The 72,089-nt window shown below is 36.9% G+C and overlaps 2 protein-coding genes across 3 annotated transcripts in view; both read right to left on the reverse strand.

Annotated features, from left to right (window-relative positions):
* Window positions 1-14,547: 14,547 nt before the first annotated feature.
* Window positions 14,548-35,765, reverse strand: LOC133779121 (uncharacterized). Its single transcript, XM_062219118.1, has 2 exons — window positions 35,528-35,765; window positions 14,548-16,184 (listed from the first exon to the last, which is right to left on the reverse strand). The coding sequence occupies exons 1-2, from the start codon at window positions 35,763-35,765 to the stop codon at window positions 14,548-14,550; spliced, it is 1,875 nt and encodes a 624-aa protein (XP_062075102.1).
* A 34,295-nt stretch (window positions 35,766-70,060) lies between these two features.
* The window catches only part of LOC133834819 (agamous-like MADS-box protein MADS3), a 10,378-nt gene continuing 8,349 nt past the window's right edge, over window positions 70,061-72,089 (reverse strand). The window contains exons 5-8 of one of the 2 annotated variants that reach the window (XM_062264573.1): window positions 71,202-71,243; window positions 70,809-70,850; window positions 70,528-70,676; window positions 70,061-70,321 (exon numbers count right to left, since the gene is read on the reverse strand). In XM_062264573.1, the coding sequence (XP_062120557.1) occupies window positions 70,249-70,321; window positions 70,528-70,676; window positions 70,809-70,850; window positions 71,202-71,243 (306 nt within the window). In that variant the 3' untranslated portion in view covers window positions 70,061-70,248. The remainder of the gene's footprint in view (window positions 70,322-70,527; window positions 70,677-70,808; window positions 70,851-71,201; window positions 71,244-72,089) is intronic. The other variant, XM_062264574.1, reaches the window with a different exon arrangement.

The following is a 72,089-nucleotide window of genomic DNA, read 5'->3' on the forward strand; positions in this document are numbered from 1 at the left end:
ACGTGCTGAAACGCAAATTCTAATTCTCCCCATGTAATACGTGACTGCTTCCTTATGGTTCTAATAATAGCATACTCTATGTAATTTTGACTGATGTGCAACCCTATTTTTGATAAGTGACAGTGCATTAACAACTCCACCATTTACAGGTCGACCTCACCTTACACTTACTTGATCCACTCCTCCATGCTTGTGTTTTCTATATGTATATATATGTGTGTAGGGATCATGTTGACCTCAATTCAATCTCTACCACCCTACATGTATACTTGTCTATCCTCTTTTTCTCTCTAAAATGGACTCCACACCTTTCCCAATGAATAACATCGTTAACTTCCCGTCATTTGATGACAATCATCTTGAGCAAATGTAATACATTAACTGAATTGTGCATGACAACGTCAGGCTGGCCACCGAGCGGAATGAATGGGAGAGGAGATACAATGCGTCCGACATCCAGAACACTCTCCTTAAGTCTGACCTACAGTCCATCAAGATGGTGGTATTAGAGCTGAAAGAGAATTCGTTTGCAACAGAGATGGCCTGGAGAAAGGAAATGGAAATTGTGGCAGCCGCGATCGATGAGCTCCGGAGTGGCTATATCAACATGTACCCACTATACGTCCAAACTCAGAAGCCACCTAATCGATAGATATCTATTTTGTTATATGTACTCAGTTTGGTCTACACTTACTATTAATGGAATCACTGAATATGTATCTTTTCAAGTTTTAATGGCTTTACAAGTCACTTTGCTATACTACGGTCTTTTGGATCGTACTTTTGGAAACTCTTCTCTTTTGTGTACCCCTACTATGATTAAGGCTTTTTGATCAATGTGTAAGGGGCTCTTACATGTGTAATGCAAACTATCCTCTATGTATATATTAAATGTTATGGTTTCAGTTTTAACAAGTCTTCTCCATCTTACTTCGTATGTATTGTGTAACACCGACTAATACCTTGTATGGCCGATTTACTCCTAGTGTTTCTCAACTCCTATGGTTTCTAAATGAATGTTGATTACTAGATGACATCTACCATTAAAAAAAAGTATGTACTACCTTTTACACATTAAAGAATAAAAATCTATATTTGTAGGTATATGTATATATATATGGTGTCTATATATCATCCACCACTTCATGTAAGAGTCCCAACAGCTGTCACCATTTCCTTTTTCAACTCAACAAAGATGATTCATGTAAGTCAATCACTACACTTAACCTCTGTAATATATTAATTCGTTTTACATTGGGTAACCTCTGTAATATATGTTGTTTGACCGAAGAGAATAAGTACTACAATAATTAGTTGATCGTCTCATATGGTAATTTTGAGGATCCATGATCTTACGCTAGTATTATACATTAAGGATTGATCATCTCAGATATGTATTATAAATGCATCACTATAAGAGATGGAATGAGTGAATTGCCAAGTAAATTACGATTTTTGAGGCCTTTAAAACCATTTTTTTTTTTTAAATTTTCAGATACATATATTAGGAAGATACGTTAGCGAGTAAGATCTGATAAGTAGTTTGAAAGTTGTAGTGCGTAACTCATAACTCTTACCCCGTAATAAAAACTGCTACTTTATAATTGTTCAGTATGACTATTCTATTTTATTTACGTGCAAAGGTTTTATTTGTGTGATTTAGGATGATTGAATCACCAACTATATTAGTTACGGGACAATATTTTATATATTCTGGTTATATTATAACTCGTTATATATCTTTGTTCTCCTGTGATTGATATCTCAATTTGAATTAATTAATCTATGAAATTAGTTGGCCTACATTAACTGGAAATGATAGAAAATTTCAGTCATGATTTTTTTGATAAAACAAAAGTAATTCCTAAAAGAGACAGTGGCATATAAAAACAACTAGTAAAATGTTATGAAGAGATTGCTTTTCAAATTGATAAAAAAAATGTAAGTTAAACCATGTCATGAAATGAATTAACAACATAACATAGCAACTGACATTCATAATAACTGAATTGGTTCATTGCGTACATGCTTATAAAACAATTTCAAAATAGCCCATTGAAATAAAACTACCAACCTAACTGTTTCGTTCCTCATCCAACAAAACTATAATAAAGGACTGCAATAAACACAACACCACAATGAAAAAAATACATTTGGCTTCCAATCATTGATGATATATATATCAGTTTTACTTACGTGGTTGTTGTTGCGTCTCACTCAGCATAACATATAAATCACTTGGCGGAAGCACAATACTTACGTTACCAAAATCGTAAATATCTCTCAAATTCATATTAAGTTTACGATCAAGTCCTCAACTGTATATATTTTTGGACAGAGAATTACTTTTTTGCCCCTACTTTTTATACCCACATCACCAGCAACTTTCCAACCGGTTCACACAACCGGTCATTGCAAGTCAAAAACAAATGTGATAAAAGACTTACTCCTATAGAATTTGAACAATTGGCAAAATACTGGACCCTACACTGAAGGACTGAGTCTTGGGAGAGACTGAAGAATTGGCCATATATAAAAGCATGAGATTATATATAATAACATATATTATAAGTCGGTCAGCCCTTACCTAAGAGGCTAGGCCCAAAGTCCACGTCGCTCAACTATAATGTTAGGTTAATAGGGATAGATCCCATAAGTCCAAGGTTTTTGAAAGAAAATAAATTAATAAAACTATGGAAAAGTAGACGTAATAAAAAAAGGGGGGGTTTTTTTTTTTTAATAAGTATGGATTTTTTGACAACCATTTACATATATATTACTTTTTCACTTTTTGTTTATAATCTGACAATGAGAATTAAAAGATTTTAAATATGGAAATTTTTTAATTCCTATATAAGTTAAATTTCCATAAAACCCTAATAGCTTTTTTTTCCCTCTTTCCCTCTCTCTATTCATATGTGGATCTCAGCTCTCTTTCTTTCTCTTCTATTCATCATGCTATCTCTCTTTCTCCATCTCTTATTGCGTGACAACTTCACTCCACGTGTTAGAATGACACACAACACTACAAGAAAATGACATTTCAATAGCGTTTCTAAAACAATATCATTAGAATTGATGGCGTTATATAACGTCCCAAAGTTCCTAATATGACTTAGTGCCTTGATTAGGTGCCAATAGAACATTACTGGAATATTATATGATATAATTGAATATCTATGTGATTATGTGAATTGCATGAGTTATATTATGATATGACTCATTATGCATGTTTAAGCGTATTAAACATGTGTAAAATGCTCGCTTTTATTTAAAGGAGCATATTTGTAATTTTGACCCACTGAGTATATAATTGTGTTTATATTGCATTACGTGATTGAGACCACATTATTATATGGATATATTTGAGATACTCGGCAAAAGTCAATCTTTTTGAGCAAGATATCGGTAGAGTCACAATGAGGATTAACACCCAGCTCGGGGTGAGCTAAAGAGTATTTTGGTAATTCAACGAGTTACCGGGACTCATTGGAGTATGAGTTGTATTTTGGGGAAAATAAAGATATTCTGGGATTGGCAGAATTAATCAGGAATTTTGAGTTTATGTGGGATTAGAGAGTTAAAATGTCATTTTTGCCCTTGGGGATTAAAGGGAAGGATTAAGTGGACAAGGGTATTTTGGTCTTTTTGAGACCATTATGTGTTAGAGAATATATTTTATTGCTCAATGGAAATATGGAAAAACAAAAATACAACTCTATGCAAAGAATACAATAGACAAGGTAATTGATTAAATAAATATTACAAATCAATTGCTCAAAATACAAGTAAATAGAAATAAGAGAAGGAAGAGAATTATAAGATCTAAAACCCTAAAACAAAAAATACCAATGAATATGTAAATAGAAATTGAGAAGAGGATTACAAACTCAATACACTAATAATACAAGAAGAACAACAGAATGAAAAGACCAATGGAAAAAACAAACTCTCATACAACCAAAGTGTAGAGCAGTGGGGATCACTAACTTGAACAAGGTTCAAAACCTTTGTCCAAAAGCTTATTTCCCCTATTATCTAAGCACTAGGGGATCTCTCTAGGAAATAACTCTCTGGAATTATCAAGCATCTATGGTGTATTTTCCAGCCAAGTGCTTTGTGGATGGAAAATGGTGTGTCTTACAAGTGAGCATTAGACTCCTATTTATAGAGTTTGAGATACCCTTTGAATTTCAAAATTCCACCAACCCCCATGGCTGTTACCAATGTTTAATTGGATGTTTATGGAATTAAAATAGAGATTTGAGAGTTATTTGGGATGTTAGAACCGTTCAATTTGGAAAAAACTGAAAAACCAAATATGTTGTCAGCCTCACTGGCCGCGGCCACTGGCTTCTGTCCCCTAGGCCGCGGTCACTGGCCATTTTCAACACAAAAAGGTCATTTTTCCAAAACGTTCCAAAACGTCCCAAATCCTTTCCCACATGATTTTGTAACCTCCAAACACCTATTGGGAGTTAAAAACATGTCTCCAACACTCATATTTCATCATGGCTTTGTGAAATCCAATGTCAAATGTGTAACATATAATATACACATTATTGGGTAATATTTTGGAGTTACAAATTTGTAACTCCAAAATATGTCACATTTGGGCACACACATGTGTCCAATTTTTGTGACTCTCAATAATGTTACAAGGGGTGACAAATCTCATTTGTGTGACAAATCACATTTTGTCACATTATTTAATCTAACATTATATTATATGAAATAATATAGCATTCCCCTACTAGATTAAATAATTACTTTTTGTAACACTTATTAATCAATCAAACATTATATTAAAATATAATATTATGTACTTAAGCCAAGGAAGAGTTTATCAACTCAGAAAGTAAACTCTCTCTCTCTCTCTCTCTCTCTCTAAGTCTTTGAGCTTGATAAGTGTTCTTAAATTTTTGAGTTTAGAAGCTAGTCTTTGGTGGGAATTGGAGTTGTGTTTAGGATTGGATGCTTTTAAGCTTAGGAAGCAGCTGGGGATTCGTTGCTGCAGGAGGTAAATTCTAGTTTTGATCCTTTGGTTTTTGGCTTTGATTGTTTTAAAGTATTTCTAAATTTTGAGTATTAACTGAGTTTTTAAAGTTGGTTGTGGTATTTCTGAGTTGCTGAGACCATTCCCGTGGTTGAAATGGGTTAAAACCGTGTGTTGGGACGGTTTTAGGATTTTTTTTTTCTATTTATAACATTGTTAGAATTCTGGGTTCGTAGGGTCACGCTGCTGTTCTTGGGAGTTGCGACCCGCATGAACTCAATCGAGGCAGGGGTGCCTCAAACCGCCTTAGCACCGCGGTTCTTGGTGGGTTGCACCATGGCGCAAGTGTAGGGTATTTTTGGGTCAGTGAGACCATTAATACTTCTAAGACATAACTATTAATTTCAAATTCATACATAAAATAATAGATCTTTATTACAAAATCCAAAATACAGGATCCCATTGTTATTACATAAAACATAAAGAAAACAAAACATTTATTTTAATTGTTCAAATACTAAATGCAAAAAATCACAGATACATAATTTAAAAGACTCAAAACATAAACGTCATCCTCGATCGTTCCCATCAGTCCATTCATTTAGTTCTCACCCAATACACATGCCAAAGCCGCCATGAATCTGTCTTGCCTTCCATGCTCATTTACATTCACAATCTAAATAAAAAGGAATGAGTCTAATGCCCAGCAAGGAAAAACTACTAATGCATAACATAAAACGTAAGACGTAAAAATAGAAATCATAAAACATAAGACTACCAATTAATGGCCATTAACTCAATGCCATAGTATGTGATAGAAACCATCTAGGTCCTCTTGCTACTATTTAGAGGTAGGTTTAAACACAACTATAGTCTACGATAATGACAAAAATATTGGGATTTGCTTATTTGCTATCTAAGAAACCATATTTCCCAAGCGACTATAAGCATAAAAACAACATACATATATACATACACATAGCATATAAACATAATCATAACACATAAAATCTAACTTATTTTCCTTACAAAAAACTGGGGTATTGGAGACAAGTGCGGGATTAGAAACTCCTAAAACCAAACAGTAAAATCATAAGTTTCCTAAAGAAAAAGAAGATGAAAATAAGATCTAGACTATCAAGATAAGAACTTACCGAACACCTTAAGTTTCAAAAGAAATCAAACACCAAACCAAAAGCCATTAAAACAAGTTAGGATTTGAAGAAAATGAAAAGAATAAGAGGAACTATAATGAACTAAACCTGAGGATAAAAGTATCTTAGATAGCTTAGAACTTTGATCTACATATCAATACCGAAATCACACTCTAACTTACTTCCCAAGAGTTTAGAAAAGCTTAGATTTGAAAGCTTTTAACCCCAAAACCCTAGTGTTTTTCCCTAGAATGAAATTAGCAGCTTGGAGGCTCTGAGAAGTGCTTGAATGATGATGCAAATGGCTGAGTGAAGGGTCTTATTTATAAAGCTCAAGGAGTGAAACTAACACCCATTAAAATGAATAAATAATTGAATAAAAATTTAATTTACTGATCAACAGATGCCCATAACTCGGTCAAAATCGTTCAAGAGCAGGTCCAAGTTGTTGAGGGTTGTTTCTAGCTCAGATTCCATGGACTTTCAAAATATGTATGTGGAGCCGATATATCGCCCCCCATAGGCAATATATCGCCTCCCCCCATATTCCCGAGGCACCGTGGTTTCATTTGTGCGAAGTCGATGTTTTTTCCGTAGGTGATATATCGGCCCCTATAGCTGCGATATATCAGCTTACGTTGATATATTAAACACGTTTTTGTACACTTTCAGCATACTTGAAGTTTCTATAAACAACTTTGACTGAGTAATACGAGATCGTAACAGCTGAGGGAAGGTTCTAAACATCCTAGGTTCATCTTTTATTAATTTAACATACACGTGACAAGTGTCACATTCTTAATTATTCTATCTAAACATTAGGTTATGATAAATAATATTTCTAGGACTAGCTATATTAATCAAACCTTATGATAAAATTAATATTTATAAACTACAGGCTAAACTTATAAAATCCATAACTATCTCTATGAGTTTCCAACTAAATCTTGGCTTGAACCAATAACCACGAAAACTAAAATACTACAGCACAAACTACTACTATTTAGCTAAGTAAAATTCTGAGACATTATAGTCAGGCTCTCTACCTAGTCTGGCGCCGCAACTCTTTTGTGGGGTGCCGTGACTCAAAATGGGGAAAATTCAGAAAATAGGTTTTGAGTTATGGGATCCCAAACCTAAGGGCTCGGGAATAGTTCTACTGCCCGTTTAGTAGAATTCAAGGTCCTGGAGGCTAGGACTTGTTCCAAAATCCCTTATTGGTTCGTTTCTTGATGGTTATTTCTTGTTATGGTTGTGACTAGGATGTACCGCTAGAGTCAGGAAGGAAGGATCGTTCTTAGAGTTGTCATACTTGATTTGCTCAGGAGTTGAGATAAGAAAACTACACCTAGACTGAAATTAGGGCTTAGGCCTAGGTTATCGAACATGGTTATAACCGTGCTTAGAGTGTTTTATTAAACATGTTTGACTACGTTGTGCATATCTGTGTTAAGTGATGTATGCTTACCTGTTATATCTGATTTAAAAGCTCGACTTATAAGTCGAGAGTGGAAATAGCATGCTGAACGTATGCTGATGTGGTTCGGCCAACCACCTAGAATATAAAGGGTGAGGTATGCTTGGCTAGCTCTACGGCTAGTTAAAAAGGGAATAGGGCAAGGAGGCCCCGGTGTGGCTCTATGGTCGCTTATTTAGATTGAATGCATGCCTAAGTATTGATATTACTGCTTAGGATGCTATTTACGATTTTGTAATCTATTGATTAATTGCTTATGAACATGATTATGTTTTCTTGCTGAGTCTTGGCTCACGGGTGCTACATGGTGCAGGTAAAGGAAATGAAAAGCTGGACCAGCCCTGAGTTGGAGAGCTTCAGGGGCGGGATGTACATATGCGGCCTGCTCGGCCACCACGGCCGAGGTTACTTGTTGGAACAAGGGTTGAACCCTGATTTTGCCGGCTAGGTCAGCCCTTGTATTTATGTTGTATCTATTTTGGTTTATCAACTCTTTTTGCATCCTGTGGATCAAACTTAAACTCTTTTAATGAAGTGGTTACTGTTTGACCAAAATTTTTACTACCTAAACCTTGTGTTAGTTTCAACTACACATTTTAAATCCAAATGACTCATTTAGCGAGTTAAGCACTATTTTAATTATATAGTGTAACGGTCCTGGATTAGGAGGACGTTACACGCTAAATCTAATGCTATGTCATCCCATATTATTAAAAGTCCCGATCATTTCATAACAGTTTCAAAATGTGATGCGACATTGTAATAGAATCAAATACTATAGCATATTATAAATATATTTGTAAGATCTCATAACGTTTTGTGTATGTCGTCACTTCTTATGTGCATATTACAAATGCTTACCTAAAATAGCGTTTCCAATTGCTATCGCTAATGCTTTTGATGACATTTTTCAAACATAATATGATTCTTATCATATATTTATCATATAAGTTAATTATTCAACTATACAATTTGCTGGTAAAATCTTGTACCATAACATTTGCAAAACCTTATTATTTTGATTCTTAACAAACTTTTCTCATAATATTATTTTATTTATTAGAATGAATTGCAATATTTATAACTTACAATTATAATATATTTATTTAAATGTGTTGCTTTTATCATTGTGTTATCTTACAATATACACATTAATAGTGCCACAATAATATAAATAAAAATATAAGAAATATAATTTGAAATTACATTCACATTCACATAAATCAAAATTATGTTTAAAATATATTGTCTAGCATTTTTATTATAATTTAGCTACTTGAAACTAAAATATTAATATACCAAAAGTATTACACTATATTTGAAGAAATTAAGTTAGTAAAAGTATTCATTCAAACTAATTCAGTCACCGTCCAAAATACTGTCTTTTTAATTCATGAGTTGTGGACCTATAAAAATAAAAGTACATACAATTTTAAATAGTAAAAAGAAACAAGATCACAAAATTAATAACAAAATAAGCACATATAATTATTCTCTTGAAAACTTTATGGCATATACAAATTGATATGGATGATTTTCTGCTGCAAACCCAATGACAGAATTTGAAAATTAAAGTAAAGAAAAAAGCCAAATGAAAAACACTAACAATATAAGAAAATATTGTCATTTTATTGCTCTTACTATGCAATATGTATAACAACAAAAGAATGAATATTTAAAATTTATATAAAATATAATTACTAACACTATTAAGTTATCCTTTGAAAGAAACAGTATTAAATTAACATTTAGATTCCTGATATTTATAATTTATCATATAAAAATTTAATTAAATATTAAATTATACATTATTTACAAATATTACACCAAAAATCCGGACAAAGACCACTAATGGTATTCCTTGTATAAAGCAATTAGCATAATATATTAGTCATGAACTCATGGATAAGCTGAGCACATATTCCTATTATTGAAACAAGGGAAAGCTAAACTCAGTAAATATATATATATATATTTTTATATATGAAGTATAATAAAGGCATAATTGAACATCAATTCAGTTGAACATGGATGGCTATTGGCAACTGAAACACACATCATATATAATACTATCTCAGTAGGTAATAGCAAGACAAAAACAAATGCTCTTGCACACAATCTGGAAATAAAGTAGGGGTGTTCATGGTGTGGGTGGTGTAGTTTTTTGCCAGTTTATTGGATTGCACAGCATATGCGGTTTGAGCAATTTTTCAAACCGCAACCCGCACCGCATAAACATCAAATCGCATAAACTACACCGCAAAAATGTGGTGTAGTGTAGTGTGGTGTGGACAGTTTATACCTATCGCCAAATAATTTAACAATCAAACATTATAATTAATAAAGAATCATAATAAATCTCATAACTTAAGAGTGTTTAACAAAATAATAAATATTCAACAAACTAGTAAACTTTTAGCGAAACAATAAAAATACAACAAACTAATAATAAAGAAAAAAATGTGATATAGAAGTAACGATTTTAATGAAGAAGGAATATCTTAAGGTAGAAGTAGAATATGTGTGACAACCTGAGCCCTAGGCTATGGTCAATTTGTAATATCCATAACTTGGGTGGTCAAATGTCAAACTTTGACCCTTGTTGGAAAATAACTCTTATAAATGATCCTTTAGTTTATACTAAATAGTACCAAAACCATAAGTAAAAAATACTGGAATAACTCTTATAATTATATATAAAAATATTAGTGATAAAAGCAAGATAATCTATCAATATACATAGAACAATAATATTCTCACAGTTATGTAGTCACCAAACAGTAAAATTTAATAAGTCATGAAACACCAAAATAATAATTAGCATCAATCATTCCTCATTCTTAACTTTTACGTAGCTAATTGAGATATAAAGCTCATTAGGTTCCAAATAAAAATACATGGACTGTGTTCAAAAGATAGGACTATGACAATAAATGGAACTAGGCTAAAACACATTGTCTCCACCTATAATTCACCTTCCACATTTGCATCATTGGTTTCTAGAATGGGAGAGATATAGGGGCGAGCTTATAAAGCCCACTAGGAAAGCAACTAATATCAAATGACCAGTAATTCAATAAAACCACTGTACTATTAGCTTTTAAAACAAAACATATATCATCATGTATAAACCAAAAATAGAGAGAGAGAGAGAAACCAGAAATAATTACAAGAGCATAGCTACACGTGCACTTCACACCATCCACTAGATCCATAGTTTTCGTGACCCACCATAGAAGAACCGACATCCTAAACCAGGTAGTCGGACTTGATAATCAATACAAAGGGGAGGCTCGGAACACTTCCTAGATACAAATGCTAGGTCTTTACACCTACAGGTGAGTGGACACCTGATCTACCTATGATGACACAAAGATTAGGCCGTGAAAGAACAACATGCACAAATCATGATCACTATGACTCTCATCAGTATAACCAAATGCAGACAAACATGAAATGAAATAAACATATTCCCTTTTATTTTAGAAAATTGGGCAGCATAACAGTTGTGTTTGAATAAAACCCAAAATTTATAACCTGCATCAATATATGTATAAAAATATAATTGGCACACAGTACACTCAAAATAGTCCAGAAAAACATGCAGGTTAAGTTTTCCATTTTTAAATTTTTTACAAATATAAAAAATTTGAAATATGTCTAATGTTTTTCGATACATATAAAACAAGTCAAAGAACCAAGTTGAGTCCATACCTCTTTAGGATCGTTATCCTCTGCCCAAGACGCGCTCCTAAGCCCCCTATTCCTAGGTTCCAAGTAGTTTAGCCCCGCTTCCAAGTCACTTTGTCCTACAATCCTCAATTGAACAAATAATTTTCATCATCATAATGTACTCTTCAAACCGAGTCCAATGACATATAGCTTGATACCATTTAAAGACGGTCAAAAATCTCACCTCAGCCATGCACAGTGGCGGTGGTCGGTGGCGGTGCTCCGACAACTGTGATGAAAATTGAATTTATATATATCAAAATGACCCTCTTGATGTGTACATCATGGAAGTACAGTCCACTCGCCAAAATGACCCCCGGTGTCACCAGAAAATGCTTCCAAAGGGGCAGAGATACCCAAAATATCGCCGGAGAAAAATGGCGAGTTGACTAGAATGACTTAGTGGGCGACGTTCCTCTCACGACACTGATTCCAATGGTGCCACCCACTCGCTGAATGGTTGTCGTAGTTCACCAGAAAGTCACCTTAATGTTTCGATGGCGAAACTTCGGAGTGATCAATTGTACAGGTGCGTCCTTGCTCCGATGGTCACCAAACTTTGGGGTTGTTGTCATCGCCGGTGGTGGCCAACACTCGTTGGGTCTGGTGCCTGTCGTGGCTTGCCGATAAAAGAGAAGGAAAGAGAGAAAGAAATAAAGGAAGAAGAAAGAGAAGAGAAAGAGAGAAGTGTTGGGGAGAGAAAAAGGAGAAGAAGAAAAGGGAGTCCTTTGACTCTTTGACTCGTTAGGTCCCACCAATAAAAATATATATTATTTAATATGAAAAAAATTGAGTCTTTACAGTATGTGTTAGCGTCTTATGAAACATAATAATTTATGCAGATATTGTGTATAATACAATATATAAATATATATATATGCATTAAGTTTAAATGTAGTAAAATTGAAAAAAATATATATATAACGATGAGGTGCAATGCGGTTTGAACTGCTTTTATAAAATTCAAAACTGTAAACCGTAATCGCACCTCGAAGGGTTCCAAACTGCAAATTGTGGTGCGGTGTGATACGATGTGGGCGGTTTGTGCAGTATAGGTGGTTTGATGAACACCCCTAGAATAAAGATGCATGCGGCGTACTGCTTGTGCATACAACACAAGGTAAGTGTACATATGGATAGATTGAAAATGAGATCACAATATAATAATATACCTTGTTAGTGATAAGACCAGTTTGAGAAATGTAGTGAGAGCTCCTTGTTCGATCTTTTACACTCACAAGTTTTCATTTGGTACAAAATTACCCTATTATAAAGAATTTTTTTTAAAAAAAATATCTCTACACCCATGCTTTATTAAATTAATGAAGAAAAAAACTGAGACATCTCCATATTTTAAATGAAAAATTAATTATAAACTTTAATTGTTATTCTTTTAAACAAAAAATAAGAACAAATAATATTCAAATTAAAAAAAAGGGTAAATATCATTTTGGTCACTATGTTGTGCAAAACTTACCGATCAGACCCTCTATTTTGTTAAATGATAATTTAGATCATGCGTTTTGCAAAATAAAATAAAATAATACACGGATCCCAATTTTGGTCAAATATTTTTTAAATATGACCAAAATACCCCTAATTTATTAAGTTAAGAATTAATTATATATTTAAAAGTGGTTTTAAAATAAATTAAATTGATTTTAAAATGAAAAACTATTTTAATAATAAAAATAATTATTAAAACATATTAAAATTAATTAAAACTGAAATTTCGTTTTTATAAGATTACACACTTAATTATTCAAATAAAATAATTAATTGTTTAACTGTTACAAAAATGTTTAAACACACACAAAGACTGTTTGAACAGAAACCAGAAATGTTTAAACAGACACGAATTTTTACGTGGTATCAGCAATCTTTGCAGATTGCTACTAGTCCACGAGGCCACGCCCAGAGAATGGAATTTATTAGAAGAATATCTAAATGATTACAAAACCAATTTGACTTATACAAATAAAGACTCCCTCTTGAATTTGTCGCAACTGTTGTAATCTAAACTCCTAATCAAATTTCTGAAGTGCTAAGATCTTGAACTCCCTTCAAATCATAACACTTGCTCTTTTCCTCCCGAAAAGTGACTCACGAACAAGACTTCTCCAGAAGCTTGATGACCAATGTCCAAGTGTGTTCAACCTGCACAATTAACACAAAGAAAACAATACAGAAGTACACTGTAATAAACCACTAAGAACTTGCTGGACTCAAGTTCTTCACATAATAAAAAGTCTCTCTAAAACTTGAAAAATATTTGGAAAATAATACACCAAGAGAGATGATAAAAAACCAGCGACCTAAGGATGATTATATACATTTTAGAATCCCTTTAGGTCGTGGAAAACAAATCAAAAACCAATCAGCCAATAAATGGAAAAATCGTCCAAAACAGGAAAGTCAGAATCTGTTCCAACAGACTGGCAATCCGTTCAAACAGATTCATTGAACCTGGATAGTTTTTCAAACCAGTTTCCTTAAATAAATAAGGAAACAATATCTACATTATCACTGCAAGCTGTACACGATTTCTGGACAAATAAATCAGATCAAAACATAAAAATAAATACCAATAATTTCCATTTCAAGAAAAGATATTCTTTTATAGGAAATTATATATTTATTTTATTAACATATATATAATAATGTGATTATAAAAAGACACATTTCAACAAAACAGGAAACTACCCATTTTTCGAAAATACTCATTTAATTAATTTGGTCAATATTGTCAAATATGCCAATAAAATATTTTACAATCTCCCCCTTTGGCAATTTGATAGACAAAATTAAATCAAAAACCTGCAACACAAATGTTAGTGATAAGTAAAGAGAAAGAACTCCCCCTGAAAACATGCATTAGCTTATAACAAACATGTAAAGAGATTAGACTTAACTCCCCCTCAAAATAAGAAGGTCCAGAGTTAAACAAAACAACAAACAAGCAGGTTTTGGAAAGTATATACTCTCCCCCTTTGTGTCTTTCAAAGAAGCCAAAGAACTATAAACCATAAAACAAAAGAGAGTAGTAATGTTTAATTGACAAAAACTAAAATAAAATTAAACGACTGGATCTTTGGACAGAGATTGAACAGCCTCCAACACAGAACATTGCAGTCCTTCAATTGACATCACTCGAGCAGCCAAATAATCAACAAAGGCTCAAACAACAGCTATTTCGGTTGCAACAAGTCCTGAATCTGTGGCAAAGAGGAGGAGGCGTGAGGAATGTCATCCGAGGCAATTTTCTGAGATTGGGGCTTGACTTTCTTGGTGGATGGAGCAGCAGTGGCTTCAGTAGGAGGAGCAGAGGCCTTGTAGGAAGCAACAGTAGTGGGAGCCACCAAGTCTTCTTGATCATGTTGGAGATCTTTTTTCTGCATACTCAACACTTTATAAATAACTTGAGGAAAAGGAAGATTCAAGTTTTTCCTATTACCTTTGCGAAACCCAATGATTTGATCATGAATAACCAAAGCCAAATTTATACCAAGACCGGTCCCCACCTTGTACAAAAATGAAGCCATATCAAAAGAGATAGTGGCAGTGTGAGAAATGGGCTTCCAATTCATTGTGGCAAACTTATGGAGGACAACATAAGTGTAGGTGAGATTAGAGACCGAGATGACTGTATTAGATGGCCATACCATTTTTTGCCCTACCAATTCAGTGATAACCGTATCCTTGTCAAGAGAGGCAACATCATCATCATCCTCGACATCAAGGGGAAGATGCGAAGCAAGGGCAATGTCTTGAGGAGAAAAAGAGAACCAATGGCCCCTAACAAACACTTTATTATACAGAGAAGATTTAGGTTCTATAATTTCATTAGTAAGATTGGCATAGAATTCCTTGACTATTCTATCCACAAAACCAGTAAACTTAACCAAAGAACCTGTCCATTTTCGATATTGAAGCATTGTTAGCACACCATAAGGCTGATGATCACTCAAGACATAATTTCTCTCAAGGATAAATTTCCTTTGAGCATAGAGATCCATATCACGAGCATTGTCATTATAACAAAAAGTTGAAGAAAAAGGTTTGAAATTTACACCTGAACGTTTTGGAGAAGGTGTAGGATCAGAAATTGGTCTCTTTCCTTTGGCCTTGGATGACAAAGGAGTTGCAATTGGTTCTGAGTCAGATTCGGCTTCTTGTTTAGAGGGGACAATGTCTTCTTTTTCTAGCTCATCAGACTCAGCCTCTGATTCTGCATTGTCAGGAACCGTGTCATCAGACAGTGTGGTATCAAGGGTTGCTTCAGATTCCGACTTTGCTTCCTCAGGGTCAGATTCAGAGGAAGACAGAGATGGAGGATGAGCCTTCAGTCTTTTATTGGCAGCAGTCAAGGGGGAAGAAGACGTGTCCAACCCCAATTTCCTTTTTGGAGTCACAGAATTTTTCTTGGACTGGCTCGGCTTCAAGGGCAAATTGAGCAACCCAGCAGCAGCAGCTTTGGAAGAAGATGAAATAGATTTTGATTTTGCCCTAGTCGCCAGAGACGAATCAATCGGAAGAGGAGATAGGTCCTTGGCTCGAGAGGGCACCACCACTTCAGATGGTGGTACAACATCGACAATGTCAGCAGAGATATCTGGAAACACCACGGGGTGTTCATTTGAGAGAGAGAACACCTTCTTGCGTGCCTTGGATTTGCAAGTCTTCCCAACAGATGTGGCAGTTGCTGGAATAGAAAGAGGCGCCGTTGACACAGATGGAGGAGGCGAAGGAGATGGCACCTTTCGGGATTGAGAAGCAGGGATCTTCTTGGAGGAAGCACCACGAGTTCTCACCATTTTTTTCTTCTCTGAAAAACAGAAAGCACTTACAAAAAAAAATGAGAGAAAAAAAATTAGAAGAAGATGAAATGTCTTAGAGAGATCGTGGGTGAGAAGAAATAGGGTAATGACAAGCTTTTTAAAGACAACACTTACCTAGTTTGAATACCCACGACAAAAAGAGGTTTCCTTTTTTTTATTAAAAAAAATGTTTTAATTCAATAAGAAAGGAAACAATCTTGAAGACACACGATCTACATAAAACCTTATCCTTCTTTTTTATTATTTTAAAAAAAGAAAAAAGATATAAAATGGCAATCCAAAAAAGGTAACCGAAAAATACCCCACACGATCTTCTAATTGACATTTTCCTTTTTTTTAACAATTCTAAACAAGGTACAAGACAATAAAGATACAAATCATGGTATTCCAAATTAAGAAAAAAGACAAAATAAATTCCTTGGAGACAAAGAATATATTAGATCAGACAAAATAAATGAAAATTTTTCACATAATTACCACAATGATTCGGTCCACCATGAATTTCCTTGTCAATTTTTTTTTTATTATTATTATTTTTATTTTCATTTTTTTATATATGCACAAAAATAAAAACTCAACCCAAAAAAAATATGCTTTGATCAATGAGAGTCATCCTGATAAGAATAAAATTAAGCAAATGAAAATAAGTGTTAGTGTATACCATGGATAAGAACACTTGTGAAAACAAAAAATTAGAAAGAATAATAGAGAGAAATAAACCACAAATTAGTCACAAGCACATATTCTTAAGTGAATCAATCAACATGTATGAGACTTACACACATTTTTTTAAATTTTTATAAACTGTGTACAATTTTTTTTATTGCATTGTTTCAAGCATAAGTGTGTGACAGTGTAAGCAAGGGAACATTGCCCAATGACAAATAAGTCTTTTTCGAAATTAAAAATAATTGTAACCTAAGAAGATGCTGTCACACTATACCAGTGGTAGCCTTTTTCTATGGTAGCGTATCCTCTTCATAACTCTGAATTACAAAGTTCCAACTTACTCAAAAGACGGCTTTCACACACTGATGTAGGTAGCTCTATTCTTTCATAGGAGCTTGAAACAATGCTACACAAAAGGAAGCTCAAACATTAAGCATTGATTAATTTACTCGAATATGCCTAGGAGGAATTGATTAAATTTCTCTCAAGAATATACAACCAAATGTTCATAAACACAAGTCATATTATCCAGCTTGACACACAACAAAATTTTCAAATTGATTGACAATTTTCTTAACCTTAAATAACACACATTTGATCAAGCGGATAACACCATAACAAGACAATTTAAAGAGAACAAACCCCCAAATATTTTCGGAGGAAATCAAAGCGAACCAAATCAAGAGCTTTAGTGAAAATATCAGCAATTTATTTATGTGTTTCAATATATTCCAAGACAAGAACTTTATTTTCAACTAATTCTCTTATGAAATGATGACAAATATCAATATGTTTAGTGCGGGAATGTTGCATAGGATTTTTTGAAATATTAATTGCACTTGTATTATCACAAAAAATTGTTAAAGTGTCAAGATCAAACCCATAATCCATCATCATTTGCTTCATCCACAAGAGTTGTTCACAACAACTTCCTGCTGCAATGTGTTCGGCCTCAACTGTTGAGAGAGAAATAGAATTCTGTTTCTTGCTGTGCCAAGAGACTAGATTATTTCCCAAGAAGAAACATCCTCCACTAGTGCTTTTTCTGTCATCAGTGTTACCTTCCCAATCAGCATCACTAAAGCACACTAGATTAGAGTTAGTTTCTTTTGAATACCAAATACCATAATCAGCAGTCCTATGAACATATCGAATGATTCTTTTGACAGCTGTAACATGAGACTCCATGGGATTTCCTTGGTACCTGGCACACACACCAACACTATAACTTAAATCAGGTCGACTAGTAGTGAGATAAAGAAGACTACCAATCATGCTCCTATACAGTGTAGGATCAACTTTGACACCATTTTCATCTTTGGATAGCTTCACAGCCGTTCCCATTGGTGTTTTGGCAATCTTTGAACTTTCAAGTCCAAACTTTTTGACCAGGTTCTTAGCATATTTGCTTTGAGAGACAATTGTGCCTTCATCTAACTGCTTGACTTGAAAACCTAAGAAATAAGTCAATTCTCCCACCATGCTCATTTCAAATTCCTCTTTCATTTGTTTCACAAATACCTGCACCTCATTGTCAGAAGTAGATCCAAACACAATATCATCAACATAAATCTGAGCAATGATTATGTAGATTTAATATTTTTGATAAACAAAGTTTTATCTACTCCACCCCTTTTGTATCCATGAGAAACAAGAAATTGAGTGAGTCTCTCATACCAAGCCCGAGGGGCTTGTTTCAAACCGTAAAGAGCTTTCTCCAACTTGTACATATGATCAGGTGCATGGGGATCTTCAAATCCTTTAGGTTGTTCAACATATACCTCTTCATTCAAGATCTCATTGAGAAATGCGGATTTGACATCCATTTGGAACAACCTGAAACCAATCAAACAAGCAATAGACAATAATAATCTAATTGATTCAAGTCTTGCAACAGGTGCAAATATTTCATCAAATTTTATTCCTTCCACTTGTGTGTACCCTTGTGCCACTAATCTTGCTTTATTTCGCACAATTGTACCAAATTCATCAGATTTATTCTTGAAAATCCATTTTGTGCCAATAATATTGGTATGCAACGGTCTTGGCACAAGGATCTGCACTTTGTTTCTAAAAAATTGTTCCAATTCCTCCTGCATAGCTTTAATCCAATTTTCATCAGTTAAAGCTTCTTTCACATTTTTAGGCTCAATTAGAGATAAGAAACAAACAAATTGAACAACATTACTAAACCTTCTTCGTGTTACCATACTATCTTTTGGATTTCCAAGTATTAAATTTGCTGGATGGTTTAACTTAACTCTAGTTGATGGCTCCTTTTGGACTTCATCCAAAATAATATCTTGAAATTTCTTTTCTGTCTGTCCAGAATATGTTTCATCGGATTCGTGATCTGTTGGAACAGATGGATCAGACGTTGAAACAGTAGTATCACTGACACAAGCTTCTTCGTGTTTTTCAGTAGGTTCATCAATAAACCTTTCAATTTCTTCCTCAGTAGAAAACTTAGAAAAATCCCTGGAATCATCAATAACAACGTTAGCCGACTCCATTACAGTTTGGGTTCTCATGTTATACACACGATAAGCCCTACTGTTAGTGGAGTATCCAATAAAAACACCTTCATCACTCTTAGCATCAAATTTACCAAGATTTTCTCTATCTCTCAAAATGTAACAAACACATCCAAAAACATGAAAGTAAGCCACACTTGGTTTCTTACCTTTCCAAATTTCATAAGATGTTTTAGATGTACCTGGAGGAAGAAAAACACGATTTATGATATAGCAAGCAGTGTTAATTGCTTCTGCCCATAACCGTTTGGTCAATTTTTTGCTGTTTAGCATCACTCTAGCCATTTCTTGAAGAGTGCGGTTTTTCCTTTCTACAACTCCATTCTGTTGAGGAGTTTTGGGAGCTGAAAACTCATGAGAGATATCTGCAGACTTACAAAAATCATCATAGACAGAATTCTCAAATTCTTTACCATGATCACTTCTTATACGAATAATTTTTCCAATGTTGCAATCTTTTTCAACTTTTGATTTCAAGCAAAGAGTTTTAAAGGCAGCAAAAGTGTCAGATTTTTCTTTCAAGAAATCCACCCAAGTATATCAAGAAAAATCATCCACACAAACAAAAATATACCTTCTCCCATTTAAACTCTCAATTTGAATTGTACCCATAAGATCCATGTGAAAAAATTATAAAACTTTCGAAATGTTTATGTCGGAAACACTTTTATGTGTAATTTTTAATTGTTTACCAAGTTGACAACTCTTGCACTTACCATCAGATTCTTTACCTAGCTTAGGTAAACCACGAACACTCCCTGCATGTGACAATTTTTCAAGGTTTTGAAATTTATGTGACCAAGTTTAGCATGCCACATATCAGTGTTATTACTCACAACAGATTGACACATAATAGATGGCAGAAAAGTGTAGCAATTGTCATTAGATCTATAACCTTCAAGAACATTCTCACCATTCTTGTTTAAAACAAAACAATTCTCTTTATCAAAGTTAACAGTATAACCTTGATCACAAATTTGACTTATGCTTAGAATATTAGCTTTAAGACCTTCCACAAGTAACACTCTTTTGATTCTAGGCAGCCCTTCAAAGTTAAGAGTACCCATACCAAGAACATTACCTTCAATTCCATTGCCAAAAGTAACAGACCCACAATGCATAGGTTTTATGTCTGTAAGAATAGACTTGTCACTTGTCATATGTCTTGAACAACCACTATCAAAATACCAAAAATATGAAGAAGCAGATCTATCATATTCACTAGTAAAACCAGCAAAACAATTATTCTTTTTTATCCATATTTTCTTTGATTGAACATTTTTCTTTTTTACTCTTTTGAATTTATCAAAATAATTGAATTTTTCAAAATATTCATTTTTGGCAAAATTCATAAGAGTAAAACACTTAGGACGAATATGACCCTTCCTACCACAAAAATGACAGATTGGAATGAATTTTTCGATCTTACCATTGGATTTACCTGCTGACTGTATCCTTTCTGTTGGAACAATCCGAGTACCGGATACAACAGATTTCAGTGAGGATGACACAGGAACATCAGACGATAGCATCCCAGCCGAGATATAGACAGTTTTCTTTGATTTTTGAGAACTTGAAGCACCCAGTCCCACATGACTTCTTTGACCTGAATTCTGTATATTCTCAAAAACAGTTGAACCAGGGTTAAGCATTCTAACATTTTTCTCAAGAGTATCCAAATCTTTAGACAACTTATTAATTTCAACATTTTTTGAAATTATTTCTTTTTCAAATTTTTCATTTAAATCAGTAAGTTGTTTAATTTCAAAGGATAAATCTTTATTTTTGCTTACCAATGACCGATTTTCAGGACACACTTTCACCCATGAACCATACATCTTTTTGTAAGATTCACTCAAGGACTCATCATTCAATTCAGATTCATCACTATCAGAATTTTCTTCATCTTTTGAAACATTATTCAAGCAAACAATTTTTTCATTTTCAGAAACAGGTAAAATAGAAGTGAGAGCGACATTACCTTCCTCATCTTCACTACTTTCAGAGTCATTATCACTCCAAGTAGCAATCATACCTTTTTTGTTCTTTTTCAAAGTGTTTGCACACTCAGACTGGATGTGACCAAATCCCTCACATTCCCTGCACTGAATACCCTTTTTATTAGTTTGAAAAGGTTTAAGAGAATAAGGATTACCTTTTGACATCTTGCTATTGAATTTCTTGTTTTCTATCTTATTCATATATTTTCAAAAATTCTTTGCAAGCATTGCCATTTCATTATCACCATCTTCATCATCTGAGACTTCCTTTTCAGTGCTCTTGAAAGCTATGGTTTTCTCCTTTTCTTTGGAAGTACTTGGCTTGTCTTTTTGACGAATCTTTTGATTTAACTCAAAGGTACGAAGTGACCCCATCAATTCTTCTACCTTCATAGTACTGAAGTTTTTTGCCTCTTCCATAGCAGTGAGCTTAACATTGAACCTGTCACGAAGAACTTGAACGATTTTTCTAACAAAAACAGAATCATCAAGTTTCTCACCAAGTGCAAAATACTCATTAGAAATATCAGATAATCTCTCATAAAATTCAGATAGTGTTTCAGAATCAGAAATTCTAAGGTCATCAAACCTAGTTTGTAACATAATAAATCTAGACCTTTTAACATCTACAGTTCCTTCAAACTGAGTTTGAAGAATTGTCCAAGCATCTTTAGTCGATACACATGTGGAAACAAGTTTTATAAAACTTTCTCCAACACCATTAAATATGGCGTGAAGAGCTTTATTATTATAGCTGGATAATTTTTCTTCTCCTGTATCCCAAATAAGTTCAGATTTTACAATTATGCTTCCATCTTCACCTTTTTCAGTAGGAGGTGACCATCCAGACAAAATTGCTCTCCATGCTTTCTCATCTTGAGCTTTTATGAAAGCTCTCATCCTAACTTTCCAATATGCATAGTTTGAGTCATTTAGCAATGGAGGCCGAGACACTGAACTACCTTCTGCAAAGAAAGACATTTCACACAAAACAAATCAAACAGAAAATAACCACAAGATCTCACTAAGAGTTTAGTGAACCGCTCTGATACCAATTGAAATTCTGTTTTTATAAGATTACCAACTTAATTATTCAAATAAAATAATTAATTGTATAACTGTTACAGAAATGTTTAAACAGACACAAAGACTGTTTGAACAGAAACTAAAAATGTTTAAACAGTTTGTGACCAGAAGATAAAAACGAACTTAAAGTAAAGAACACACGAATTTTTACGTGGTATCAGCAATCTTTGTAGATTGCTACTAGTCCACGAGGCCACGCCCAGAGAATGAAATTTATTAGAAGAATATCTAAATGATTACAAAACCAATTTGACTTATACAAATAAAGACTCCCTCTTGAATTTTTCGCAACTGTTGTAATCTAAACTCCTAATCAAATTTCTGAAGTGCTAAGATCTTGAACTCCCTTCAAATCATAACACTTGCACTTTTCCTCTCGAAAAGTGACTCACGAACAAGACTTCTCCCGAAGCTTGATGACCAATGTCCAAGTGTGTTCAACCTACACAATTAACACAAAGAAAACAATACAGAGGTACACTGTAATAAACCACTAAGAACTTGCTGGACTCAAGTTCTTCACATAATAAAAAGTCTCCCTAAAACTTGAAAAATATTTGGAAAATAATACACCAAGAGAGATGATAAAAAACCAGCGACCTAAGGATGATTATATACATTTTTGAATCCCTTTAGGTCGTGGAAAACAAATCAAAAACCAATCAGCCAATAAATGGAAAAATCGTCCAAAACAGGAAAGTCAGAATCTGTTCCAACAGACTGGCAATCCGTTCAAACAGATTCATTGAACCTGGATAGTTTTTCAACCCAGTTTCCTTAAATAAATAAGGAAACAATATCTACATTATCACTGCAAGCTGTACACAATTTCTGGACAAATAAATCAGATCAAAACATAAAAATAAATACTAATAATTTCCATTTCAAGAAAAGATATTCTTTTATAGGAAATTATATATTTATTTTATTAACATATATATAATAATGTGATTATAAAAAGACACATTTCAACAAAACAGGAAACTACCCATTTTTTGAAAATACTCATTTAATTAATTTGGTCAATATTGTCAAATATGCCAATAAAAGATTTTACAAAAACTTTAAAATAAATTTAGTACACAAATTAAAATAAAAATAAACCAAAATTTCACAGTAAAAAAATCAAAATCAAAATTAAATTCACAAACGAGAAATCAAAATAGAAAACACACAATCTATCAATAAAAAACTCTGATTTCATATGCACAAATCAAAACAAAAAAATGCAACTCTTTCAAAATTGACATCCTGAGATTCAATCAACCAAAAAAAAATAAGAATCCCAAATCCAATACCCATTCAAGCCCCCAAAACAATCCCTAAACCAGAAAAATCATCTTCTTAAATTTGACTATAATTTAACAAAATAGATTCATGGAGGAACCTTGAAAGCTTCCTTCTTCTTTTTCTTCTGAAACTCGTTCCTAGTATGTCATCCCCTTCCATGGTGTCGGCCCCAAAAGACCTACGACCCACCTTCGTTTGCCTTTCATGTAGCTCCATGGTCAATGCTTTAGATCCGCAGCTCTGTCGTCAACCCCTTCAATGTCGTTCATGCCCATCGTTAGCCCAAATCCCCCAATCATCGTCGTCGGTGCCAATCCACCAGTCGTTGTCGTTAGTGCCAGATCGACCACTCACCAACCTTTACCAATCACTTTTTATGTGCAAGAATGTTGGCCATGGCCATGTGAAAAAGTGAAGAAGAAAGAGAAGGGAGAGAAAGAGAGAGGGGAGGAAGAAAGATTTTTAATTAATATATTTTTATATTAATCAAAATTTTATTTTTATTTTAAAATATATTTTAAATATTTAAATAATTCTTAACTTAATAAAACTAGGGGCATTTTGGTCATATTTAAAAAATATTTGACCAAAATTAGGCTGAGTGTATTATTTTGTTCTATCTTGCAAAATGCATGGTCCAAATTGTCATTTAACAAAACAGATGGTTCAATCAAATTTTTTTGCACAACACAAGGACCAAAATGGTATTTGCTCTAAAAAAACATTATCTCATAAAAATGACTAAATCATAATATGTTTGATTTTCATGTTTATATAAAATATTAAAATATATATACAAATTATGTTTTAACTTTATAATTTATTATACTTGTTATTTAGTTTATATGTGAAAAGTATGTATGAAGAAATATAATTTTATAATTAAATAACTAGTAAGGATATTTATGTCAATTTATAAATAAGATATAATTGGAAACAATTAATTAATCAAGAGAGGGCATGAAGAGAAAAAAAAGTGAGTACCAATTAATAGAATCACCCTATAAAATTTTAGGAAAATATTTTCTTCCTGTTTTCTCTCATAAAATTTTTCCTTTGGTAAAAACCAATATCCAAAAAGGCACTTAACAATTCATTAATCATAAATGATACAAAATCTATTGCAGTCATCATTTACATTCATTCACAAAGAAATGAAAATGAAACATTTGAGAAGTGAACGAAACATGAAAGAGTATTGCTAAGGGGTACGCCCAACATCATATAAAATATCATACTGTTATTAATGTAATTTAATATCAAGTTCTATATATTTTAATTTGATGATTAATATTAAAAACCACTAATTACTCTTAGGCTGCCATCTTACAAGGTGTTGGGCATAATATTGTTTACAATATTACGTTACATTTGTATTTTAGGAGTTTTTGAGCTTTGTTTAGATCTTTAGATTTCAGTAAATAAATTTAAGAAAAAATGAACGAAAATATATTTCTAAATTTTTATAAGAGATCTTTTTTTAAAAATATTTCTTTTTGAATATATATCTCTTCTATATGAAAAGTATGTAGATAACGGAAATTATTGAGTTTAACGATTTGCTTGGTTAACTTTAATGAAATATTTTAAATATTTAATAGAATATACATTTAACACTAATTAAAAATAGATATTTATTAATTATATTAATATAAATTCAAATATTATAACATAAATTCAAATTAAAATATCATTATTATTATTATAATAATAATAATAATAAATAATACAAGACTAGATATTTAATAATTATATTAATATAAATTTAAATGTTATAAAATATTATTATGATAATAATATATAATCCTAATTTTTTACTAATTATATTAATATGAATTCAAATATTATAAAATATTAATATGATAATAACTTATATTAATATAAATTTAAATATTATAAAATATCATTAAAATAATAATATATAATACATAATCTTAATTTTTATTAAAAAATTTATCAGATATCATATTATATATATATTTTTAAAAATCATAAATAATATTTTGGTTTAATTATTCATTTAATATGTTTATGCCATTCTTTTAAATATAAAATTGTTTATTTATTTGATATTTTAAATGATACAAGACTAGATATTTAATAATTATATATACTTATATCATTTAAAATTAATAACATTATTGTACCCTGATTTTAGCATTTGTCCTTCACTCAGCTCAGGTACAGCAGGCAAATAAAATATACGGAAAAATAACCAAGGTATCCATTTATTATCCATGTAGGTGGCTCGGTTTGCATAGTGGTCATATAGATTAGGAATACGGAGGTTGTGAACCGCGAGCTCATGATGTTCAAACAATTGTCAAAGTACGAGCTCAGAGAGATATCCAGCTCGTGGTAACTCAAATATATTGCGTACCCGCGGATCCCCAAAGACTCGGGTTCCATAATACAGTTATTTATGACCAGACTGTCATATTTAATGTCTCAGATATTAGGAGAGCATTTACTTTATTATCAAATCATATCCCATTATAAATGGGAAGTATATGTGTTTAAATGTAATAAATATGTAAATCCGTGATTGAATCACGCGGTTACCAAAACATGTCCATAGAATTTCTCTATAAATACTGAGAATATTGGACATGGAAAATGACCATTATTCTGTAATACTAAAACTTTGCCAAAATAGAGAGAGAAACAACAATAATATAGACTCGTGGACTAGGTGGATTTTAACCACTGAACCATGAAAAAGATTTGTGTTCTTGTGAGTTCATTTCATCTTTTATGACGATTTATTCCTAAACACTAATCAACCTTATTATTTCTTAATACACTATTGGTGAAAAAATGCGTCAATTGTTTGGTGCTTTCATTGAGAGGGAAATTAGTGCTTTCATCAAAATCCCAATCAAATCGCATCATGGTGCTCACTCGCTCCATGCACAACAATGAGATAGAACAGCTTGGTGGGCAGGAGGCCCATCATACCGCTGTTTCAAACGAGCATGGCCTTGAAGTCCAACAACGTCCGGGAAAGCAACCAACGGGTCACGGAGATACTAGGAGTTTGGCGTCATTGCCACCGAATCCAAACCCAGACTACTTAACTGCAGTTGAGTTAGAAAATATGCAATTAAGAAGCCATCTTGCTAAGGCAAACAAGAAAATTTAGGAGGTTTTGGCTCGGTTACCCCCTCTTGCAACCGACGTTATTGTCGGAAAGAGGCAAAGTGGGTCTCATAAGTCCCACAGGAATAACCGATCCAAACCAAGTCAGTCAATCAGAACTGCCACCCCAAGTTCTGTGCCTACAGTGCGAGATCGCCAAAATGCTCAACCTAGTGGCCCTCATAGGGGTCATCAGCATGTCAGTCGATCAGTTAGAACCGCAACCCCAAGTTCAGTGACTCCTTCACAAGCGCCTAGGAATACCCATGGCAACCCATGGGGAGGGGTTGGGATAGGCTCATAGAGACAGAATGTTCCAGCAAACCCTCATGCGTCACGATCGGATCGTCAGGCGCATAGAGCTAAAAATAATGGGGCAGAACAGATGCGGGCTAATTTAGTTCGCCCTGATGGGACAAGGATTGCCTTGCCAATAAGGCATCCCCCGTCACCTATTAGAAATCCAACACCACCTCGTCCTACGCAGGACATTCCTGCTTATGGAGACAGTAGGAGAAATCCTCCTCCGTCGGCCCATACCTATGTCCCACGGACACGTGTTGAGAATCTAGATCCTCAACCTCAACCGCGAGCTGTAAGCTTCATAAATGGAAGTTATTGGACTGAAAGTCGTCGAAGTGGTAGGTCCGAGGGTGGTCTAAGAAATCATCTGAGTTCGGGACAAAGCCTTCGATACGATTCACAGCCTGATCTGTGTGATCGCCTGAATTTGCAGAGAAGAAATTCAGCTCGAGATGAGGGTGTTAGTTATACTCATCAAGAAGGAGGTCCTTCCATAGTACGTGATAATGGGAATGCCCCACCAAACCAAGCTCGAGCTTGGAGGGGCAACAACCCATCAAACGCGTACGATAGGATGGGAGTTGTTGAACAGCCTCCAGAAAACCTAGGGACCAGAGACAAACCCTCGAGAGGCTAGCTCTGATGGAGGAGCAAATGAAGAAGCTTCTATCTGGAAAAGATAAAGACGATTGTGACTCAGAGGATTAGCTCGAGCCTTTCGCTCTAAATATTGCGGCAGCCACATATCTGATGGGTTTCAGAATGCCACACTTGTCAAAGTTTGACGGAGATGGGGATCCATCTGATCACCTCAGGATGTTTAACACCATGATGATGGCCCACAACGTCGAGCTTGATCTAAGGTTCATTTTATTCCCCTTAACTCTGATTGGGCCAGCCAGGCAGTGGTTTAAACTGTATAAGAGGCACTCTATAAGATCGTGGAATAAGTTTTCTTCCGATTTCAAGAAAGCATTCCGGGCTTCCCAGACAGCTCGGGTTAAGGTTGATTCATTAGCCAATGTAAAATAGCAACCTGGCGAAATATTGAAGGCATATCTAAGTAGGTTTACCAATGTCTCTACACGAGCTAGAGATGCCGATGACAGCTCAAAATTCATGGCAATGAGGATGGGAATCCTTGTTGGAGGTGACCTATGGCATGAATTATAGAGAAAAGGAGTTAACAATGTGGACGAGTTTTTGGCACGAGCTCAAAGATGGATTAACCTAGAAGAGGCACGAGCTTCTGTCGCATGAACCAGCCAAATCCCTGTCCATCCCGTTTGAGCGGTAACGGATGTTGTAGCTATGGCTCAAACCGTTACCTAGAATAACCGAGGGGGAAATAATAAGAGGAAGGGAAGTGGTGAGGGAGACCAGAGCAGAACAAAGAAAAATAAGTCCGGGGAGAAATTCAAACCTATTTACACAACTTATACTGACCTCACAGATTAGAGAGTGCATCTTCCTAGCCAATTCTACTCGCCTTCCATGGAAGAAGCCAGAACCATTGAAAAACCAAAGAGAGAAGAGAGATCCTTCAAAGTTCTGACGATTTCACAATGATATCAGTCATAGCACTGATGACTGTAGACAGTTGAAGGATGAGATTGAGACTCTCATCAGGGCGGGACCTTTGGCCCAATACGCCCGAAATTGAGTGGTCCCTAGTCAGCCCACTGGACAAAACCCTCCATCAGCTCTCGAAGCTCCAGTGAATCAAGCCGGAGCTCAAGCGAATCAGGATGACCCTCCTCCAATAATAGGGGGATATATAGCCACCATTTCGAGAGGACCACATCTGGCAAGCACGAGCAGAGGTACCCAGAAGAGGTACATTAACGAACTGAAATCCCTTAATGGAGTGGAGTTCGTCCCGAAACAACGGTTATCAAAACAACAACGATTGGAAAAACAACCAATCATTTTTATAGAAAAGGATGCTAGCCACGTCCAGTTCCCACATAACGATCCTTTTGTCATAACTGTTTAGCTCGCCAACTGGAGAGTACGGAGGACACTAGTAGATAACGGGAGTTCTGTGAATCTACTTTTTAGGTCCACCTTGGAAAAAATGGGGTTGTCTGTAACTGAGCTGAAGATGACCTCAATGATTCTATATGGGTTTTCTGGTGAAGGGTCGGCTGCCATCGGAATGATTGAATTAGTGGTAACATTGGGAGAAGGTTCATGAACTATCTCCAAGCTGCTTGAATTCGTGGTAATCGATTGTCCAGCCGCATACAATACGATTTTGGGTCATCCTGCGTTGATGGAAACCATAACCTTTATCAGAAGCGATCAAGTTCCCCTCAGCTGCCAGAATATGTATCATCAGAAGCGATCAGCTCGCTACCAGGGAATGCTATAACATTTCTATGAAGGGAAAATCACAACTCGGGCAGCAAGCTATGTCCATAAGTGACAGAGGTGAGGAGTCCTAGGAAGTGGAAGTTACTTGTGGGACGGAAGAACCTCAAAAAGCAACGGATAGCAGAATCATCCCACGTGACGACACTGACCCACGAATGGGCGAGGATAGGTCAGAGCTCCAGGCCATTGAGGAGCTCGAGGAAGTAAGTATAGACCCCAAAGAAGCTTCAAGACTTGTTAAGATTGGGAAAAATCTTGACGATGAAAGGAAGAAAGAGCTGATCAATTTCTTACAAAAGAATCTGGACGTCTTCGCCTGGTCAAATGAAGACATGGTGGGAATAAGCCTGAGTGTAATCATGCACACTCTAAACTTGGACAAGAACGTGCCTACAAAATCCCACAAAAAGAGGCATTTGGGAATAGTCCGAGCTGAAGCACTGGAGGAAGAAGTAGCTCGACTGCTAAAGTGCAGGTTTATTCGTGAAGCAAAATACCTGATTTGGGTTGCCAATCCCGTGCCGGTCCCAAAGCTAAACAAGAAGTGGAGGACTTGCATTGATTTCTTCGACCTGAACAAAGCTTGTCCCAAGGATTGCTTTCCACTACCAAGGATTGATCAGTTGGTAGATGCCACAGCAGGTCGCGAGCTCATGTCCTTCATGGATGCGTATTCTGGATATAGCCATATCGCAATGAATCCTGCGGACCAAGAGCATACTAGCTTCATGACCGCAACTAACGTATATTGTTATAAAGTCATGCCCTTCGGGCTGAAGAATGTCGGAGCTTCATATCAGGGATTAGTTAACAAAATGTTTGCCGATCAGATTAGGAGAAATATGGAAGTATATGTTAATGATATGCTTGTCAAATCCAAGACTGCCGGTAACCATGTATCTGATATGAAAGAATGTTTTGAAATCTTAAGGAGGTATGACATGAGGCTGAATCCCCAGAAGTGTACTTTTGGAGTAGCATCGAGAAAATTTATGGGAATCATAGTCAATACGAGGGGGATAGAGGCAAATCCTGATAAAATCAGATCATTGTTAGAAATGCCCTCGCCTAGGTAGCGTAAAGAATTTCAAAGCCTGACTGGAAAGGTGGCAGCTTTGAATCATTTTATTTCAAAATCCACTGACAAGTGCTTGCCATTCTACAACTTGCTCAGAGGAAACAAGAAATTTGAATGGACTGAGGAGTGCGAGCAGGCATTCCTGGACCTAAAAATGCACTTGCCGAGCCCCCAGTATTTTCTAAGCCTATGTCTGGAGAACCTCTATTCCTTTATTTGGCCGTGACAGAAAATGCAGTTAGTGCCGTGTTAGTTCGAGAAGAAGACTGTGTTAAAAAACTGGTGTATTATATAAGCAAGAGACTTCTCAGAGTTGAATCACGATATCCACTGATAGAAAAGATGGAATTCTATCTAATATTGGCTTCTAGGAAGCTCCGACCATATTTCTAGTCCCATTCAATCAATGTCATGACCGACCAACCTTTAAGGCAGGTCTTCCAAAAACCTGAAACGTCGGGATGTCTTTTAAAATGGGCAGTTGAACTCAGTTAGTTCGAGATATTGTACGTGCCACAGACCTCGATCAAAAGTCAGGCCCTTGCTAATTTTCTGGCTTAATGCACCAGATTTCAAGAGGAGCTTTTGAAGGAACCGGTGCAGGAGTTGTGGAAAATATTCATAGATGGATCATCGAATGAGAACAGATCGAGAGCTAGGATCATATTAATCTCCCCAGAAGGGCATCGATTCCATACAGCTCTAAGATTCTGATTCAAATCATCTAACAATGAAGCCGAATATGAGGCCTTACTAGCTGGACTGAGAGTGGCGAAGGAGCTCAAAGCGAAGGCAGTCCAATGCTACATCGATTCTCAGCTCGTGGTTCATCAGGTGTTGGGAGAGTATCAAGCTCGAGGTAAAAAGATGCTGGCTTACCTAGCTATGGTGAAGGGGGAGCTATCCAAATTTGAGTAAAATATTGTTGAACAGATACCTCGCAAGCAGAATTCTAATGCCGACGCTTTGGCAAGGCTTGCCACCACAAAAGAAGCTGAGACCTTGAATGTAGTGCCAGTATATTTCCTGGAGAGTCCAAGCGTGACAGAAAAAATGGTAGAGGTCAAGATGATCGACACAAGATCGACCTGGATGACCCCCATAATGGAATACCTCACAACAGGAAAGCTACCCGAGGATAGAAAGGATGCAAGAAAAATACTATATCAGGCTCTGAGGTATGTGATAGTGGATGGGACATTGTACCGACGGGGTCATTCATTGCCTCTCCTACGATGTGTTCTGCCCGAGGAAGCTAAAACCATTTTGCAAGAGGTGCATGAAGGCTTTTGTGGAGATCATGTTGGGGGGCAAAACCTAGCACTGAAAATACTAAGGTAGGGCTATTTTTGGCCCACTTTAACAAAAGACTCCATCTCGTATGTTAAGAAATGCGACAAATGCCAGCGCTTCGCCATAATTGCCCGAGCTGCTCCAATCGAGCTAACGATGATCTCATCCCCGTGGCCATTTGTGGTATGGGGAATTGACCTAATAGGGTCCCTACCTATGGGCAAGGGAGGAGTTCGTTACGTGGTAGTAGCAATCAACTATTTCACAACGTGGGTAGAAGCCGAGCCTTTGGCAACCATCACTTCAAAGAGAGTCTTGGACTTTGTGGGGAAGAGTATTGTATGTCGATATGGGCTTCCTAAAAAAATTGTGTCAGAGAATGGGACACAGTTCGACAGTGATCTTTTCAGTGACTTCTATGAAAAATACAACGTTATTAAGAGTTTCTCCTCAGTAGCGTATCCACAGGCCAATGGACAGGTTGAGGCTGTGAATAGAACCCTAAAGGAAAGCATTAAGAAGAGGTTAGAGAAGGCCAAAGGATTATGGCCTGAACAGCTCCTGGAAGTACATTGGGCATACCGAACTTCTCACAGGACCTCCACGGGACATACTTCTTTCTACTTAACTTTTGGAAGTGAGGTCGTCCTTCCAGTCAAAGCCATGGTAACCACTCATAGGCAAAGGACATTCAGCCAGGAATGGAATGATGAATTACTTAGCGCATCTCTTGACCTGATTGATGAGAAACGAGAGGAATCGCAGTTACAGCTCGCCCATTATCAACAAAAAATCACTCGTTACTTTAATTCAAAAGTCAAGAGGCATAGTTTTGGATTGGGCGACCTGATTCTCCAAAGGGTCTTTCTGGCGAATAAGGATCCCAAGGACGGTGTCTTAGGATAGAACCGGGAGGGACCGTATTAGATCGTGGAGGTTCTGCGTGAAGGAACCTTCAAGATAGCTCAGCTGAATGGGGAGATAGTCCCACAGACCTGGAACGCCATGCATTTAAAAAAGTATTATCAGTAACATCATCATCCATGTAAGGCTTAGTTATAAAATCCATTTGACTAAATAATAGATGGATTATTAAATAGTTTTTCTTCTTGGGGTTGCATTAGCTCGTGTATTAATGTTTGTAAAAGCAACCAAGAAAGTTTCGACATTCTGGTTACTTGGGGGGAATATAACCCGAGGTGGGTCAGATTAAGATCACTCGATAAGTTTAAATTATTTAAAGCCTTGGATACAACCAGGTCTGAAACTTAGAAGCTTGAAAAATTGAGTATTCAACGAATTTTTAAAAGCTCGAGATGTCAACAAACCTATCACGAACTAAGTTTAAATTACTCAAAACCCTGGATACAACCAGGTCTGGAACTTAGAAGCTTGGAAAATTGATTATTCGACGACTTTTTAAGAGCTCGAGATGTCAACAAACCTAGCACGAACTAAGTTTAAATTACTCAAAACCCGGGATACAACCAGGTTCGAAACTTAGAAGCTTGGAAAATTTATTATTCGATGGATTTTTAAGAGCTCAAGATGTCAATAAACCTAACACGAACTTAGTTTTAATCATTTAAAACCTTGGATACAACTAGGTCCGAAACTTGGAAAGTTGGGAAAATTATTTATAATCAAAGGCTTTTTAAAGCTCGAGTTATCAATAAACCTAACACAAACTAAGTTTAACTTATTTAAAACCCCAGGTATGACCGGGTTCAAGGCCTGATTCTTAACAGGTATGATACAATTCAACACACATAACTTGGATATAACCGAGCTCAAAAAGTCTATCCCGATCTAAAGATCGATTCCTGAAATCTCGAATGTACAAGTCTAAGGAGTCATAAACATGAGAGAAATATCGGATAAAATTATTCTAAGGAGAAAAAACCTCGAATTGAGCCAGAAGGCAATTGTTTAACAAACAAACAAAAAAATAAATAAATATTGTTGAGCAATTACAAACAAATAAAAAAGAAGCTGTCATTGAGCCTCAGCAGGTTGCTCCAAGGATGTAACCTCCTCGCCATCCCCCTCGGCTGCTGTGGAAGCCTCCCCAGCCTCCGATGGTTCTTGCAAAATCTGAGCCTTGAATTTTTCAAGGAGCGGATCCCACAGCCCGACATCCATGAAAGAGAAGTTCCAATCCTGGTTAAAGGCCTAGCAATGGTACAACATCTCCTCCATGGCTGATGAGGACGCCAATTTTTCTTCTTTGGCAGTGGTCTCACCCTCGAGCAGCTTCGCTTTGACCTTGCCCACCTCGGTCTGGAGTTTCACCAGGGTAGTCAAGGCAGCCTGCTCGCTTTCTTAGGACGGGGTGAGGGCAACCTTGGCATCATGCGTGATCTTTTGAGTGGCTAGCTCAGCTTCTTGAGCGGTTGCTAGGGTTGTGTTTGTGGTGTTTAGCTCGGCCCTGAGCTCATCATTTCTAGCCCTAGCATGGGCTATACTGCGATATTGAGCCAGGGAAGACTGCAACATAAAAAATAACAAGTCAGAGATACCATTGGTTTTAAAAGTAAAAAAGAAAAAGAAAAGAACATTTTCACCCAGGGAAGACAACTTATTGTGAGGCTCATTCCTATAGCAGACTCCATGACGTTCTCTGGGCTACCCTCCTCGATGATCCTTAGATCCCTTGAGCTGGCTTTAGAGGCGTGCCCCACCATATGGCTCGCCGTCTCATAAATGATACCACGAAAGGCTTCGAGGATTTTCTCCAGGTCGTCGGGATCTACCGGTATTCGGACAATGGGAGCTGGGATGGTGGGGGTTGGAAGATCACTTTGTATCACTTGGTCTTAGGGAGGTGCGAACTGAGGCGGAGGAGGGGGAGGAAGAACCCTCCTATTGGTAGCAGAAGGAACCAGAGCTGTTGAGCTCGTGCCTTTCCCCTTAGCAGGGGACTTTGAAGTGTTCCCTGCTGCTAGAGGGGTCTTTTTCGTAAACCTGGGCCTCTTCACAATGGGGCCCGAGGCGGCCTTCCAAGCCTTGAAGGCAGTTCAGAGGTCAGGAGCTCCAGGTTGTTCCATCTCCTCGCTTGAAAAGAACAAAAGGGGATTAGTTCATGATTAAAGTTGTCAAAAACACAAAGAAAGAAAATAAATAAAGATCCCACCCTCAGGGCTGGGGGAGGAGTCTATTATCACGACCTCCGGCCTTGGGACTACTGGAGGAGAGGGAGAGTCTACGACTAGTATTTCTTGGATCCTAGGAGGTTCAAGCTCAGGTTCTTCCTCAAGGCTGGACTCATCTATGTACTGCCTAAATCAAGGGGCAAAGGCGCCCAGAGCAAAGAAGGCCAGGTCCTGCGGCTGGTTCCATACTCCTCAAAAATGGCAAACCTAAAGTTTAAAGTGTTGTCAACAACAACTGTGCCCTTAGGGTAGCTATTATCATGACATACAACTAGGTGATCTACACATTGGAGCAGGGTTATATTACGGTCTGGGTTATGAGGATGACGATGGACGAGTTGATTTGGGTTATACCGAACTAGCCTAAATCGGCAACAACCCTATTTAGTTCCCTATAGGGGTATGAGTTACCTTGGCCAAAGGGGTCGGCTGCTGCCCCTGATGCAGCTTGTTCTAAATCAGGTTCCCGAACAGCCTCGGGAACTCGCCTTTTTCGCACAAGAGGCACCTCGTCCTCTTCCCCCTCCTCGCCTTCGGTGGCCGGGAAGGCCTCCTCTTGAGAGGGCGGGAGATCCTGGATCACCGGATGGGTAGCCAAGTTCCTTAAGGCCAACGTTTGACCTTCACCAATCAATTTAAACGCTAGCATCGTGACGTCATTCATGACCTGGCGGTAGTCTTTCTCACTAGGTGGAAGCCCAGATAGTTTTTCATATTGACCCCCAAGGGTCACAGACTTCCCTGTCCTCGCGAATATGGCTGCACGAGAGAAAAATTCAGTTAATACATGTATAAAAGAAATATCTTGAAAGGCATAAAATTTCACGAGCTGAAGTAAGGAACTTATGAGGACGGTTGATGTAACGTCCCAAAATTACCTAATAAGGCTTATGGCCTTGATTAGGGGGCCGGGATGGCAATATGTGGAAATATGTGTTTCATTGCTATATTAATTGTTAATATGTGAATAATGAGATAATATGATTAAATGCGCATATTTAGGGACATTAAATGTGCATGTGGGCCCGCTTCTTATTAGAAGGGCGACTTTGGTAATTTGGCCCATTGCAGGCATAAATATGTATTTATGTGCATATGTGTGAGAGACCACATTATTATGTGGGTTTATTTGAACTATTCGACACGAGGCGATCCTAGGGAGCAAGTTAGCGGGAAAGTCACAATAGGACCCAATACCCAAATCGGGGTGAGTCAAGGGGTATTTTGGGTATTGGATAATTAATCGGGTTATAGGGTTATGAAAATAAATAATTGGCGATATATTTGGAGTTAAAGAGTCTAGGAGGGAATGTTGGGAAAATTTACCATTTTGCGCTCAGGGACTTTTCGGTACCCCGAGCCTTGTGATTAGTTTAAGTTAGATAAGCCTAGTTGGATAAAGGACAAAAGTAACATAAGCATCTAGTGGCTGCTACCAAACCGACACCCACTCTCCTTATCTTTTACTCTTGAGTTCTCAATCTTTCCAAAGCTTTCCAAAGAAAATCCTTGAAGCTAAGTGAGATTTTGGGCTAGAGTCACATGAATTGGAGTTGAAACTTTGGGAATAAATTCAGTAACAACTTGTAGATTCAAACAGCAATTGAGGTAATTTTTGAATTATGATTTATGGCCATTAATTTATGAGTTGTTTGGTTGTTTTAAGAGTGTTCTTGAACCCTTTTAGCTTATGAATTGAGGTGAGAATTTGATGAGTTTCAAAGCTAGATTTTTTATGGGTTTTGTTGCTGGAACATGTTAGAGTGTTTTGGATAATTGAGTTATGTTTTGGGGTGATTTTTGAGTTGGTTTCGCTTGGGTTAAGCTGTTGAAAATGGAGAATTTTATGGGTTCGAAGGGGTCGGGCCGCGTCTCTGTTCTTGGTGAGCCTCGGCCCTCTAGAATAGATGGGGGCCAAGGAGAGGGGCGGGCCGCGGCGCCACTATGGCTGGGTCGCAGCGTGTGTCTGCTGGTTGGGGAGGCTGGGCCTCTAATTGGAGGTGGGCCGTGGCATGGGGGCATAGGGTCGCGACTTTTATGGGGTTTTTGGACCCCTAGAAGGCGTTGAGCGTGGGAACTTAACCTTAGGGGCTCGGGATTGGTTCCACTACCCAGTTTGGTGGAACTCGAGGTTCTAGAGGCTAGGACTTGTTCTAGAAGCCTTTGATCACTCGATATTAATAGAATCCTATTTTATGGTTGTGACTTAGGCTATCGCTAAGGGCTCGAAACTGGGATCGTGCTCGAGGGTCATTCTTATTTATGCTAGCTTGGACCTAAGGTAAGAAAACTGCACCCAGAACGTGTTGTATGTGATTAGGGCTTGGCCCATCTATTGTATATTAATATGATTAGGGCTTGGGCGCCAGGATTGATTATGTTAGGCTATTGTTCTAAATGCTTGTTGATAAATGCTTAAGTGCATATATTCGTTACATGAATTCTATGATTAGGGCATGTGGCCCCTTTATGTGAATATGTATTGTATCGTGGGTATAGTTATTCAATGGGATCATATGATTAGCATGAATATGTACTTACTTGTCGGGATGTGCCTATCCACATCTGTTTCTCATAAGTAAGGTATAAAATCCTGGTTCAGGGCTTGACTTATAAGTCAAGGGCGGAAATAGTGCACTGGTCGAGTGGCATTGGCCTAAACCAGAAACGTACTATTACGTTGATCGACTATAAGGTCGAAGGTGAGCCATGGGGGTTGGGATAACTCTATGGATAGTGAGACAGAGCTAAGGGCGAGGCCCCAGGTGACTCTATAGTCACGTAGCTAGGGCATAGGCCCGAGATTTGGCTTAAAAGCTAATTGAATAGGGAGACGGTCCCAGGTTGATCCAATGATCATTTGATTGAACTTACATAATATTGGCTATGAATTGATGCCGCTGATTTTGTTGAATGGTTATTTTAGGTTATATTCTCTGTTATCGTACGATCTGTTTTCTTGCTGAGCCTCAGCTCACGGGTGCTTTGTGGTGCAGGTAAGGGAAAGGGAAAGTTTGACTAGACATGAGTTGGAGAGCTTCAATGGCGGCGTGTATATATGCGGTTGCTCAACCATTACGATCGGGGTTATCTCAGAGGAACTAGGGTTATAGCCCTATTTTTCTGCTTAGGCCGGCTGATGTAACTTTTGTTATGTATTTACCCTTTTAAACAGTTGTGTTGTAATATTTTGGGATCCCATGTTGTATAACACTTTTGAAATAAAAGTCAATGGTTCTTTGACCAAAATTTTTAACCCTAACCCTTGTCACTAACCTTAGTTACACGATTTAAGCCAAATGACCTAATTAGCAGGTCTGACAAAATTTTAAGTACATAGTGTAACGGTCCTGGATTAGGAGGGCGTTACAGTTGAAGTATTTGTGTTCGCAATTTCGAAACCCATTCGACATAAAGAACAGGTCTTTGTAGTCGTTGGGATGGCTGGGAAGCTCGATGACGGGAGCAGAGTTGGGAAATCTTGTGAGATAGTAGAACCTGTCGCCTCTCCCTCTCTATTCCGGCCTGGCTTTATGGCAGAAGAAGTATAATATATCTGCTGGAGTGGGGACATCCCACTCATGTTTCAAAAAAAAGTATTTCAGCCCCGCCAAAAAGCCTATAAGAATTTGGGGGGAGCTGAAATGGTGCCAACTTCACGTAGTTCAGGAAGTCAGCAAAATATTGGTCCGGGGGAAGGAAGGTCCCGCCTTCAAGTGTTCATCGCTCCAAGCCGCGAAGTCGTCTTGAAGAGGGGAGCAGCTTTGCTCCCCTTCGAATGCAGGTCAAGCCAGGAGAGTTTTGGTCCCGACCTCAATGTTGTGGCTCAACATGATTTTGTTTACCCTCCACTGGGTCGTAATATTGGATACGATTTTTTCAACCTCGAAGTAGGCGTTGGGGTCAACCACTACCTCCTTCTCCACCACCGGACCGAAGTAGGGAATGGGGGATTCTGGGGCGATCTGTTTCCCCTTGTTCTTTTGCTGAGCGGACGAGCTGGGTGCGTTCTTCTTCGGTGCGTTTTTCTTGGGAGCCATCTGATCACTTAGAAGATCAAAACGACCCAGTTAGTAGGCGACCTAAGAGGATTTATAGACTGACGCAGAAATACGAACGAGGGAAGGTTTACTTTCGTTATACGAGATGAGGTTAGCCTCAACCCCATCGCGTGATGCCACGCGATACCCTAAGTTACGCGCCTCGGTTTCCTAACAGACCCTTGATATTTAGGGATTCGTGTGTCAGACTGCCAGACCATTACTGTCCTTGGGAAGCAGTTTAGTACAAAACCCCCCAAGAAGCGTGACCCCTAAGCAATTTGGTTTAAACCCTAAAAACTCTTCATCTCCTTTATCCCGAATGGGTTTCTTTAAATTGGTTCACCATCGAAATTACCCAGATTTACCCAAAAATTTCCCATTTTTATGAATGTGTTATTTCTAGAGCTATTTTAGGACCTACCCATTGAACCTAAGTCGAAGCCTATTCACTAGCAACGTTTAGAAATAGCCTAACAGTGACTACAGTGAATATTACGGATGAGCAGACCAGTAAATTTTTTTCCAAACCAAGATATCAGAGGTACTTACAGTATGTTCTTCGACGGTAAGACGTAAGATTTTGCAGAGGAAATTTCTTAGAAAACTCCTGAGTAATGGGGTACAGTGAATGAGTTTTGGGGATTTCTGGAAAAGGAGGAAGTTTCGAGAGTGCAGAAGAGGATAAATTTTGAATGAAAGGTGGTGAAGTCTGAAATTTGCCCATCCTATTTATACATAAATTGTGTAAATTAATCTGGGCCATCCAATTGGGTTAGTACAAGATCCAAGGGCCATGGTTCAATAGACAAAACAGTGGCAACAAGGTGACAAGACAATTATTGTAGTCCTCAAAACTCGAACAGACGCCAATTGCGTTATACCACGTGTCCAGAACTCGAGTAGTGGACATGCATGATTTAATGCAACAAAAGTTTAAAAGTCCTTACTGTGTAGGTCAGAAAGTGACTACATGAAACACAACCAAGGACTTCGGGGGCAAATATTGCACCCTGATTTCAGAATTTGTCCTTCACTCAGCTTGGGTACAATAGGCAAATAATATATACGGAAATATAACCAAGGTATCCATTTATTATCCACGTAGACAGCCCGGTTTTCACAGTGGTCATATAGATTAGGGCTACGGAGGATGTGAAGCGCGAGCTCATGATGTTCAAACAACTGTCGAAGTACGAGCTCAGAGAGATATCTAGCTTGTGGTAACTCAAATATATTGTGTACCCGCGGATCCCCAAAGACTCGGGTCCCATAATACGGTTATTTATGACCAGGCTGTCATATTTAATGTCCCAGATATTATGATAACATTTACTTTATGATCAAATCATATCCCATTATAAATGAGAAGAATATGTGTTTAATTGTAATAAATATGTAAATCTGTGATTGAATCACGTGGTTACCCAAACCTATCCATAGAATTTCTCTATAAATACTGAGAATATTGGACAGGGAAAATGACCATTATTCTGTAATACTAAAACTCTGCCAAAATAGAGAGAGAAGCAGCAATAATATAGACTCGTGGACTATGTGGATTTTAACCACTAAACCACGTAAAAGATTTGCTTTCTTGTGAATTCATTTCATCTTTCGTTACGGTTTATTACTAAGCACTAATCAACCTTATTATTTCTTAATACACTGTTGGCGAAAAACCGCGTCAACATACATCATAATTTTTTTAATATTTTCTTTTCAAAAATATAATCATCATATTATATTAATTTTATTAAAAATTAATATTATGTATTATATATTATTATAATATTATTTTATAGTATTTAAATTTATATTAATATAAGTATTAAATATCTAGTCTTCAATTAAATATTATTATAATAATATTTTATAATATTTGAATTCATATTAATATAATTAGTAAAAAAAATTAGGATTATATAATAAATTTTATAACATTTAAATTAATATTAATATAATGATAATATTATATATTATTATAATAATGATATTGTATAACATTTAAATTTAGATTTATATTAATATAATTAATAAATATATATTTTTAATTAGTTTTAAAAATATATTCCGTTAAATATTTATAATATTCCATTAAAGTTAACAAAACAAACTTTTAAAACCAATAATTTTCGTTACATACTTTTTATATAGAAGATATATATATATAAATATATTTATATATAAACTAGGTGCAAATAACGTGCAATGCACGTTTACTTATTTTTATTTAGAAAATTTATTAATTATTTTTAATAAATTTTTATGATTGCCATATAAATTTTAAATAAATAAAATATTATATATAAAAGAGTGACATAAACATATTAAAAGAAAAATTAAATAAAAACATTATTTTTATAATTTTTTTTTGTAATAATACGATAATTTTTTAGATCACAAACTACCATATTTAAGATACAAAATATTAATGATATTATTCAAATTATTGATAGAAAATAAATGTTATTCTAGTTTCTTATTTAGTTACACAACCATACTATTTGTACACATATGACACTTATATATAATGTATTTATTATGTATTATATATTATTGTAATGAAAATACATGTGAATTTATATTAATATAATTATTACATATCTAATTTTGTATTAAATATTATTATAATAATATTTTAATTTATATTAATATAATTACTAAATATTTATTCTAGCAAAATTTTATAAAAATTAGGATTAAATATTATATGTTATATATAATGATAATAATAATATTTTAGAACATCTGAATTTATATAGATATAATTAATAAATATTTAGTGTAGTATTAAATATTATTATAATAATAATATTAATATCATTTGAATTTATAATATCTAAAAATATTTTATAATATTAGAATTTAATAATGATATTTTATAATATTTGTATTTATATTAATATAATAAATAAATATCTAAATATATTTTATAATATTTGAATTTATATTAATATAATTAATAGATATTTATATTTAATTAATTTTAAAATTATATTCGGTTTAACAATAGAAAATAATTTCTTTTATATGCAGACTTTTATTATAGGAATTCCGTTTTTAGTAATTACCAAATCAATTAAACCATGTGAATTAATTAAAGTGCGGAATGATAATTAAATGTTTAAACAGATTTTAGTTTTGTCGGGACAGAACCCGAACTTGTCACGATAGAAACTGAACACAATAAAAAGACAATGCAAAAACAATAAAGAACACAACGAATTTTTACAAGGTTCAGAAACCCTTTCGGATAACCTACTCATTAGGACAACGCCTAGAGAATAAAATCAATTAATAAAGAATCACAAGTACAAAATATTGACTTATACAAAACAAGACTACCTCTTGAGATTTACCGCAACTTTGTTGTACTTCTCTTCACCAATCTGATTTTGATTGAAACGCTCAACCACTTGAACACCCTTCAATGGCCAGTGAGTGCTTGCATCATCCCGACGCAAGACTTGTAAAAATCCTCTCCCGAAGATTATAAAAGTTGTGTTCAAATCACAAATTCAATTCACTCATGAACGTGGTATAAGCTCACCACAAAAACTAAACACTCATTTTTTCACAAGATCACGTGCTTGAATACAAAGAAGGAACTCTCACAAATATTACAATACACTCACAAATTATGCATCTAAGAGTTCACTTTTTCTCAGAGCCTTAGAGACCTATTTATAGAGTCCATTTCGTGATCATAAAGGCTGGGAATGAATCTCCTAATAAAAGCAAGAATATTTGAAGATGATCTTGATTGATGAAGAATTGCCTATTTTAGAAGATTCTGATCCGAAAGATGTGATTTTGGTGGGGAGAGCTAATACCTGTGTCAGATCAAAATGCTCAAGATAGAAATAATAATCAATGACATCAAAGATTCAGTTTCCTGAATTTTATAATCTTGAGCTGCACGAAAATTTAAAGTCAAATATTCCAGAAACAACTTTGAGTAAGTACTGAATATTTGCTTTAAATAAACAAGATATATATTCCTTTTTATAATCATATTGTGATCAAATTAAGCTAAATAAGGAAAGTAAGTAATCTGAAAATCACAATAAAGAGAAAGTGAATTCCGAAAATCACAATAAAGGGAAGGTAAAAAAGATATTTCTATAAAATATGCCAATTTTAGTATTTACAATCTCCCCCTTTGGAAAATTTATAGACAAAGCATATCTATTTTTTTTAAAAGATCCCTGCATGATACAAGTGACAAGAGTCACAAAATGACTCCCCCTACCAAAAATAACCAAAGCACAAGAAAAAAAACAATTAACAAAAACCAATGAGAATTTGCAGGTCAAACAACATAATCAAAGCACCGAAAAATAGAGTTACTCTCTCTCCCCCTCATTGTCTAAGAAAATGCCAAAGAACAAAGGAAACGAAACCAAAAGAAAGACACATCTAGTGTTCTTTTACATTTATCAAAAGCAAATAAAAATAGATCGAAAGGAATGGTAACCGTCATGGAGCTGGAGTGGTAGAGGCATTGAGAATCATCAAAGAAGCCAGAATTTGGCACTGAGTATCCTCCATGGTAGTGAACTGCTCGGAGAGACTTGCAAGTCCTGTCTGGACAGAAGCAAGAGCAGTCGGGACAGCAGGGGTGTCAGGCTCGACATCGCCAGACCCAGAATCAGCCAAATTAATGTCTTTGACCTTTCTAGCTTGGGTGGTGGAACCACGGCCTCGGGTCTTCATGGCTGCTAGAATAGAAACAAACAGAGACACACAAAGAACAAAAACCTAAACAACTTGGGTACAAGTGAGCAAGAAAACACTTAGAATTAAACAGCCAAGGTGAATCCGAATATATATAGAATTCGGTGCACAAATGAGGCAAGTTCGAAAATGGGTTACCAAAAATAGGTAACCGAATTTAATTTGATAAATGCCAAAATATCTCATTTAAAAAAAAAAAATCTTTCACACCTCAAAATTGGAAACTTTTTGCATGATTTTGAATATAATGAGATAAAACAAATAAATTGCATCAATTAATTTTTTTTTCAAACTTGATTTTTTTTTAAGTACACGGTCAAAAAACATAGATTTTATTTTATTTTTTAAAATTGCCAAAAATAGAATGTAAATTGTCATACCATATGTGTCCATGTAAATGCCAAGTCCTGTTAAAGAGAAACAAGATAACCATATTTTTTACAAATTAGAGAAATGATTTATAATTCAAATACTAAAAGACCATAATTCGAAAAAATATACCAATCACAAAACATATTTTAATCAATTCATTATATGTATGAGTCTTGCAACAATCTTACACAGTATAGTCAACAGGCATGTGTGTGTGCATGTGTAATCAATTTGGCGTTTCTTTTTTGCCTTTTAAAGCTAGGGTCATTGCCCATATTTGGCAATTGTAGCCTTTTTCAAATTGTAACCATAATTGAGGCTATTAACTCTTATACTGATTGTAGCCCTTTACACTGGTAGAGTATCCTCCAATATAATTGTTAATTACCTGGTACCAACTTACTCAGTGTCGACTTTCACACATCAGTATAGGTAGCTATTTTCCAAAATGGAGCCTGAAAAAGAAACTGGATTAAGGAATGTTCATACAAAAACAAACATTATAGTTTGATCAAATATAAATTGGATGGTCCATAATTTTTCAAATATGGTTTTTATTCTTCACAAAGTATAAGAATTATAACATTCATTTTCTAATATATTTTAAAAAATGCTCATCAAATTTCTTCCAAACAGGACAAGAGATTTACACAATCACATATGCAAGACAAGACAATCAATTATTGGCAATTTCAAATCAAACAAACCCCCAAGGATTTCCTGAGGGAATCAAATCTGACTGTGTCTAAAGCTTTAGTAAAAATATATGCAATTTGTTTGTTAATCTCATCATATTCTAAAGTCAGAGTTTTGTTTTCAACAAGTTCCCTAATAAAATGATGACGAATGTCAATATGTTTGGTGCGAGAGTGCTGAATAGGATTTTTAGAGATATTAATAGCACTTGTATTATCACAAAAAATGGTTAAAGTTTTAAGATCAAACCCATAGTGTGCCAACATTTGTTTCATCCACAAAAGTTGAGTACAACAGCTTCCAGCAGCTTTGTACTCAGCTTCAATTATTGACAAGGAGATGGAGTTTTGTTTTTTACTATTCCAGGAGACCAAATTGTTTCCTAAGTAAAAACAACCACCACTTGTACTTTTGCGGTCATCAGTGTTTCCAGCCCTATCTGTATCACTATAACACACAAGGTTAGAGTTTGTTTCTTTGGAGTACCAAATGCCTATATCAAGAGTATTATTGATATAACGAAGAATTCTTTTTACATCAGTCACATGAGACTCCATGGGGTTCCCCTGGAAGTGAGCACACACTCCAACATTAAAACATTTTTCATGGGAAATTTTGAAATGTTTTCCCAATCGACATGTGTAACGCCCTGGATAGCCAAGACCGTTACACTGTGTGTTTATAAAGGTGCAAGACTTGCTAATCAAGTGTTTTAGTTAGAAATGTGTTACTGAAACTGTAGTTGAACTACGGTTAAAAGATTTTTGCCACAAAAGCGACATTTTATATAATAAAAAATTCCTTTACATGGGATCCCAGAAGTAATAATGTTAAAAGTCAATTTAAAAAATTTCAAGACAAAAGTACAGCTACTAGCCACTCTAAGGGAAAAACAGACATTTAGGTTTTTTCCGTCCTGTACCACTCCTTGGCTGTGCTGGACAATCAGCTGACTATGTACATTCAGCCCCAAAGCTCTCCATCTCAGGACTGGTCCACTTTGCCCTTGCCTTTACCTGCACCACGTAGCACCCGTGAACCAAGGCCCAGCAAGAAAACACAATAACAGGGCATAATCATCAAACAAACAATCAGATAACTCATACAGTATAATCAATATACTCAACAATCCAAATATTCACAATAATCAAGTACTCAGCATACCAAGTTCATCATTTCACATTAATAACCAATTAACATATGATAACCAGGGTCAACGCCCTTAGGTCGCACCCTCTAATTATCCCACTGACTCGGGCCCGCTTAAACCAAGCTAAGTGAATATCAAGCTGTCCTCAACTACTAGTGGCCGACCCGCCCCCTGTACGCAAATATTGATTCCGGCACTCTTAGGCCGTTTATCACATGTCCCATGGCATAATACCATCTATGAAATCATAGCAGATATAGGGAGCTCTTAGTCCCAACATAATCACATATCTGGGTGCAGTTTTCTTACCTTTGGATTCCGGTAGCTTTGATCAATGGTGACACCCCTCAAGCACGATCCCTTCCGAGCCCTAGCGTACACCTAGTCACGGTCACAAGTTAGAACCATACCAAACTTTAATTCCAAAACCTAACCTCGGGACCAATCCCGAGCCCTCGGGAAGCTCTAATTCCACCAAACGGGGTGGTGGAATCAAACCCTGAGCCCCTGGGCAAAAACCCTAAGAAATATCCAAAAAAACCCTCTTCTGGAAACAGGGTAGCGCTACAACGCCATAAAGAGGGTGCTAAAGCGCTACAAACAGAGCCAAAAATGCCCCAAGCCTAGCGCTACAGCGCTAGTCACAGCCAGACAACACCCTGATTTCTCCTCTTCGAACTTCCTCGAGCCAAAACCCTCCAAAATCCTTCCAAACCTCAACCAAACACCAAAACAAGCCTACCAACATCTATATCTCACCCCATATGACCCAACCATACAAAACTCAACCACATGCATCATCAAACCAAGAAAAATCCATGACTGATCTTGAAACTCAAAAACTCAACTGAAAACAACGGAAACTTCCGTATTCAAGTGACCAAGTTCAGAATTTCTTACCTTCAATAGAGAAATTAGACCTTAGGCTATCCTCCAAACTTCCTTAGCTTTCCCTCCTCAAAACCTTAGCCTTAATTCCCTAGAATTCCCATCAAAACCCAGTTCAGAAATCTAGTTCAACACCAAAACCAAAACTGAAGAAAACCTTGACAACTTACCTTAATTGGATGAGTAACCTCTGCTATTCCTCAAGCTTAATCAAGGTCCCTAACTCCAAGCTTTAGCCCAAGCTCTCCCTGAGTTATAGCTCCAGAAGATCCTCAATTAAAGAAAGGGGTTAGCTCTAGGTGTTCTGTTTTTCTTTCTTTCCTTCCTTTCTTTCAGCTTCCACTATACTCTAAACATTCCACTAAGCCTTAAAGACAGAAATAACTCCTATCCCTTATAAACCAAATGACCATAATGCCCTCCCAATAATAATTAAACCATTGAATCATTCTAAGGGCATTTTGGTCAGTACTCCCAATTCCCACTAATTCCTCGAGTGTCTCTAATATTTACCACTTACTTTCCAACACCTAACTAATCACCAATTATATTTCTCAATATCAAACATACTTCAATATATTTCCTAAATTCCCATAAACACCCCCAGGCTCGCCCCGAGCCGGGTATAAATCCCCGCCATGACTTTTTCGCTAAACTGCTTACTAGGATAGCCTCAAGTCATAAGCTACAGATATATCCACATAATAGTGTGGTCTCAAAAATTTATCACAAATATTTACATTTATGCCCTCAACAGGCCAAAATTACGAATATGCCCTTATAACCTAATCAGGGCCTACATACATACTAATACACATAGTCATGCATCACAGATATCCAAATAATCATATAAACATTCTTTTAATCATTTAAATCACATAAAATCCAGTTATGCCCTCCCGACACACTAATCAAGGCCCTTAAGCCCTATTAGTAATTTTGGGTCGTTACAACTATCCCCTCCTAATGAGAGTTTCATCCTTGAAATTTACCTGAATAATTCGGGATACTGATCCCGCATCGCTGACTCAAGCTCCCAGGTCGCCTCTTCGACCTTACTATTCCTCCCCAATACTTTAACTAGAGGAATCGTCTTATTCCGTAGTACTTTATCATTCCGATCCAAAATCTAAATCGGTTGCTCATCATAAGACAAATTTGTCTGCAATTCCAAGTCTTCATACCTCAATACATGTGTCGTATCTGAGACGTACTTCTGGAGCATAGAAACATGGAATACGTCATGGACTCCTGACAATGATGGTGGCAAGACTAACCTGTAAGCCACTTGACCGATACTTTCCAGGATCTCAAAAGGTCCGATAAACCTAGGGCTTAACTTGCTCTTCTTTCCAAATCTCCTCAGCCCTCACAGTGGTGAAACTCAGAGAAACACGTGGTCCCCAACCTGGAACTCCATGTCCCTACGCTTGGGATCAGCGTAGCTCTTCTGTCTACTCTGCATCCTAGCTTGGATCTTCTCAATAGCTTCATTTGTCTTCTGAACCATATCTGGTCCCAAATATTTCCTCTGACCCATTTTATCCCAATGAATGGGTGATCTACATTTCCTCCCATATAAGGGAGCCACTCCAATCGTTGATTGGTAACTATTGTTGTATGAAAGCTCAATCAACGGAAGATACTTACTCCAAGATCCCTCGAAGTCAATCACACATGCTCTAAGCATATCCTCCAATACCTGAATCGTCCTCTCAGACTGTCCATCAGTCTGAGGATGGAAGGCTGTGCTGAAGTTCAACTGAGTTCCCATAGCCTTCTACAAACTACCTCAAAACTTGGAGGTAAAGATAGGATCCCGGTTTGACACTATAGACATAGGAACCCCATGGAGACGTATGATCTCCCTCACATACAACTCTGCACACTGATCCACAGTATATGTCAACCTCACTGGAAGAAAATGGGCTGACTTTGTGTATCTATCCACTATCACCCATACCGAGTCATGAATCCCTATTGTTCTGGGTAAACCTCCCACAAAATCCATCATAATATCCTCCCATTTCCACTCCAGAATACTCAAAGGTTGAAGCAACCCTGCCGGTCGCTGATGCTCAGCCTTCACCTGCTGACAGGTTAAACATCTGGCTACGTACTCCACTACATCCTTCTTCATCCCGGGCCACCAATATAACATCCGTAGATCCTAGTACATCTTTGTGGTACTCGAATGAAGTGAGTACAACGTCGTATGTGACTCATCCAATATCTCTTTTCTAATCCCCTCATCAGCTGGAAAACAAATCCATCCCTGATACCGAAGCAAGCCAACCTCCAAAATAGAATAGTCCTTAGCTACTCCCGCTAAGAAATTCCCTCTAACCTCCTATAACTGAGCATCTACCAATTGACCTTCTTTAATCTGCTCTAGCAGGGTCGACTGTAGAGTAATATTGGCTAATCGGCCCACCACCAATTCTATCCCCGCTCTGACCATCTCATCAGCTAACTCTCTCGAGATCTGGGTGGAACTATATAACTGACCTGGGCCCCTCCGGCTCAACACATCTGCGACTACATTGGCTTTCCCCGGATGGTAAAGAATATCACAATCATAGTCCTTTACCACCTCCAACCAACGTCTCTGTCTCATGATCAGGTCATTCTGTGTGAAAAAGTACTTCAAACTCTTATGATCAGTGTATATCTCGCACTTCTCCCCATATAGGTAATGACGCCAAACTTTCAGTGCGAATACCACCGCTGCTAACTCCAAATCATGGGTAGGATACCGCTCCTCATACTCCTTCAGCTGCCGTGACGCATAAGCAATGGCTTTCTCATTCTGCATTAACACACAGCCTAAACCCAACCTCGACGCATCGCAGTAGACAACAAGCTTCCCTTCCCCCGAAGGAAGACTCAACACAGGCGCGGTAATAAGTCGTCGCTTCAATTCTTGGAAACTGTTCTCACACTTGTCTGACCAGATAAACTTCAAATTCTTTCATGTCAATTCTGTCATCAGTGCCACTAACTTCGAGAAGCCTTCCACAAACCGTCTGTAGTAACCCGCTAGACCAAGAAAACTCCGCACCTCCGAGGCATTCCTTGGCCTCGGCCAATCCCTAATTGACTCCACCTTAGATGGATCCACCTTGATCCCATCTGCACCAACAATATGTCCAAGGAATGTTACTTCTGGTAGCCAAAATTCACATTTCTTAAACTTGGCGTACAACTGGTGCTCCCTCAACCTTTGTAGAACTTGTCAAAGATGAAACTCATGCTCTACCTCTAAACTGGAGTACACTAAGATGTCGTCGATGAAGACAATAACGGACTGATCCAGAAAGTCCTTGAACACCCTGTTCATTAGATCCATAAAGGCTGCTGGGGCATTGGTCAAACTAAATGACTTGACCAGAAACTCGTAGTGTCCATACCTCGTCCGAAAGGCTGTCTTCGGTATGTCCTCATCCTTGATCCTCAACTGGTGATAACCAAATCAAAGATCAATCTTTGAGAACACCGTCTTACCCTACAACTGATCGAACAAGTTGTCAATCCTAGGTAGTGGATACTTACTCTTGATAGTTAACTTGTTCAATTCCCTGTAGTCTATACACATTCTCAGAGTCCCGTCCTTCTTCTTCACGAACAAAAATGGAGCACCCCATGGAAAGTAGCTAGGTCTGATGAACCCCAAATCTAGAAGCACCTGTAACTGTATCTTCAATTCCTTCAGTTCTGCCGGTGCCATTCTATATGGTGCCCTCGACAACGGCTCTGTCCCTGGTGCCAACTCAATAACAAACTGAATCTCACTACGCGGTGGCAATCCAGGTAAGTCCTTAGGAAACACATCCAAGAACTCACAAACCAATTTGGTCTCCTCCAGTCTTGTTGGCAAAACCCTAGTGTTATTTACCACACTAGCCAAAAAACCTATACATCCTCCCTGTAACAGATCTCTGGCTCTCAGCGCTGATATCATGGGTATGCGGGGTCCATGCACTGCTCCTACAGAGACAAAGGGATCCTCGCCCTCCGGCTCAAAGGCCACCATCTTCTTTCTGCAGTCAATAGTAGCTCCGTATCTAACCAGCCAATCCATGCCTAAAATCTTATTAAAGTCCTCCATACCCAACTCAATCAAGTCTACTGAAAATTCCCTACCATCAACCATCACTGGTAGTGCTCTAATCCACCTCCTAGAAACTACCAGTTCTCTTGTAGGCAAAATAGTCCCAAACCCCGAAGTATAATACTGTAATGCCCTGGTTACCCCAAGACAGTTACGGTGAACGGTGAACCATAAATTTGACTCGCTACCCGAGTCCTTTGGTTAAAAACGTGCTTCTAAGTGTTATTAACAGGCTAAGGTGGAAAACAATAAAAAGGAAATGATATGTTTTATTTAATACATAAAACTGTTCATGGGCCCATCGAAAACATTTATAAGTTATTTACAACTCAAAATGGTCATTATTGTTTCAAATTTACAAACCCCCTGACTTAAGCAGCAAAAATAGGGTAAACCCCCTAGTTCCTCTGAGAACTCCTGGGCCGTGGTGGTCAAACGGCCGCATATGTACACATCACCACCTAAGCTCTCCACTCAAGGTTGGGTGAGCTTTTCTTTCCCTTTACCTGCACCACATACCACCCATGAGCCAAGGCCCAGCAAGAAAACACAATATAACATGATATAATATCAACAATGATCATAATAATCATTCAGGACTTTCAGTCCAAAATAAGTATGTGATAGTTGCAAAAGTCACTAAGTTGGGTACAACTCCGTTTAGTCTTGTGACGATAGGGTCACCAGGGCTTAACATATAAGTGAACCTTTCACTAGATTAAACAGGATAGGTGCATGATGTCTAGTCACCAACATAACCTTCCTCATGACTCTAGAGTCATAACTATGGAACACTGTTCCCTAGCCATGTGACAAGCAGTCACCTAGGCCTTAGGCCCTGGCTTTGAGTAACTAGTCCTAGACAAGCCAAGCGCTTATAAGATTCATCGACCTTAGGGTCGGTCCAGCGTTAATGCCTTAGAGTCATTCAACGCTAATATCGATTAGATCTAATCTTCATTCAGCCTTGCGTTCAGGATGCTTATGCCGTTTCTGACTCTTAGGCCAGTAATACACGACCAGTGTCGTCCCTGACTAGTCAGTGCCATACACAAGTAAACAACATTCACTAGCATTTAATGTGCAATCCATGTCGACATTTATCAACCAACATGCCTCAACAACAATCATGCATGTCATATACACAGGGTATAGTTTTCTTACCTCTGATTCGAGCGAGAATGAATAAAAGAACAACCCTTGAGAACGATCTGACTTTTAGTCCTTTAGCGATCACCTAGTCATAACCAAAAACTCAACGATTCACAAAAGCCAATTCGAAGCTTAGAAAATCTAAAAACTCAAAACTTAGATTACCTTTGATTGGGTTGTTTCTCATCAAATCCTTCGGTCAAGAAGCTTATAATCTTTCCTAGGATTGCTATGCCTCGATCCTCACTTGATTCTGACTCCTAGAACTTGAGATTTCTTCGAAAATGCTTCGAATAATAATACGAACTAACGTGAAAAGAGAATAAGGATTTTCTAACGTACGGTTCTATTTGACAAACTACTTCAAGCTCAAGTAACCTCAAATAAAACCTAGTGCTCGGGACCCCAAAAACCTCCCCGAGAATATTATAGTTAAAACTTCCAGAATTTCCTCCTAATCTCAATAACTCCCAATTTATCATCAAATAACATCCTCATAATTTAATATCCCAATAAAAGACCCTTGTTATGACAAAACTGCAAATTTATAATATAAGACCATATCATGCCGAATAGCTCGAATACATCTTCATAATAATGGGATCTCATTCGCAAATCACAATATGCACCCAAAATACACAAATATGCCCTCAACGGGCCAAATTACAAAACACCCTAATAATCAAATGTGGACCCACATGCATGCATATAACATCATATTATAATATAATTCACATAAACATGCATATATTCATTTCATGGCATAATTAAATAGTTATGGCCCTCCCGGCCTACTAATCCAGCCATTAAACTGCATTAGGGATTTCGGGGCATTACAAATACTCACTAGGTCTACATAGTCTATCAATTACCTTACTAGAAACAAACGAATGTGTAGCACTAGAATTAATCAATGCTGTAAAAGGAGAGCCAGCACCAGAAAGTTGGCCTTTCACTACCGAGGGACTAGCCTCGGCCTCCGCCTGTGTCAGGGTGAACACTCGAGCTGGAGTCAAGCTGTCCACCTTCCCTGCATCTCCTTTCTTCACTGCTGGGCAATCCTTCTTGAGGTTCCCCACCACCCCGCACACATAATAGGCTTTAGCCCGAAATTCACCCAGATGGCATCTTCTGCACCTCGTGCACTCAAGATAGCTCCTCCATGAATCACCGCCTCCCTGACGGCCACCCTGAGTACCCCGACCTCTCCTATCAGGACAAGGAGCAGTCGAAGCATCAGGGGTCTTTCTCTTTAGATCACTGGGGCCTCCTCCCCTACCAGAACTCACATTTCTTGAATTTAGCGAACAATCTGTGTTCCCTCAGTCTCTGTAGAACCAACCTCAGATGTTGTTCATGCTCTAACTCAGACAGAGAATATACCAAAATATCATCGATGAAGACGATCACAAACTGGTCCAGATAATCCTTGAACACTCTATTCATCAGATCCATAAAAGTAGTAGGGGCATTAGTCAATCCAAAAGACATAACTAAGAACTCATAATGCCCATACCTGGTACGAAAAGCGGTCTTCGGTATATCTCCTTCCTTGACCCTCAACTGATAATAACCAAAACGAAGGTCGATTTTTGAGAATACCTTCTTACCTTGCAACTGATCAAACAAATCATCTATCCTTGGTAAAGGATACTTGTTCTTGATTTTCAGCTTATTCAGTTCTCTGTAATCAATACACATCCTTAAAGAACCCTCCTTCTTCTTTACAAACAGAATTGGCACACCCCAGGGTGAGAAACTAGGTCTAATAAAACCCAAATCCAATAGTTCTTGCAACTGTACTTTTAATTCTTTCAACTCAACTGGGGCCATTCTGTAAGGTGCTCTAGACACTAGCTCCGTCCCTGGTGCCAGTTCTATTATGAACTAAATTTCTCTGTGCGGTGGCAACCTTGGAAAATCTTCTGGAAACACATCCAGGAATTCACAAACAAGTTTGGTCTCTTCTGGTCTCACTGGCACAACCTGAGTGGTATCAACCACACTGGCCAAGAATCCAATGCAACCTCCTTACAAAAGATCCCTAGCCCTCAACGCAGAAATCATAGGTATGCGAGGTCCACGCACAATACCAAAAAACACAAAAGGATCCTCACCTTCAGGCTCAAAGGTGACCATCTTCCTTTTGCAATCATTGGTTGCCCCATACTTTGCTAACCAATCCATACCCAATATCACGTCGAAGTCAGTCATAACCAACTCTATCAAATCCACTGACAATTCTCGACCCTCCACTGTCACTGGCAAAGATCTGACCCATCTCCTGGATACCACTAACTCTCCAGTGGGTAACAAAGTTCCAAACCCCACAACATAAAAATCACAAGGTCTACACAGTCTATCAATAATACTACTAGCAACAAAAGAGTGTGTAGCACCAGAATCAATCAATACATTATAAGGGGTTCTAGCACTAAGAAGCTGACCTGTAACAACTGAGGGAGAAGCCTCAACTTCTACTTGTTTCAATGCAAACACTCGAGCTGGGGCCGAGCTGTCCGCTTTTCTGGGTTCTTCCTTTATGATCTTAGGGCAATCCTTTTTAAGATGACCCACTGCTCCACATGAGAAGCATGTAAAGCCCTGGATAGCCAGGACCGCTACTCTGTGTGTTTATAAAGTGCCAGACTCGCTAATCAAGTCATTAAAGTAAAAATGTGTTATTGAAATAGTAGAGGAACTAGGGTTAAAAACGTTTTGGTCTCAAAAGATACATTTTCGTTACTAAACATTGTTTATGTACATGGGATCCCAAAAATGACAGTTTAAAAGCCATTTACAAAAGTTACAAAGTCTAAATACATTAACAGCCATACTAAGGCAAAATGAGCAGTTAGGTGATCTCTGTCCTGACACACTCCTCGATCATGGTGATCGAACGGCTGGCTATGTACATTTCACCTCGGAGCTCTCCACCTCAGGCCTGGTCCAACTTGCCCTTGCCTTTACCTGCACCACGTAGCACCCGTGAGCCAAGGCCCAGCAAGAACATACATCAATAATAGAGCATGCACATTTAGCTGTCAGGTCAATCTCACATATGACATCTCATAACTTCAAGCATAGCAACAGTCAAGTATTTCATATACAAAGCATATCAATAATCAAGTATTTCATTTACAAAGCATATCAGCTCATATAACACAATGCACAGATGATAACCAGGGCTAGCGCTCACAAGCTGCTCCCTCTGTTATCCTTTCATTTCTGGCTCCCAGTGGCCAAATCGCGTCCCATGCGCTAAATTCAAGAACGGTACTCTTAGACCGCTTATACGTGTCCCTTGGCATAATACCAACGATGACACAAAACAATTCTCGGGAGCACTTAGTCCCATCACAATCATACATTCGGGTGCAGTGTTCTTACCTTTCAAGTCACTGGTTTTCGATGTCACGACACCTTGAGCACGATTCCACTCGAGCCCTAGCGCTTACCTAACACAATCATGGTCAAAGTCAACATCAACCCTCAAGTTCAAAACCTAACCCCGGGGCTAATCCCGAGCCCCCGGGATGTCCTAGTTCCACCAAACAAGGTGGTGGAACCAAACCCCAAACCTTAGGTCAAAAACCCTTGCAAAATACCCCAAAATCCCCTTCAGAAGGCAGGGTAGCGCTACATCGCTCTTGGGAGGGCGCTATAGCGCTACAGACAGAACCAAAACCCTTCCAGCATATGGGCCTAGCGCTACAGCGCCCAAAGGCTAGCGCTGTAGCGCTAGTCACAGGCAGCCCAACACCAAAATTTCCTTTGTGCGATTTCTCTCGAGCCAACCTCAACCAAACCTCTTCCAACTCTTACCCAAACTTAAAAACAACCTCATGACCACACTCCACTCATCCCAAGCACCCTAAACATCTAAACTCCAAGCACATGCAATCACAAACTCAAAATTCACCATAGCCACCTCCAAACTTCAGAACCCAACATAAACCAGCTGAACATCAAAACTAAAGCTTAGAATTCATACCTTTGATAGAATTTCGCCCACAAGCTAACCCTAAGCTCCCTTGGCTTGCTGCTCCTCAGCCCTAAGCCTGAATTCCCTAAAGTTCCATTCAATTCCATTCAATTCAACACAAGTACCACAACTTAAAAACCAGAAACAGAAATGGATGAACTCTAGAATCTTACCTCAAGTATTGGTGAAACCCTGTTAAACCTCTGTCAATTCCTTAGCCTTAGATCAAAGTCCTTGAGGTTTAGATATCCCAGCTCTCCTCTAAGCTTTACTCCAGAAATTCTCCAGAAATAGATGAAGGAAAGTGTAAACCGACTCAAGAAACTCTCTCTGTTTTCCCTCCTTCTTTTCCCTTCTTTTTCAGACCCTTTTGATATTCTATAAATCCCACTATCTTAAAACCTCAGTAATACCCTTCCTTAAAAGTCAAATGACCTTTATGCCCTCACAGCTAACTCTAATCCTTTAGTCCTCTTAAGGGTATTTTAGTCATTTTGCCCAATTCCCGCTACTTCCTCGAGTGTCCCTATTATTTCCCGCTTAGTTCCCAATACCTTACTAATCACCAATAGCCTTCCTCAATATCATAATAATCTCCAGCTTATCCACTAAATTCCCATTTACACCCCTGAGCTCACCCCGAGCCGGGTATAAATCCCCGCTATGACTTTTACGCTACTTTGCTCACTAGGATCGTCTCGAGTCACAGATTACAGATATATCCACATAATAATGTGGTCTCAACAATTATCACATATATCAAAGCAGTTATGCCCATAATGGCCAAAATTACGATTATGCCCTTCTAACCTAATCTGGGCCTATATGCACACTAACACACATAGTCATGCATCTCAAGTACTCAAGTAATCATATAACATGCTTAAGTCATAATAATCACACATAATTCCCATCATGCCCTCCTGGCACACTAATCAAGGCCCTTAAGCCTTATTAGTGATTTTGGGTCGTTACAAAGCAGGTCCTTGCCCTACATTCTCCAAGATGATGCCTCTTGCATCTAATGAACTCAGGATAAGACTTCCAGGTTTCACTACGACCTGGACGACCCATCGAAATACCACGGGGCCACCTATCAGGACCTAGAACTGGGAAGGTGTCAGGAGCCTTCCTCTTCTGATCAGTGGGGCCTCCACCCCTTCCAGAACCCACAAATGGAGGACCTATCCTCCTAAAATCCTTTCTGGCTGCACTGTCACGCTAGATCTTGTTCTCTGCACTCTCAGCTGTGAGTGCCTTCTCATCCACCTATGCATAGGTAGTAACCCCAGCCACAGTGGTGATACGTACATCACAGGCTAATCTGGGATGTAGCCCTTGAAGAAATCTCTCTCTTCTGGTCCCATCAGTGGGCACCAGTTCCATGGAAAATTTTGCCAAACGATCAAACTTTAAGGCATACTCAGTGATTGACAAATTTCCCTGAAGTAGCCTAATAAATTCCTCAGCTTTAGCTGCCCTGATAGCATCATTATAATATTTTTCATTAAATAGAGTTTGAAACTCTTCCCAACTCAGGGCATTAAAATTCTTGGTCTGGGTAATAACCTCCCACCAAATTCGGGCATCCTCCCAAAACATATAAGTGGCACATGCCACCCTTTCATTACTAGTTACCCTCATGAAATTAAGTATAGTGGTAATCATACTCATCCATTTCTCCGCCTTGGCAGGATCTGCACTGCCCTCAAATACTGGAGGTTGTTGCTTCCTGAACCTTTCATAAAGAGGTTCCCATTTATTTCCAACCTCAAGCAGCTGCTCTACTGCTGGCACCGACACAGGAGGTGCCTCTGATACATTGGCCACTGTAGGCGCTTGCTGCTGTTTCAGGAGACGAAGCTCTTCTCCCTGTCTCAACACTATTGCCTGCAGATCACTGAATATCTGCTAGCAGTTTACAGGAGCTGGCTGTGGAATCTGTGACTGGTCATTTTCCTGACCCTGATTGTTATTATTCTGGCCTTGATCACTTTGGCCAACTGAAGTATCTGTCTACCCTGGATTCATTCTTATCACTTATACCTTGCCAAAATAATTATCAATATGGCCAGTCAGGTAGTAATAACTAAACCTCTTGCCGCCTTACGGTCCAAGAACAAGCAGACAATTATCATATTCCACAGTCATACAAATATACAAGCAGATACATGTTTATAGCATTTAGCACTTAGCATGTATCACATAATAATTCACAAACAACAATCCTAATAAGTATGTTCCAGCAATCTTAGTACTATTTAGCACACAGTTGCTGAGGATATAATATTTCAGGGCACAGGTTTAACATGGTGTCTCATGCATACAGGTAGAGCATATATACTATATTTAAGCAGTTATACATATAACTACATAAATAGTTACCAAACCATGAGTCGAGCTTGACTTCAGTGATGTGTGTACATGCCCAGCCGGTCTACAAGAACCCTAACCTTGGCACGCTCTGATACCAAGTTGTAATGCCCTGGTTACCAGACAATTACGGTGAAAGGTGAACCAAAAATTTGACTCGCTACCCGAGTCCTTTGGTTAAAAACGTGCTTCTAAGTGTTATTAATAGGCTAAGGTGGAAAACAATAAAAAGGAAAGGATATATTTTATTTAATACATAAAACTGTTCATGGGCCCATCGAAAACATTTACAAGTTATTTACAACTCAAAATGGTCATTACTGTTTCAAATTTACAAACCCACCGACCTAAGCGGCAAAAATAGGGTAAACCCCCTAGTTCCTCTGAGAACTCCTTGGCCGTGGTGGTCAAGCAGCCGCATATGTACACATCACCACCTAAGCTCTCCACTCAAGGTTGGGTGAGCTTTTCTTTCCCTTTACCTTCACCACATACCACCCATGAGCCAAGGCCCAGCAAGAAAACACAATATAACATGATATAATATCAACAATGATCATAATAATCATTCAGGACTTTCAGTCCAAAACAGGTAAGTGACAGTCGCAAAAGTCACTAAGTTGGGTACAACTCCCTTTAGTCTTGTGACGATAGGGTCACCTGGGCTTAACAGATAAGTGAACCTTTCACTAGCTTAAACAAGATAGCTGCATGATGACTAGTCACCAACATAACCTTCCTCATGACTCTAGAGTCATAACTATGGAACACTGTTCCCTAGCCATGTGACAAGCAGTCACCTAGGCCTTAGGTCCGGGCTCTGAGTAACTAGTCCTAGACAAGCCAAGCGCTTATAAGATTCATCGACCTTAGGGTCGGTCCAGCGTTAATGCCTTAGAGTCATTCAACGCTAATATCGATTAGATCTAATCTTCATTCAGCCTTGCGTTCAGGATGCTTATGCCGTTTCTGACTCTTAGGCCAGTAATACACGACCAGTGTCGTCCCTGACTAGTCAGTGCCATACACAAGTAAACAACATTCACTAGCATTTAATGTGCAATCCATGTCCACATTTATCAACCAACATGCCTCAACAACAATCATGCATGTCATATACACAGGGTGCAGTTTTCTTACCTCTGATTCGAGCGAGAATGAATAAAAGAACGACCGTTGAGAACGATCTGACTTTTAGTCCTTTAGCGATCACCTAGTCATAACCAAAAACTCAACGATTCACAAAAGCCAATTCGAAGCTTAGAATCTCTAAAAACTCAGAACTTAGATTACCTTTGATTGGGTTGTTTCTCATCAAATCCTTCGGTCAAGAAGCTTCTAATCTTTCCTAGGATCGCTATGCCTCGATCCTCGCTTGATTCTGACTCTTAGAACTCGAGATTTCTTTGAAAATGCTTCGAACGGTAATACGAACTAACGGGAAGAGAGAATAAGGTTTCTCTAACGTACGTTTCTATCTGACAAACTACTTCAAGCTAAAGTAACCTCAAACAAAAACCTAGTGCTCGAGACCCCAAAAACCTCCCCGGGAATATTATAGTCAAAACTTCCAGAATTTCCTCCTGATCTCAATAACTCCCAATTTATCATCAAATAACATTCTCATAATTTAATATCGCAATAAAAGACCCCCGTTATGACAAAGATGCTAATTTATAATATAAGATCGTCTCATGCCGAATAGCTCAAATAAATCTCCATAATAATGGGATCTCATTCGCAAATCACAATATGCACCCAAAATACACAAATATGCCCGCACCGGGCCAAATTACAAAACACCCTATAATCAAATGTGGACCCACATGCATGCATATAACATCATATTATAATATAATTCACATAAACATGCATATATTCATTTAATGGCATAATTAAATAGTTATGGCCCTCCCGGCCTACTAATCCAGCCATTAAACCGCATTAGGGATTTCAGGGCATTACAAATACTCACTAGGTCTACATAGTCTATCAATTACCTTACTAGAAATAAACGAATGTGTAGCACTAGAATCAATCAATGCAGTAAAAGGAGAGCCAGCACTAGAAAGTTGGCCTGTCACTACCGAGGGACTAGCCTCGGCCTCCGCCTGTGTCAGGGTGAACACTCAAGCTGGAGTCAAGTTGTCCACCTTCCCTGCATCTCCTTTCTTCACTGCTGGGCAATCCTTCTTGAGGTGCCCCACCACCCCGCACACATAATAGGCTTTAGCCCGAAATTCACCCGGATGGCGTCTTCTGCACCTCGTGCCCTCAGGATAGCTCCTCCATGAATCACCGCCTCCCTGACGGCCACCCTGAGTACCCCAACCTCTCCTATCAGGACAAGGAGCGGTCGAAGCATCAGGGTTCTTTCCCTTTAGATCACTGGGGCCTCCTCCCCTACCAGAACCAGAATATGGAGGCACTGTTGGATTTTATGCCCTTAATAAAACCATATTTCTTATGTAACATGTTAGTATTATCAATAAAAGAAGTAGAAATCATTTTGTTTATTCAATTGCATTGTTCGCTTGTTTTATTACATGTTTATTCAATTAATACAAACATTCATAAAATCCTGAACATATGGATAGTTACAATTATGGTGACTAGGTCACAGTGGATTATAGTTATAATTATATGTTAAAAAAGAACGAGTCCTAGATTAGATCAGTGCTTTGGATTTTCACTGATTAGGAAATCTACGATATGATCTGCTTACACATTAGGAGTGTTATGTCTTGTCCAAGGCATTGACCAAGTAGATATGATCGGATGTATTTGGTTACATCGGACTAGGACCGATATTGATTATTGATTGATAAATAAGTATCGTTGTTATCGAATCTAATCAATATCACAACGTTGACCATAGGTTAAGTCGATCTTAATTCTGAGTGATAATATTCTGCTAATTATATTATTTAAATCTTTTGACTTGTTCGTTACCAGCTTACCCTACCGTCTAGCCCATACTTACATCTTGGAGATTTAGTAATGAAATTGAGTGGGAGTATTATTCATAGATATGAAATCTATAACTTCTGTATGATAAGTGAAAAGATGATTTTCTTAATTGCTTTGTTCAAAAGGTTAAATGATTGAGATCTCATTTCTGTGATTATGTTCACAGAAATATCATTTATAAGGAACTTAGTGGGAGTTAAGGATAAAATACTGATGAGGGGTAAAACGGTAATTTTCACCCAGCTTGTTAGTAAGTCATCGATAGAGGATTAACTAACTATAATGGTTATAACAATGGATAACGTATTTATGGTTTGGAAAATACGTTCTATGAATTCAAGAGTTCAATTCCAAGTCTATAGTGGAGTCACGAGGAATTAATAAGGTAGTGAAATTATTCGTAAATAAATTCACAGTAACTTATTGGAGCTTGATTTCATGGATCCATGGTCCCCGCATCACCTTTGAGTAAATCATCTAGAATGTCTCAATTAATTGATTTAATTATCAATTAGGATTTTTTTAAAGTTGACTAGGTCAATTTATGAGATTTAGAGAATAAAAGAGAATCTTTGGGTAAATTTATTAATATTGATAAATTGGTGTCAATATAAATAAATAAAAATTAAATCAAGTTTCAAATTATAATTAGTTAATTTGAATAAGGATTTAGTTAATTAATTAAAATAAATAAATAAATAAATAAAAGGTTTTGAATTTAGGCCCAATTGAGATTTAAATTCAAAATAAAAGTATTGGGCCCAAGTCCATTTGTGGGAGCCCAAGACTTTTATCTTTTTGTTTATTATTTTAATTAATTCAAAATTTAAATTTAAATTTAAATTTAAATAAAGCCCATTAAGTTGTCTATATAAGGAATATGATATCTAGGGTTTTCATAAGTCAGTCTCAGTTGATTCATTGGGTAAGTGAAAACCTAGACACTCTAATCCTTTCTTAGCCACTTTCTCTTCTTCTTGTCTAGATCTCTATCTCATGTGTTGAGAACCAGCCCACACTAGTTCTAGATTGATCAAAGGCTTGGTGAGGAAGACTGTGTTGCTGATCTAGTTCAATCTCTTGATAATACTCTGCTACAGAAAGGAATCAAGAGTTAGAGAGATTGAAGGAAGGAGTTGATCCAGTTCCGCTGCGTATTTGTAAGTTTCTACATCATTGTGTTTATGTTAATTTACGAATCTAATGTTCATATGTATGTCGTGTTATTCTATGTTTCTATTATGTGTTTGGAAAAATAATAGGAAGCATGCATCTAGATTTAAATTTCAAGATCCTACAGGCACCGCCCTACGGCCCTCCCGCCTTGCAACACTCTCCCTCCATATCTTATTCTTCGCTTCCTCAGCGGTAAGAGCCTTCTCAATAGCCTGGGCATAAGTTGTCCCCCATGAACTGTTATAATCCTCACATCTCGGGCTATCATAGCATTAAGCCCTCTGATAAATCTGTCCTGCCTAGCTGCATCGGTAGGCACAAGATCTAGTGTGAACTTCGCAAGTCTGTCAAACTTCAGGGCATATTTTGTAACTGTCATGCTGCCCTGGCCCAACCCCACGAACTCATTTACATTCGCTGCCCTAATGGCAACATTATAGTACTTCTGACTGAATAGATCCTTGAATCCTTCCCAACTCAGTGTAGTAACATCTCTGGTCTGTGATGCCACTTCCCACAAGATACGGGCATCCTCTCTTAGCATATATGTGGCATAGGCCACTCTGTCATGTCCTTCTACCCTCATAAAATCCAGGATAGTAGTAATCATGGTCATCCACTGTTCGCCTTCACTGGGTCAGGTCCTCCCTCAAAGATTAGGGGTTGTTGTTTCCTGAACTGCTCATACAACGACTCCCATCTATTCCCAACCTCTACTAGCTATACAACTGGTACCACTGTAGGTGGCACCATAGGGGCAACACTCCCTGATGGAGCCTGCTGTCGCAGAATTTGGATCTGCTCATCCTGGCTATGTAGTCGTGCTTGCATGTCTGCCATAAGTTGCTACCAGTTCTTAGGGACTGGCGGAGGGGTCTGGCCCTGGTCATCATCTCTAGTCTCAGACCTGATGCCGACTGGTTGCGTAGATTTCCTTGGACGCATAGTTATCCAAGCTAATCTACAATCAATTACTCGGTGGTCAGACTATGATGACAGGTTAATAATCTTTCCATGATCCACCATTAGAACTCAAACATTCACAAACAATCAAGATATAACAGTTCATCCAAGTATTCATCCATATATTCATTCACATGCATAACAATGCTAATAAGCATGCCTCAATATCATCACACAATAATCAAGGGCCAGACCCTATCAGTATCTCATGCTTCCTATTATCATACAGATATCAACATTCATAATCCTTTCTAATCATTTAAGCACATAATCATGTATACACAATTACCAAACCCTGAGTCGAGCTTGTCTTTAACAGTGAATGTACACGTCCAGCCAGTCTTCAGGAACCATTAAACCTAGGACGCTCTGATACCAAGTTGTAACGCCCTGGATAGCCAAGACCGTTACTCTATGTGTTTATAAAGGTGCAAGACTTGCTAATTAAGTTTTTTAGTTAGAAATGTGTTACTGAAACTGTAGTTGAACTAGGGTTAAAAGATTTTCGCCACAAAAGCTACATTTTATATAATAAAAAATTCCTTTACATGGGATCCCAGAAGTAATAATGTTAAAAGACAGTTTACAAAATTTCAAGACAAAAGTACAGCTACTAGCCACTCTAAGGGTAAAACAGACATTTAGGATTTTCCTGTCCTGTACCACTCATTGCCCGTGGCGGCCAATCAACTGACTATGTACATTCAGCCCCAAAGCTCTCCATCTCAGGACTGGTCCACTTTGCCCTTGCCTTTACTTGAACCACGTAGCACCCGTGAGCCAAGGCCCAACAAGAAAATACAATAACAGGGCATAATCATCAAACAAACAATCAGACAACTCATACAGTATAATCATATACTCAACAATCCAAATATTCACAATAATCAAGTATTCATCATACCAAGTTCATCATTTCACATTAATAACCAATTCACATATGATAACCAGGGTCAACGCCCTTAGATCGCACCCTCTAATTATCCCACTGACTTCGGCCCGCTTAAACCGAGCTCAGTGAATATCAAGCTGTCCTCAGCTACTAGTGGTCAAGCCACGCCCTGTACGCAAATATTGATTCCGACACTCTTAGGCTATTTATCACATGTCCCATGACATAATACCATCTATGAAATCATAACAGATATAGGGAACTCTTAGTCCCAACATAATCACATATCTGGGTGCAGTTTTCTTACCTTTGGATTTTGGTAGCTTTGATCAATGGTGACACCCCTCAAGCACGATCCCTTCCAAGCCCTAGCGTACACCTAGTCACGGTCACAAGTTAGAACCATACCAAACTTCAATTGCAAAACCTAACCTCGGGACCAATCCCAAGCCCTCTGGAAGCTCTAATTCCACCAAACGGGGTGGTGGAATCAAACCCCGAGCCCCCGGGCAAAAACCCTAAGAAATATCCCAAAAACCCTCTTCTGGAAATAGGGTAGCGCTACAACGCCATAAAGAGGGTGCTATAGCGCTACAAATAGAGCCAAAAATGCCCCAAGCACCCAAGCCTAGCACTGTAGCACCCTAAGGCTAGCGCTACAGCACTAGTCACAGCCAGACAACACCCTGATTTCTCCTCTTCGAACTTCCTCGAGCCAAAACCCTCCAAAATCCTTCCAAACCTCAACCAAACACCAAAACAAGCCTACCAACATCTATATCTCACCCCATATGACCCAACCGTACAAAAATCAACCACATGCATCATCAAACCAAGAAAAAGCCATGACTGATCTTGAAACTTAAAAACTCAACGGAAAACAACATAAACTTCAGTATTCAAGTGATCATGTTCAGAATTTCTTACCTTCAATAGAGAAATTTGACCTTAGGCTATCCTCCACACTTAGCTTTCCCTCTCAACACCTCAGCCTTAATTCCCTAGAATTCCCATCAAAACCCAGTTCAGAAATCCAGTACAACACCAAAACCAAAATTGAAGAAAACCTTGACAACTTACCTTAATTGGATGAGTAACCTCTGCTATTCCTCAAGCTTAATCAAGGTCCCTAACTCCAAGCTTTAGCCTAAGTTCTCCCTGAGTTATAGCTCCAGAAGATCCTCAATTAATGAAGAGGAAAGGCCAACTGAGTGAAAGAAAGGGGTTAGCTCTAGGTGTTCAGTTTTTCTTTCTTTCCTCCTTCTTTTCCTTTTTTCTCTTTCCTTCCTTTCTTTTAGCTTCCACTATACTCTAAACATTCCACTGAGCCTATAAGACAGAAATAACTCTTATCCCTTATAAACCAAATGACCATATTGCCTCCCAATAATAATTAAACCATTGAATCATTCTAAGGGCATTTTGGTCATTACTCCCAATTCCCGCTAATTCCTCGAGTGTCTCTAATATTTATCACTTACTTCCCAACACCTAACTAATCACCAATTATATTCCTCAATATCAAACAGACTCCAATATATTTCCTAAATTCCCAGAAATACCCCCAGGCTCGCCCCGAGCCGGGTATAAATCCCCGCCGTGACTTTTTTGCTAAACTGCTCACTAGGATCGCCTCGAGTCACAAGATACAGATTTATCCACATAATAATGTGGTCTCAAAAATTTATCACAAATATTTACATTTATGCCCTCAACAGGCCAAAATTATGAAAATGCCCTTATAACCTAATCACGGCCTACATGCATACTAATACACATAATCATGCATCACATATATCCAAATAATGATATAAACGTGCTTTTAATCATTTAAATCACATAAAATCCAGTTAAGCCCTCCTGGCACACTAATCAAGGCCTTTAAGCCCTATTAGTAATTTTGGGTCGTTACAACATGGTTCACATTTACCAAAAAAATATTTACTTAAATTCTGTAAATCATGAATATGACTGAAACTTCCAATTTTTCTTAAATTTTAAAAAACCACATGACCATGTTTTTCACGACACAAATTAATATCACTCCTTGTATTTGTGTGACAACTGCATGATTGAGATAATGTGTAACAATTGTCAACATATTTATAACCCTTCAAAACACAATTTCCATTTTGGTCAAGCACAAAACAATTATCATGAGAAAAATTTACAAACAAGTCTTGGTCACAAATTTGACTTATACTAATTAGATTAGTTTTAAGTCCATCAACCAAAAGAACATTTTGCAATTTTGGTAGTCCTTCATAATTTAGAGTGCTACTGCCAAGTACCTTACAAGACTTACCATCTCCAAATGTGACTTCCCCATTTTTCAAAATCTTGAAATCAGTGAGTATGCTTTTGTTACTTGTCATATGCCTAGAAAAACCATTATCAAAATACCAAGAGTTAAAATCGCATGTTCTAAGACAAGTAAAGGCAGCAAGACATTTAAATTCATTATTATTCACCCAACTTTCTTAGGCCGTGTCCTTTTATTCAAGGGCATTTGTCTCAAATTATCATGATGATTAAAGTAATTGGTTTTGAAGGAAAATCATCAAGGTAAAACATTTAGGTCGAATATGACCTTTCACTCCACAGAAATGGAAAATTAGAATAAAATGACTAGTTTTTTTATTCTCAAAATTTCTGGCCTGTTTCTCATGTGTTGTGACAGATTGAGGAGATTATGTCACATGAGTTTGAGTTGTTCCTGCAGAAGGGTCAGTTGTCGAAAAAATAGGAAGATTTCCAGAAATATAAATTGTTTTTCCTTTAGGTCATTTGATCATAACCTAGAAAAATCACAAGCTTTTTGACCTGCAAGCAGAACATCATCTAAAACCATAGATCTATGATTAAGCAATTTGACACCTTTCACAATTTTATCAACTTCATTAGACAAACGATTGATTTATGAATCTTTAACAACAATCTCAATTTCATATTTTTTAACAAGAGAGTCAAGTTCTTCATTTCTCTTCTTGAGAACTTTGTTATTGTTTGCCATCAAACGATTATCTGAACATACTTTCAACCATTGATCATACATGTTTTTGTACGATTCTTTCAAGGAATCCTCATCCAAATCGGATTCATTCGAATTACCATGGGAACCCTCATCTGTTGAAATAGTAGTTTTTAAACAAACAATGTTTTCATTCATCTGCACAGAAAGAGGTAATCAAGAAAAACCAGAAGTTAAGGCAATATTAAAATTTTCTTCCTCATCACTACTTTCAGAGTCCTAGTCACTCTAAGTGACTGCCATGACCTTCGTATTTTTCGTTAAGGTATTGGCACATTTGGATTGAATATGTCCAAAACTTTCACACTCCCTGCATTGAATACCCTTTTTATTAGTAGATTCAAAAGGTTTTGAAAAATTATTACCTTCGGAGGATTTAGACATGTATTTCTTGTTACCAATATTTTTCATAAACTTCTTAAATTCTTTTGATAACAAGATCATTTCATCATCATCTTTCTCATCTGAGCTTTCCATTTTCTCTTTAGAAGATTTCAAGGCAATCGATTTCTCCTTCACAACAATTGGTTTCTCTTGATGGCAGATCTTTCGATTAAGTTCAAAAGTTAGAAGAGATCCCATCAATTCCTCAACTTTCAAGGTGTCAAGGTTCTTTACCTCCTTAATGGTTGTGATCTTGGATTGAAACCTGTCAGGAAGAGATCTAACAATTTTCCTAACCAAAACAGAGTCGGAAAACTTTTCTCCTAAAGCAAAATATTCATTAGCAATGTCAGACAATTCTTCATAAAACTCAGTGAGGGTTTCTTTTTCAGACATGCGAAGGTTTTCAAATATTGTGGTCAACATTACAAGCCTAGATCGCTTAACATCAGCAGTTCCTTCAAATTGAGTTTGAAGGATTTCCCAAGCATCTTTGGCAGACTCACAAGATAAAATCAATTTTATATAACTCTCACCAATACCATTAAAAATTGCATGTAAAGCTTTATTATTATAAATTGACAATTTGTCTTCTTCATTAGACCATTCAAGTTCAGATTTTACCTATGTCTTACCGGATTTCGAATCTTTCTCGACAGGTGGTGTCCAACCGGTCAATATTGATCTCCAAGCCTTTTCATCAAGGGTTTTGACAAAAGCTTTCATCCTTACTTTCCAGTACGGATAGTTAGTATCATTCAGCAATGGAGGGCGAGTTATAGATCCACCTTCTGTAAACAAAGACATTTCACAAGAATCAAAACAAATGGAAAATCACAAAATCTCACTAAGAGTTTAGTGACCCGCTCTGATACCAATTGAAATTCCATTTTTAGTAATTACCAAATTAATTAATTAAAGTGTGGAATGGTAATTAAATGTTTAAACAGATTTCAGTTCTGTCGGGACAGAATCCAAACTTGTCACGACAGAAACTGAACACAATAAAAAGACAATGCAAAAACAATAAAGAACACAACGAATTTTTACAAGGTTCAGAAACCCTTTCAGATAAACTACTCCTTGGGACCACACCTAGAGAATAAAATCAATTAATAAAGAATCACAAGTACAAAATATTGACTTATACAAAACAAGACCCCCTTTTGAGATTTGCCGCAACTTTGTTATACTTCTCTTCACCAATCTGATTTTGATTGAAACGCTCAACCACTTGAACTCCCTTCAATGGCCAGCGTATGCTTGCATCATCCTAACGCAATGCTTGTAAAAATCCTCTCCCGAAGATTATAAAAGTTGTGTTCAAATTACAAAGTGTATTCACTCATGAATGTGGTATAAACTCACCACAAAAACTAAACACTCATTTTTTCACAAGATCACGTGAATACTATGACCTTGAATACAAAGAAGGAACTCTCACAAATATTACAATACACTTACAAATTATGCATCTAAGAGTTCACTTTTTCTCAAAGTCTTAGAGACCTATTTATAAAGTCCATTTCGTGCTCATAAAGGCTGATAATGAATTTCCTAATAAAAGCAAGAATATTTGAAAATATTCTTGACTGATGAAGAATTGCTTTTTTTAGAAGATTGTGATCCGACAGATACGATTTTGGTGGAGACAGCTTATAACTGTGTCAGATCAAAATGCTCAAGATAGAAATAATAATTAATGACATCAAAGATTCAGTTTCCTGAATTTTATAATCTCGAGCTGCACGAAAATTTAAAGTTAAATATTCCAGAAACAACTTTGAGTAAGTATTGAATATTTGCTTTAAATAAACAAGATATATCTTCCCTTTATAATCATATTGTGATCAAATTACTAAGTGATCCGAAAATCACAATAAAGAGAAAGTGAATTCCGAAATCACAATAAAAGAAAAGTAAAAATGATTTTTTAATTAAAAAGATATTTCTATAAAATATGCCAATTTTAGAATTTACAATATATTTATATATATATTTATATTCATTAGTGGCACGTCTCCCATCCAATAGTTCGAATAATTTTATTAATATTACTGCAAACTCACACTACAACATAAATTTAAAATCTAGCTATTATATATGTCTTGCACTTGCATTTATTTACATACATATGGATCCAAAATCCAAATATATGTATATATATATTTATATCTGGAGATGATCAACCAATCCTGGTTCCACGGGGTCACTCCCAACCCCTATATATAAACATTCCTTCGCGATCAGTTGTTAGTTGGGGAGTAAATCTAGGATACGGCCTGTCACAGAAAGCACACCAGGAATTTTTAATTACCTTCATTTAGGTTCAAAATTTCAGTCACGTTGTCGTATCATTGGAATAAGTATTATTTATAGCTCAACTTTAAATGAAAGAGAAAATTACAGCTAAAATGTCAACTATAGATAGTGCAGCAGAGACATATATAAATATGGGGTTTGAATATTAGAGAAAAAAATTTCTAACCCTTTGTCGTCTATATCAGGTTGTGATATCATGTGATTGGGTTGTATGGAGTCCGGATGAAAGGGGTTGTTATAATCGGCTGCTGTGTGAGGATCGATATTATTCCCTGGATTTTTAGTAGACCGACCCGTATTTCTTCCTTCTTCAAGCTATAAAACCAAAAATAAAATAAAATGAATTACTGAATAATTTATTCATGGAAGGATATAAAATATGTATATATCTTTTAATCGTTACATTTATTATTTATCTTGAATCAATTCATAAATTGGAAAGCGAACCTTGGACTTCAGCTGTTCATTCATCTCTCTAAGACTTCGGTCCTATTTATAATTATACACAATTTATATGTACAAAGAAAAAATAAAGTTTAGACAACTAATATTATATGTATATAAATTACTACTTGCATAAATCTTTCATTGAAAACTAAAAAATGGTAATAATCAATATAAACCACAAACTATTAACTTGTGAGGTGTGATGAAATTAAATCAAGAAGTGTGTAAATATGAAATATATTCATTATATCAAAATTGATGATGCTTTGCACGTTTAACAACGACTCAATATATATATATATATATAGACACATATTCTCTACAAAAAAAGAACAAATATATATATATATATATAAATTATGTATATTATATCAATGGTCATCTTTATCTTACATTTTTGCGGAGTTCTTCAAGTCGGTCTAACAACATTTGCCACTGCACAATTTCATCAATCACGAGATTGGACAGTGATTATCAGTTTCATAAGGCTATCTTAAACAAATAATACAGCATAATATAGAAAAGTTTGGACAATTTTATTTTTAAAAATTGTTAGCAAAAGTTATAATTATTTTCAAACAAATTTAGAAATAAAAATATCTGCATAATATTCAGTACAAAAATTATTAGTTTTAGTCACAATAAAATTTGTGATTACAAATAAAAAATTTGTCATTAAAAAAAATAATCTTACTTATGTTATCACTAAAAAAAGTCTGTGACTACAAGAATTAGTCACAAAAATCACAATTTGTTATTAACAGAATCAATTGACAATTGTTCATTCACTAAATATATTTTTAGTCACAATAAACTTTATTATTAAAAATAATAGATTGTGACTAAAGCTATATTAATGATAACTTGTAATAAAGTATGACTTTTTAGTCATATTTTTTTTTACTAAAAATAATATTTAGTCACACAAAATATATAATAAATTATCACTAAGTACCTTTATTTTATTTGTACCTATATTTGTAGTGACCATATACACCTATTCACGTACATTAATTTTAAAAAAATAATATTAAGTTGATTAAATTTGGCCATCACATTGTATTTCTGAAATTAAAAACGAAATAATATTTTGATTTTATTTTAACGAAAAAGGTGAGAATCCAATCACGCAATTGAAATAAAAAAAAAAAGACAAAAACAAAAATAAATGAATGAGAGTAATAACTAATAAATAAGGTATAATAGTAGTAATAGTTTGTCCAGTGACTCCAGTCTTCCTATACAGAGATGCTATGAACAGTTACAAGGACATGTAGGTAG

The sequence above is a fragment of the Humulus lupulus genome, chromosome 5 (genome assembly GCF_963169125.1).
Source record: "Humulus lupulus chromosome 5, drHumLupu1.1, whole genome shotgun sequence".
NCBI classification, from domain to species: domain Eukaryota; kingdom Viridiplantae; phylum Streptophyta; class Magnoliopsida; order Rosales; family Cannabaceae; genus Humulus; species Humulus lupulus.

Coding starts and splice junctions, on each gene's coding strand:
- LOC133779121 (XM_062219118.1), bottom strand. CDS start 35,765: ATGCTAGCGTTTAAATTGATTGGTGAAGGTCAAACGTTGGCCTTAAGG. Junction 16,185..35,527: donor AGCCGACCCCTTTGGCCAAG/GTAACTCATACC, acceptor TCTGTTTTTCAG/AGAAGAAAAAAATGGTGAGA.